General features: G+C 33.8%; 1 protein-coding gene, 1 long non-coding RNA gene and 1 pseudogene across 2 annotated transcripts; 2 read left to right on the top strand and 1 right to left on the bottom strand.

The window, feature by feature from the left end:
* Window positions 1–26,834: 26,834 nt before the first annotated feature.
* LOC107416094 (G-type lectin S-receptor-like serine/threonine-protein kinase SD2-5) lies at window positions 26,835–29,382 on the top strand (annotated as a pseudogene).
* Window positions 29,383–40,668: 11,286 nt separating this feature from the next.
* Window positions 40,669–41,367, top strand: LOC107416095 (protein FAR-RED IMPAIRED RESPONSE 1-like). Its single transcript, XM_016024547.3, has one exon. It carries the CDS (start codon window positions 40,669–40,671, stop codon window positions 41,365–41,367), a length of 699 nt encoding a protein of 232 aa, XP_015880033.3.
* A 3,041-nt stretch (window positions 41,368–44,408) lies between these two features.
* LOC125421917 (uncharacterized) lies at window positions 44,409–47,081 on the bottom strand. The gene is made up of 2 exons (XR_007240365.1): window positions 46,717–47,081; window positions 44,409–44,842 (listed from the first exon to the last, which is right to left on the bottom strand). It is a non-coding gene; the product is annotated as an uncharacterized LOC125421917 (long non-coding RNA).
* Window positions 47,082–72,089: the final 25,008 nt, after the last annotated feature.

Genomic DNA, 72,089 nt, shown 5'->3' with positions numbered 1-72,089 from the left:
CTATGTATTAAAATTTAAAAGTACAGCAGTGTTTTAATGGTTAACCAAATTTTCAATTTGAGGGAAAGTCGGGTCCAAATTTTTTTAAGGGATTTTGTGACAAAGTTTAGCTACAACCATGCAATTTTGTAGCTAGAAATTGTGGCGGTTTCTCACTTTTTCTGTAGTGCGTTACTATTTAATTTCAATGAATTGGATTTCTACAAGTAATTTTCTAGAAAAATACTTTTCATTCATCATTTTGTGAATATGATTAATATTTGATATATGTTGGGAATACAAATAATGAAAATTATGTGATTATTAATGTCATAAAACTATTTCAGATTAAGTATTGTTTCAAGCACCGACCTACTAGGAACATTATAATTAAACTTCCGCTCTAAATGTTAAATACGACTCTGCATTTTTCGGCACAGAGACATCCATAATAAAACCATCACATCCCTAACTCCAAAGCAAGCATCATTTACAATTGTTGAAGAAGAGACTTGAGAAAACCAAAAGAATATGGATAATACTTTGGAATATACCAAAATGGACTTGGATCCTCTGTTTGTTTTGCTTCCATACTTAAGCTTGAACATCATATTTGTACATATTCAAAATTTTAAAACACGTAAAGTATCAACTTCATAGAATCGTGTTGCTTAGATGCTGCTGATCATTAGCTCAATCTTCGTTTCTCTCAAAAATTAATGTCGTTTTCTCTCTTATTAAATACTGTTGTCCCCTATTTCTTACTGGTTCTTAATTCATTCTTGATGATTTGCTTGTGGTCACTGAAACCATTGATGATTAATTTTTTGTTTTTATTTGGGAATGTAGCCTTTTCATTGTAGGCCTGATAAAAAAAACAAGGGATGTTTGTCATTTTTTCCCCCTTTGAAATTATTCTAGCCTTGTCATGGTTCTCTAATGGTTAATAAAAGTCAAATAAGTTTTTGTTTCAAATGATGCTAAATGAAATTATATCTAATTAAGGCAAGGAGGGACACTTATGTAGAACCAAGTCATCAACACATGGGTATAGATATCTATATTTATATATCAAATTATTGCAAATATACAAAACTTAAAGAAAAACACAAAACAAACAAAGCATAATATACCATCGAAGGTAATAGTTTAGTAGAAAGAAGTCACTCAACCATCATATCTACAGATTTAGAATTTATAGTTAAGTCTTGACAAGCCTTGTTATTACTTCGGAAGATTCCATGCTATATGGCATAGGACTTCAGCTTGATGCTTATAATACTACTGATATGGGGGTAGAGCCAAAAAAGTTTGTTATGGGGACCGACCCATTACTTGCACGTCATAAAAAATTATAGTTAAAACCATTATTTGCACCTTATATAAAACATAGTCAATAGTATAATAGTTACACAAGAATCATTAATTGAGTTTTAAATTAATTTTGTTCAACTCCTAAGTGAAAAACTTTCTATTTGTTTGATTGTTTACAAGAATAGAAGCAATATTTTTAGAAAATGTACTTAGCTACTTAGAAAATGAAAGGTACCTAGTAAGTAAAATATTAAAAGGAAAACAAGAATCAATTAAAAAACTGAACTAATAAAAAAAATCTAAAACAAACAAATTCAAATTAAATATAAACAAAAAAAATTCTAAAAAAAATACTAAATAAAATAAATATCAAGCATGAATAGTTGTCTTTTTTTTTTGAATAGTTGTCATTTGAATACATAATTAAACTACAAATATGAATTATTTTATAATATTTAAATTAATAAAGTCTCAAATTTAGATTATAATTTTACAACAAATACAAGATATTTGTAGATAAGTTGATACACTTAGAGGGGCCATTATCCATTTAAATAATGAATAAATTAGATTAGTTATTTTTGCGTAATATTTTAAAATCTAATAGATAAAGGCAAAGAAAATTCAGAGGGTATATTCAATTTAGAGTTTTATAGATTTAAAATGAGTTATAAACTTTAAAAGATTTGATAAATTGTTATAGAATTCTATAAAGTCTATAAAGAATTTATAAGAATCCAATAAAATCTTTGAGGTAAAGGTTGGATTTCATATTAACATTTTTCTTCATAGTTTTACTTTTAAAATCCTTTCAAATCCATTAAAATCATCATTTTTTGAAATCTTTTAAAATCAATGACTTTTTGAATACCTATGGATTTTAAAAGAATTCTACAAAGTCTTAATTGAATACATCTGAATTTTAATGGACTTCTATAAAATCTATTAAAATCTAAATTGAATATCATTAGACTTGTTTAGACTCCTTTAAAATTTAAATCGAATACCTATAAACGTTTAAAGATTTTTAAAATCCTTCAAATTCTAAATTGAATACACTCCCTTCAAAAAGCTGGGGAGGGCCATTGGCCCCAGGCCATATGCCATAGGTTGCCTCCATTGCTTGTTGTTTGGTCGTTTTAAGTTTGGCTTCACTTTGTGAGTGGATTTTATGGGGCTGCAATTCTACTCATACGGACAAATTCTAGCAAGTCTAGCAAATCTTTAAGTCATGTTCTTTTTGTCTCTTGTAAAGTCGATCCTTTGATGATTAGGTTAGTTTGCCGCGGACCCTAAAACCAAAATTATGAAAACAATTAAAAATAAAAATATATAAAATAGATACATATGTCCGAATCCTCTCGATATATTAGTTTTGTCAGACAAATGAAATATAACTCACTATAATTAATTAAAAAAATAAATTAAATCGAATTCACAGATAAATTTTCTGCTAAATAACTAAAGAAATTGAACGGTGAAATGAAGAAATTATTGAGATTTTTTTTTTTTGAAAAATGCAGCGGAAATAGATAGATAGTTAGATACACTGTACATATGTCTTTTTGAGCGATACTCTCTACATATGGGGAGTAATTCCAAACGCAGGCAGAGCAATTTCCATTAATGAAAGCTTAAAAAGCTTACAAAGTATCTACTTGAGGAAGAAGACAGCTTCCAACCAAAACACAAGAAAGAGGAGTCATTTGGCTCTATCGATTACAAGGACATAATAAGATTAATACAAAATTATAATAAGTATCTAATTATTAGATAAAATGAAATGGTGCGTTTTAAAGCTTGGCTGAAATGCAACGGCTATAATTTCAAATGCTCTTCGTTTCCTTCAGCGGCTCTGTTTCCTCAACCGGCTCCAAGATGGCTTGAACTAGAAGAAAAATGCTAAACGACTGCATTTTCTATGTCTCTCTGGCAAATGGCTTGTTCTTCTTCTTCTTCTTCGCATTAAAAGCTCGACCATTTCAATCGGGCACGGGGAATCTGCTTCTTTTTGCAATAATGTCAGCCGTAGATTTTCAACAACCAGACATGTTTGAAAAGGATTCAGGAGTTAAAAACTTGTTCAAGCTTCAGCATATATATAGTATATATGTGTTTGATTACCACATTATTAAAGGTATATGTTGCTGGGAGAAAATTCAATTGCACTATTAAAGACACACAATTTTTTAAAATATACACGTCATTGCTATCATTCAAGTTGTGATCAGTGTGCATTTGATGCAGGTACTTCTTTCTTTAAATTCCTCTTTTTAATGTGTTTGTGAAAGTGAGGTTTAGCTTGGTTAATTTTGGCATCAAGTACATGATGAGGATGAATGCAGGGAGAGTAGCTAATTTAAAAATAATTCTATCTCTTTGTTGGTATAATCTATAATAGCAACCCTAGTGACACATTATTTACCATATTAATTAATTTATCTAATCTGAACAAGCTTCATTTTGTTTTTCCTTTATTATTTATTTATTTATTTATTTATTTTGGGTGATATGATAGACAAGCATAATGAGGATGGATTGTTAAAGAAAAAAAAAAATTATGGATTTAATCTTAGTGGAATCTTCCAAGGACCCATCGATGGCATGTTTTACTATATATTGGATTACACATAAATATATAAACCATGCAGTGGTTAAGAGGTTAGTGGTTTGTTATTTGATGTATATTGTGAATGATTGGTTCCAATTCTTTTTTTCTTTTTCAGTCTTATTGATTTAAGATATTATTTGATATATGGTTTTTATGGATGAAAAATGCACATTCACTTTTTCAAGTACATTCACTGAGGTTAGTTTATTCCATATTAACTTCGTATTTTGTTTGAAATAAAGTTACATATTGAAAGATCCTTTTTTTGTATTCTTTCATGGTTATCTGTTGTTTTTGTTGAACTTGGATGTTTTGTGTTACTAAATTGATGGAAGATATTAGTTCAACCACTTCTAAAACTCCAAATGAATCTGCCACTACCAATGCCTCAACTCTGTCATCTCATTTAGTACCACCATGTCCTCCATGTCCTCCATGTCCTCCATCTAGTGCACTACCACTATCAGTAGATCCAGAACCTTCTAGTGAGTCTTAAATGCCACCTTCTTATAGTTCTATCACAAAGAAAAAAGAGAAAAAACATAGAAATATTTCGGAGGTTTGGAATCACTTTATAAGAATTGAAGGATGTGATCCCACAGAGTCTAGAGCTAAATGAAATTACTGTGGGAGGAATTATGCATGTGGCATCAAAAGAAATGGAACAAGTACCATGAAAGGCCACTTGAATTCATGTAAAAAATATCTTTATAATTTAGAGGATTGAAACAAAAGGGTTGGATTTTGTATTGACAAATCAAATAGGCTTCTTGTTTACCAATACACGACTAATGGGTCTTGGGATAAATGGATTTTCATTAAAACCTATGAATTGTTATTAAGTTGGAAGCAGAGGAAGAAAACCATTCTTGACATAGCCAAGGGATTGAGCTATCTCCATGAAGATTGTAGGCAGAAGATAATTCACTTAGATATCAAGCCGTAAAGCATTCTATTAATTTGAATGCTTTTCAATGGAAATAAATAGCAGCTGGTATCAGGCAGTTGGCAATAGCAATATTGATGAATTCGGTGGAGTATTAGTTTGAACACTTGATACGAACCTTGGACGATCTGCTCCTAAACTCGTATTATATTAGCCCGAATCTTAATTAAGTTCAAGTTCTAATGGAATTGACCTCAACCCCTAACCAACCTGTGGTTAGAAACCTTGGTTTAATGTAGATGGCACAATAGGGGATGGAAAACCTATTGATAAGTCAAGCTAAAACAACCAATTCTTTAATGGTGTTTTAGGTGTTCTCAAAGAACAAAAAAGATAATTAATCTCACAAGTATTTTCTTAATCAAATCCAGGTTGTATTCTTATTGAAAATAATCCTTTAAATAGGCTTTGAAAGAAACAAAATAAACCCTAAAAATCCTAGGAAAAAACCGGCCACACAATGAAGAGTTCTAGCTTGACCGAATCTTTCCTTTTCCTAATCTAATTAATTAGTTCCCTTATTTTCAATTAGGAATTAATTAATTTACAAACAAAATATAAAATAAAAACTTTTCTAAAATTATTTGTTCAATAAGTAAATAAATACAAATCCAAAATCAAAGATAGTTTCCTAAAACAAAAAGTAAAAACAAAATAGGAAACTAAGTATGGTAATTTTCGGCTAGGTTGATAATGACCCTTCTTTGACTTAATTGGACTCCAAATCAGCTTCAATAGTCTTTTTGGAATGCCAAATAAGCTTATTATGAAGTTCCTCACGTTGCCCTTGCTTAGAAATATGAGATAATGCTAATACAGTAAAATACAGTAAAGCAAGCAAAGAATACAGCAAATTTTGGCCTTTCTTCCCCTTGTGTGCAAACCACTATGTTGTTCGGCTTTGAAGCTGCTTTGGCTGGTTTCTATGACTCATCCAAAATATGAATTGAACCCATAAGAATGGGGATCCAATTCATACAACCCGACCTCCATATTGGCACTAAAAACATCATCTGGGCTTGTTTTGGCTTTTATTGCTTGTATGAGTAGAACAGGCCTTGATTCTTTAGATATGAACAAACCCTCTTGATTATGACTTATTCCTTGGATGAAGACAGCAAGATTGTCCTTGAACTTCTTGGCTTGGACTCTAGTGATCGGCCCCACCTTCATCTGCATTGGATCAATACCCCAGCGGGTTGTCGGTTGAACGATCTTGGCCGGATTCGCATCATTCCCTTCCTCTTGAAAAGGATTTGCCCTAAAATCAAAGTTATCACCTGCATCAAAAGGAGACAAATCAGCAACATTGAAGGTGGCACTAACATTATACTCACCCGGTAGATCAAGTTTATAGGCATTGTCGTTTATCCTTTCCATAACTTGAAAAGGCCCATCACCCCTCGGCATGAGTTTTCATTTCCTTTGGTCATGTAATATTTCTTTCCTCAAATGCAGCCACACCCAATATACAAGTTCAAAGACCATTGGTTTTCGGCCTTGATTAGCCACCTTTGCATATTACTCGGTCCTCCTCTCAATATTTGCCTTTGTCTTCTCATGAATCTGTTTTACAAAATCAGCTTTTTGTTTTCCATCTAGATTAGCACACGCACTCAGAGGTAAAGTTATTAGATCTAATGGAGTCAAAGGATTAAAACCATAAAAAATTTCAAGCAAATTCAACATGTGGCAAACATTCTTCCCAAGTTCTCAAATTTCTACTCATTAAAGCACGTAACAAAGCGGACAAGGTTCTATTCACAATTTCGGTTTGCCCATCTGTTTGTGGGTGGCAAGTAGTTGAAAATAAAAGCTTAGTACCTAACTTAGGCCACAACGTTTTCCAAAAATAACTTAAGAACTTAGCATCCCTATCCAAAACAATAGTTCTTGGCATTCCATGCAATCTCATAATTTTCTTGAAAAATAATTAGCAACATTGGATGCATCATCAGTTTTATTACATGCAATAAAATGTGCCATCTTAGAAAACCTATCTACTACAACAAATATTGAATCCTTTCCTGTGCTTGACCTAGGCAAACCAAGAATAAAATCCATAGACAAATCTACCCAGGTATAAGTAGGAATCGGCAAAGGCTTGTACAATCCATGCAACTTCAATGTTGATTTTGTTTTTCGGCACTTCAAACATCTTTCACAAATTCTCTCAACATCTTTCCTTATGTTAGGCCAATAAAAATATTATTGCAGCAAGGATAAAGTTTTAAAAACACCAAAATGACCCATTAAACCACCCTAATGTCCTTCCCGAACCAATAATTCCCTAATGCTACAATTAGGCACACAAAGTTTGTTTTCCTTAAACAAATACCCCTCAAATATGTAAAATTTATTAAATCCATGTTTCAAACAGGTTCTAAAAATTTCTCCAAAGTCACTATCATGCTCATAAAGTTCTTTCAATTGTTCAAATCCAAGCAATCTAGCATCTAAGGTAAAAAAGAGTACACACCTTTGCTATAATGCATCGGCAACCACATTTTCCTTACTTTTTTTTGTAGTGGATCACATATGGAAAGGGTTCAATAAATTCAATCCACTTGGCATGCCTTCGGTTGAGCTTTCCTTGACCCTTAATATGCTTCAAAGGCTCATGATCCGTATAAATCACAAACTCCTTTGACATGAGATAATGCTGCCACGTCTCCAAAGCCCTTACCAAAGCATACATCTCCTTGTCATATGTCGGGTAGTTTAGTGCAACTCCATTTAATTTTTCACTAAAGTAGGCTACGGGTCTTCCTTCTTGCATTAAGACAGCTCCAATACCTACACCCGAAGTATCACACTCAATTTCAAAAGTCTTAGAAAAATTTGGCAAAACTAATAAAGGTGCATTACACAATATTTCTTTCAACAAATTAAAAGATTTTTCTTGTACTTCCCCTCATTTAAAGCTAACATTCTTCTTGAAAACTTCATTCAAAGGTGCGGCTATGGTGCTAAAATCCTTGACAAATCTTCTATAAAAACTTTCCAAGCCATGGAAACTCCTCATTTGGGTGATTGTTGTAGGAACCAGCCACTTTTTGATTGCTTGCACTTTAGCTTGATCTACTTTGATTCCTACAGCACTTACTGCAAATCCTAGAAAAACAAGCTCATCTTTGCAAAAAAATCACACTTGTTCATGTTAGCAAACAATCTTTACTTTCTAAGAACTTGAAAAACTTACCTAAGTTGATCCACATGCTCATCCAAGTTTCGGCTATACACCAAAATATCATCAAAATAAACAACCACAAATTTACCAATAAATGGACGCATTACATGACTCATAAGCCTCATGAAAGTACTAGGTGCATTAGATAATCCAAAAGGCATAACTAACCATTCATACACCCCATATTTAGTTTTAAATTCCATTTTCCATTCATCACCTTCTTTCATTCTAATTTGATGATAACCACTCCTAAGATCAATTTTAGTAAACATGTAAGCACCATGCAACTCATCAAGCATATCATCTAACCTAGGAATGGGATGTCTATATTTAATGGTGATGTTATTTATAGCTCTACAATCAACACACATTCTCCAAGAACCATCCTTTTTAGGTACCAACAAAACATGAACAGCACATGGATTTAAACTCTCACGAATGTATCCTTTATCAAGCAAGTCACTTACCTGTTTTTACAGCTCCTTTGTTTATTCAGGATTGCTTCTATATGCTGGTCTATTTGGTACGGTAGCCCCTGGGACAAAGTCAATTTGATGTTCTATCCCTCGACTAGGTGGTAGTCCACTTGGAATCTCATTCGGGAAAACATCTCCAAATTCCTTCAATAAAGAAATCATTGAACTTGGCAATTAAAATTCTTCAAAGTTAGTTTGATCATTAAAATAGTTTTCGTTATATATCATGACTAGCAAGGGTTTCGTACATTCAATAACCTTATTAATATCCCCAAAACTCAAATAAAAATTCTGGTTTTTCCTTTCTTTTCTTTCTTTTCTTTTTCTTCCCTCGGTTTGGCTCTCATTGGTGGAAATTTCCAGATTGTTGGTGCTCTCGGGTTTACTCTCTTTTCTCACCCCCCTCTTGGCTTTCTCTTGGTTTTTCCACTCGATCTGGGTTTAGAAAACTTACCTTGATTAGCAACATCAATCTCACCTTCTTGAAAGGATGGTGAAGCCCTTGGTGCCATACTTGTTTTCTCCTTGAGTTTTTCGGCCTCCCTCCTTTGTTGCATTTGTAGTTGATCTTTGTAGACCTCCTTGGGACTCAATGGCTCCAGCTTGATTTTCTTCCCTCTAAACCTAAAAACAACACTATTTTCTCGACCAAAATGAATAGCATCTTCGCCAAATTTCCATGGTCTACCTAGTAAAATATGTCCTGCATGCATTGGTACAATGTCACACAAGACAACATCCTCATACCTACCTATATTAAATTTAACTTTGGCTTGCTTATTTACCCTCATCTCACCACTATCATTTAACCATTGTAACCTATAGGGTTCTAGATGCTTAATTGTTTTCAAGCCTAATTTATCAACTACAAGATTACTTATCACATTGGTACAACTCCCACTATCTATAATCATGCTATAAATCTTACCTTGTATTTCGCAGCGAGTGTGGAAGATGTTTTCTCTTTGTATCTGCTCTTCATCAATGTAGACAACAAGTACTCTCCTTGAAACCAAGCTCAACTCGGCATTAGATGTGTCTACTGGTTCGGCTTCATCATCATTGCATTCCTCCTCTTGCTCGGTTTCAGCTTCGCTTTCTTCACTTGCAAATTCCAGCTCACCATCACCCTTTAATACCATGATTCTTCTATTTGGGCATTGGCTGGCTATGTGTCCTCTTCCTTGGCACTTAAAACAAATTATTTCTCTGGATTTTTGAGGTTTAGGATCAGATTTAATCTCACCTTTAAGTGCTTGGACAGATTCAGTCTTGGCCTCCCTTTTTGACCGGTTGATACTTTCTTTTCCAGCTTTCGGTTTTGGTTTGATTTCATTAGCTGAATTGTTTCTCCAGCCACTTGAATTGATTCTCCCACTGCTGGAAACACCTCCAAGCCGTGATCCTACACCCCTCCTCTTGAATTGGTGTTCAAGCTTAATGGCTACATGCAACATCTCCTCCAACTCCAAGTATTGTTGCAATTCAAGCTGGTTGGCAATGTCACGGTTCAAACCACCAAGAAATCTCGCCATTGTTGCCTCCCTATCCTCATTCATATTTAGCCTCATCATGAGCATCTCCATCTCTTTGTAATAATCCTCTATGGATCTACTTCCTTGAGACAAAGATTGAAGCCTTTGATGCAGCAGCCTATGGTAATGTGACGGCACAAACTGCTTTCTCATGGTTCCTTTCATTTGTTGCCATGTTGTGATCAAGTCATCACCAACTCTCCTCCGGGTGCCTTGCTCATTTGTCCACCATTGGAGTGCATAATGGCCAAACTCCATTGCTGCCAACTTCACCTTCTTACCCTCCGAATAATTATGGCGGTCAAATATCATCTCCATCTTTTCTTCCCACTCCAAATACGCCTCAGGATCACTTTTTCCCATGAATGGTGGGATGTTGATCTTGATATTGCTAAGATTGTCATCTGTTTCTTCCCTCCTATACCTTCCATGGCCAGCTCTCTCTTGGACAGCAAAGGTTTCGTCCATGCCTTCCTTAAAGTCTCCACTGAAATTCTCCTCCTCAAATTCCTCTCTCGGTCTCTCACGGCCTCCTCGTCCTCGGCCTCAATTTTCATGGAATTCTTGCCTATTTCTTCTGTTCGGCATTCCTTGGGAAACTTCTAGCCTTCCCATCATTTGATTCATGTGCTCAACTTGAGCACTCACCCACTGTAATTGTTCCAAAATAGCTTTCGGTTCCGTTTGCTCACCACTCCCGGTAGCTCGTGAATCACCATGAAATCCTACGGACTCTTCTTCATTAATTCTCAGTGGTGTGTCTCCTCTTCTTATTCTAGAATCTGCCATGTTAGTAAAATACTGCAAAAATAAAATAAATCCTCACCGTATTCACTCCCTCATGTGTTTCACTCAAACAAGGTCTCGACACTCGTATTTGCACACTAGTTTCGGCTTTTACCCTCCTTTAAGCTCACATTCTCTTGCCTTTTTCCACTCAAAGAATTAATTCAAAGTTCTAATTAAAATACCCACAAAACAGTGATTAGATTACAAGTATGTTTTAATTAAACTTATCAATAAAACAGTAGCTAAAAGTAGGCAATACCGAAAGAATTCAACAAAACTTAGTTTCAGCTTTTCTAGGCAAAATGAAGCAAATTAATGGGAAAACTTTGGAATTTTGAAGAACTGGACCAGATGGTAATAGATTATGAGTTCAAGAATAAAATTCTAGAAAAATAAATTCAAATACGAACAAGAATCAAATTGAACAAAAATATAGAATAGTTGTTGGTTGTTGTTCTTTGTAATTCAAGTTTTTGTATCAAATCCTTTAACTAATTTTAATCCAAATAATTTAAGCACCCAAAATTCAAATATCCAACAAAATAATTCTCCAGAAACTCAAAATATCACAAATCAAATCTCCAAATCAAACAAGTTCCCAAACTCAAATTTCAACACCAAATTCAACAAACCCGAAATTTTTTTTTTTATTCGGCTTTACCTCTTCTTTTTTTTTTTCATTCACAGAACATAAACAACTGTAGTAGCAAGAATAATTACCAAAATTGCAATTCCAACTCCAAAACAAACACCAAACCCGTGACCTCCCAATCAAAAATTCAAATTGTGCGATTTTTGTTTGTTTTTTTTTTTTTTTATTCCGCAAACCCCATTCTTCAAATTTTTTTTTTGAATATATGAACGCAAATATTTAAGACTAGAAAAACAAATAAAAATCAACAAAAAACAAAAATTAACAAGAACAATGATGAAAAACAACCAACAAACTAGGAAACAAAAAATACAGTAAAACTAGGAAATCCTAATTCAACTAGGAATGATTTTTTTTGTTAATTAAAATGCTGAACGTGTATGGGATAGATGCAACCTTAACCTAATGCTAAAATTGTAGATTAACATAAAAATTAATAAAGCAAATAAAAATAGATCAAACCTGAATAAAATTTGGCTCTGATACCAAATGATATGAACCTAGGACGACCTGCTCCTAAACTCGTATTATATTAGCCCGGATCTTAATTAAGTTCAAGTTCTAATGGAATTAACCTCAACCCCTAACCAACCTATGGTTAGAAACCTTGGTATAATGTAGATGCCACAATAGGGGATGGAAAACCTATTGATAAGTCAAGCTAAAACAACCAATTCTCTAATGGTGTTTTAGATGTTCTCAAAGAACAAAAAGATAATTAATCTCACAAGTATTTTCTCAATAAAATTCAGGTTGTATTCTTATTGAAAATAAGCCTTTAAATAGGCTTTGAAAGAAACAAAATAAACCCTAAAAGCCCTAGGAAAAAACCCGCCACACAATGAAGAGTTCTAGCTTGATCGAATCTTTCCTTTTCCTAATCTAATTAATTAATTCCCTTATTTTCAATTAGGAATTAATTAATTTACAAACAAAATAATAAAATACAAAATTTTCTAAACTTATTTGTTCAATAAGTAAATAAATACAAATCCAAAATCAAAGATAGTTTCCTAAAACAAAAAGTAAAAACAAATTAGGAAATTAAGTATGGTAATTTTCGGCTAGGTTGATAATGACCTTTTTTTGACCTAATTGGACTCCAAATAAGCTTCAATAGTCTTTTTGGAATGCCAAATAAGCTTATTATGAAGTTCCTCACGTTGCCCTTGCTTAGAAATATGAGAAAACACTAATACAGTAAAATATAGTAAAGCAAGCAAAGAATACAGCAAATTTTGGCCTTTCTTCCCCTTGTGCGCAAGCCACTATGTTGTTCGGCTTTGAAGCTGCTTTGGCTGGTTTCTATGACTCATCCATCATATGAATTGAACCCATAAGAATGGGGATCCAATTCATACAACCCGACCTCCATATTGGCACGAAAAACGTCACCCGAGCCCGTTTTGGCTTCTATTGCTTGTATGAGTAGAACAGGCCTTGGTTCTTTAGATATGGACAACCCCTCTTGATTATGACTTATTCCTTGGATAAAGACAGCAAGATTGTCCTTGAAGTTCTTGGCATGGGCTCTAGTGATCGGCCCCACCTTCATCTGTATTGGATCAATACCCCAGCGGGTTGTCAGTTGAACGGTCTCGGACGGATTCGCATCAACACTGTTGTAACAATTAAAATAGCAGGGGAATCTGCTTTTTTTTTTTTGTGTGTTTTCTTTACTCTAATTGGCCTCAAAGTTGAGTTTATACCAAGTTAGAAAAACTAAGCCAGAAATTCAAAAGCTAGGAAAAACCGAGAGAAGAGAGAGACTATTCATTCAACAAGATGAACCAGAGTGATTGTTTGGAAGATAAGAAAATCTTAGAGAAAGTTCGAGAAGTAAGAAAAAACAGTTTAGAGAATTATTATTTCGTATTTTTATCTTAATGAATACAGTTACAGGTTCTGTATATTTATACACGTAGCTAACACTTCACAGGTTTTGTACATTATGATTGGTTAATAAGAGTGTCACACGAATTGATGAGCTGGCTGAGTAATAAGCTTCCAAAGCTTCTGACAAAAAGAGGTGAGCTGTCATAACTGTATGTGAGAGTTATGTGAAGTCCCACATCGGTTGGAAAGAGGAACAAAACATGCCTTATAAGAGGGTATGGGTACCTTTCCTTTGAGACTCGTTTTAAAACGATGCAGGCTGGGCCCAAAGAGGACAATATCTCATGCGGGTAGCTTGGGCTATTACAGTTGGTATCAGAGCTGGTTACCCGGGCTAGTGGGACTGGCAGGTGAAGGGGTGGGACCCTTAACCTGTGAAAGGCCTTTTAAAACCGTGCGGGCTAGGCCCAAAGCGAACAATATCTCATGCGGGTGGACTGGGCTGTTACAGTTGGTATCAAAGCTAGTACCCAGATCGATGTGCCAGCGAGGACGCTGGGCCCCAAGGGAAGTGGATTATGAAGTCCCACATTGGTTGGAAAGGGGAACGAAGCATGCCTTATAAGAGGGTGTGGATCCCTTTCCCTTGAGACGTGTTTTAAAACCATACTGGCTGGGCCCCAAAGCAAACAGTATTTCATGTGGGTGGACTGGGCTGTTACAGTTAGATATGAGCTGGCTAAGTCATAAGCTACCAAAGCTTCTAACAGAAAGAGGTGAGCTGTCATAACTGCATGTGAGAGTTAGATATGAGCTAACAATGGCATTCAAGAAGTATCTTAACATGGCCTGATCATCTGATGGAAAGTTAAGATGACAAAACTTATTTCGCCATTCCCATTTAATTGGAAAAAGATCTCTGTTTCATTAGAAGCAGGACATATGAGAATCAGGTTCCATAGGACATTTTGCAATTTTTAAAGTTAGCTAGTGTCATTTGGTAACATAGGTGAGTTTTAGTTTTAAATTTTTATTTTTTTAAACAATCAAAAAAGGGAAAAAAAAATAGATATGTGTCTAAATAGATTACAGGAAATTCAGTATGATTTTTATAATCATCTTACTAAGTCCAGTTCACGTCAATTTGTTAAACATATACATGTATGTACTGCACATATGTATCATAACATTTATAGCATTTCTACATGTATATATATATTTTTGATAATAAAAGCATTTCTAAAATTTAGTAAAAGAAAATTAACATTTTGGTTAGGGGTAAGTGAGTTTTAGCTCACTAATTTAGTCTTCTATAGCTTAATTATTTGTTGAAAACTCAAGTATTTATGGGTATTTTGATATGTTTTTGTGTTTTTGTGTAAGTGAGCTCTAAAGTGAAGTTAAGAGTAATTTTCATAGTTTTTGAAGCTTTGGAGATCATTTTGGAGAGGAAGAAGGCTCACCATACCTCAACCAAGTCAAACATGTAATAGCCCAGACCACCCGCATCAAGATATTGTCCGCTTTGGGTTCACTGGGTTCAGGCCCAAGGCCCTCCTAGCCCCAGTTACCTAGCCCCTCACGGGTTTAAAACGCGTCTTGAAGGGAAAGGTATCCACACGCTTATAAGCCATGCTTCGTTCCCCTTTCCAACCGATGTGGGATCTCACAAAACATGCCATTCATTATTGAAGATTTTCAAAATGTTGACTTTTCATACCTTGATTTCTAATTTTGACTTTATTGACTTTGGTCAAATTTGAGTTTTAATGAGAGTATATGCAAGACATGTGCTTTTAGTGTAGAGATTTGCATGTGCAAATCATGTGACTCATTTAAATTAGGCATGTAAAAACTATGTGCACATCTTGGACCTTTTGATCTTCATTTAAATGTTGGATTTAAGACTAGGGTTTTAGAGATGATTTAATGGGGGTTTTATTTGGGGAGGCTTGGTAGAGGGGAAAGAAAAAAGGAGCCACCATTGTAGATAGCTTGGAGAAGAACTAGAGAGCAACACACCCAATTTAGAGAGAGAAAGAGCTTAATCTAGAGAGAGAAAGTGTGGGCTTGGAAGAAGATTGAAGATTGAAGAGATTCTTCTGCAAGATTCCTCCTCCTTTGAGTTTTTTCTATCTTTTATCACTCTCTAAATTGTATTTGGATATATATATATATATTGTGTTTGACGTGGGTTTAATGATGAATATATATTCTATTTTGGATTTGGTTTATATTTTGTACATGAACTGCTAGATTTATTATCTAGGGTATTGATTGAACTTTTATTTGGATTGTAATTGAATGATGGGTTGATTACTATTATGCAAATTCTATTCTTTTCTTGGGTATTCCTTGGATTTAATGTTTTAATATACCTAATTAGATTGAAAATCAATTGGGTATTGGGTAGATCTATGAATTTCTCCTTGAAAAAGGGTTATTTAATGGATTTGTCACTAGGATTACACAACCCCTATTTTAATTAGAGTTGGAAAGTTTAATTAGGAAGTGGGTAACCTAGAAAAGGGGAAGTAATGCATGGCTTTTTAGGTTAATTTAGGAAGGGATTCTTGAATTTCCACTAATTATCCATAGATTCTAATTTTCCTAAAAATAAGGAATTGGATGTAATTAGAAACCTTTTGGTTAGAATTAAAGATAGAAATCCAATAGTAATCACCCAAGTTAAGTTCAATTATAGGAAGAATATGAGGAAAAGCAATATCCTAGAGCTTTAGATCATAATATTTGCCATTTCCATTACTTGTGTGTATTGTTTCTCTTGATTTCTTATACTACTACTTTAGTTTAATTTTAATATTAGTTTTAATTTATGTTCACACTAGTTTTTAGTCAAATTCGGTGCTTAAATAAAAAGAATAAATCAATAATTTTGGTACTTAGTAAAGTTTCGAACATCAATCCTCGAAAGAATGATTCTCACTCATCACTTTATTATATACTTGCGGAAATAGTGCATCAATGAGGCATATATATATATATAATAGTTCTGAATCTGAATATATATGTATATATATAAGAAGATTTAATGATTGAATTTGTAAAAATTGAGCTAGTGTAGCCTAAAAGCTCAATAAGTCTTTATGTTCACGCATGTTAAAAGATTTTTCTAATTTATTTATTTATTTTCAACAAAAGGAGAATTGATGATTGATGTTAGGTCTTGAAATTAATAAGTGTGGCTTGGGTGGTGGATCTGAAATTCTCTGTTTTTTTAGGTCATCAAAATCATTTTACAAGAATAGCGAAGGTCTGAAATACTTGAAGTGGTGGAAAAAAGTGGATTGGAAACACTTGAAATACTCATGTATATCAAAGTATCTTTACTTGATACTAATCTTGTTTACAATCTTCAGAATAGAAATTACAGATTTATGGTGTTTGTCTGTGGCATTAAGAGAGGGAATGAATGTAATCTTGTCCTTTTTAAAATTCAAACTTTAACATTGGCTAACAATGATTTGTTGGCTTTTGTTCACTTCTAATAATATTGCTCTTTACAGAAACCAATTAGGTTGCGAAATCTAAAAGTTGAGAACTTGGGAATCAATGTGAGGATGCAAAGTACTCTGCTATAATGTGGATATTAAGGTAATTTACTTTTCTAGGGCTATTAGAAATCCTTTTTTAGACCCTTAAAACAAATTCTTGTAATTTATATCTGTCATGTCTCCATCTGTAAACATAACAATCCTTCGAACTCGATTCTATCATGTCATTTATTTATTTCTAGACATGTTGTGTAAGTATATATTCTGCTATTTAAAAGATGAAGAACATTTTGCATTTTTATGTGCAAAACTCCAAGTATTCATCATCTTGTTCATCAAAATGACCTTATCCATAATTTTTCAGTATGAGTTATTAGCTGTATCAACATAATTGTTTGATGAAAACGTGGTCAATTATTGTTGCATCTAATTGAAAATTTGAAGAACTGAATCGAAAGAAAATTATTTCGAGGATTTCAATTGAAATCAGGCAAATTAAATTAATCATGTGACAATAAATTGTATTAAACTAAAGTAATAAATAAAAAATAGAGAAGACTTGATGGTGCATATATAGATGGGTGGTTATTGGAAGGTGTGAACAAAGTTCCATATTGGTTAAACATGGGTGTCCTAAAGGGTCTATAAAAGGCTTCAAACACTATGAGAATCCAAGTTTGATTATCGTGTTTAAGAAAAAAAAAATAACTAGGAAAGAAGAATAAATCTTATCATACTAATTTCTACTCTCCAGGGAATTGTTGGATTCCTTCCAATCTCACTTATTACTTTTATTGGTCAACCTTTAGCTGCGAGGGGAATTTGCTTCATATATCCTATGATCCAAAAAAATCTCAATGTGAAGGAGAATTTGCTTCATATTTCCTATTGTCCCAAAAAATCTCAATGTTCCAACACATCCAATGACTTAAAATGTTTTTTTCTATAATCCCAAAAAATCTCAATGTTCCAACACGTCCAATGACTTTAAAAGTTTTCTTCTATAATCCCCAAAAATCTCACTGTTCTAACACGTCCAATGACTTAAAAATATTTCTTCAATTTGCATGTTACTGTATGACTAAGATACAAAATATAGAGCCCCATCATTTTCCGTTTGGCTGTCTCCAATTAAAATATTTTATTTAAAAAAATAAAGAATTATACAAAAAAGACACGAATTTCCAAAACAATTTTTTTCAATCTGAGCAAACTTAGTGCTTTCCTCTAGACTCTCGTAAAGGTTGAGAGTTGAAAAAGTGGCTTTATTTGTGGAGCCTATAAACCGTGTTCTAGATGTTGAAGTGTGGCAATTTTGCCACTTGATGGTGCATGTCACCGGCTAGCATGCACACCTTGGTATCAACTCCTTTCCTTTTATGAGTTTATATTTTTTGTATATTTTTAATTGATGAAAGGTATATTTTGATAATGTTTTGTGCCTAAGTTATGTATACAAAAGCATAGGCAAAACTATGCACAAAAGAGTAGGAACGTTATGCTTGAAATACCTATGGTGCTGGATTCATAATTTCCAGCAACATAGGTCCACTCTTTATCTTATATCTCAGGTTGCAAATGGAGTTTTGGGCTGACATGTTGAGGGATATCTACAGACATATATAGAAGACTATGGTTCAAATTTCAGGTCAGTATGACATGGGAAAGTCCATTTTCTATTCCAAACAGATTGCTGTATGTGATGGGCCCAGTATGCAGAGTATGGGTCAGTTTTGGAACTATTTGGCCCATGATTCGGTTCCAGAACTTTCCTAACTCTTGGAAAAATATTTATTGATAACCAAGGATGCTTCAAACCAAGTTTCATAAGCATATACAAAGGGAAACTAAGTAGGTGAAGCTAGTTTGGTTGTTTACCCAAACTAGTTAAACAATAGGAACTTAGTTCAAACCATGTGCCACTTTTTACTATATTTGGAATAGACATGTTGCAGCTGGTTTTTACCTCTTTTGTGTATGAAAAGTTAGGTGTTGAACATTTTACTTTTTAAATTTCAAATACTTTACTCATTTTGTAAGCTCACATGCTTGGCATGTGTGAACTAGTTGTAATTTCAAGCTCATATTGTTAAATGAATGAGATGGCTACACATCTAAGCCTCATTTTCAAAAACCAACATGGTCCCCTTCTTCTCATCTCTTATTCAACACCTTAGAACACTTTAGGAACCCTAAAAACCAAAAAACGCCATAACCAAAACCTAAAAACACAACTCACACATAACCATTCCCAAGAGCATCACCAAAAGCTTGCTTGTTGCTAACACTTCAAGCTAGCTTGCTGTTGATCATAACCTTCTCACCCCAACAAAGTGGTATCAGAGCAAGGCACATTTTTGTGAGATTTGTGAGGTTTTTAGGCTGGTTCGTTCCTTGAGAGTGAAGAGATACTTGAAAGCACAAATATATTTTCATATTCCTTCATATCCGAAAGCAACATTCACATGGCTTCTTCAAGTTTTTCAACTCCTTCTCCTCCTATCTTCAATAGGGAGAATTACAACATTTGGAGTATCAAGATGCAAGCTTACTTGAAGGCTTATGGTCTTTGGGAGGTCACCATAAATCCCCAAGAACCCGAGCCTTTGAGACAAGGGGCAACGGTCAACCAAATCAAGCACCATGAGGAGGAATTGGCTAAAGGATTCAAGGCTCTCACCGCCATTCATTCTTGTATTAGTGATACCATTTTCACAAGGATAATGGCATGTGAGAGTGCCAAAGAAGCTTGGGACAAACTTCAAGATGAGTTCCAAGAGAGTGCAAGGATAAGGCAAATACAAATCCTTAACCTAAGGAGGGAGTTTGAGACTATCAAGATGAAAGACAAAGAAACAGTTAAGGAGTTCATCACAAGGCTTCTTAATGTGGTGAATCAAATTAGGGTGCTAGGTGAAAGATTAAGTGACCAAAGGATTGTGAAGAAGGTGTTGGTCTCCTTACCCGAGAGGTTTGAAGCTAAGATATCTTCATTGGAGGAGTCAAGGAACCTAAATGAAATTTCCTTGACCGAGTTGGTGAATGCCTTGCAAGCTACGGAGCAAAGGAGAAGGATTAGACATGAAGAATCAATGGAGGCTGCATTTATGTCTAAACAACATCAAAAGACACAAAATAAAAAGAAGAACAAGCTTAAGGTCATAAAGGAGAAAGGTGAAACTAGCAAACCCGAGAGGAAGTCCTATGAACCTTGTCACCATTGCAAGAAGAAAGGTCATCATCCAAGAAGGTGTTGGTGGAGGCCGGATGCATTTGGCCATAAATGCCAACAAAAGGGTCATGTGGAGAGAGTATGCAAGGCTAACAAGAAAGATAAGCAACAAGAAAATGTTGCTAAAGATAATGCAAGTGATAGTGAATCCAAAGAGTTGTTTGTTGCTACTTGTTTTAGTAAGGATGGATCATTGATAGTGGAGCAACACACCATATGTCTCACAAGCATGAGTGATTCACAAACTTGGATAGGAGCAGCCACAACAAAGTTATAATTGGAAATGGAGCCTTGATGGAAGTGAAAGGCAAAGGAGATGTGGTTATACACACCACCAAAGGTATCAAAACTATCCATGATGTTCTCTATGTACCTTCTTTATGTGAGAACTTACTTAGTGTAGGTCAAATGCTTGAGAACAAATATGCATTACACTTCTCAAACATGACATGCACTATAGTTGATCCTCATGGAAATGAATTAATGTGTGTTGGAATGAAGAACAAGAATTTTAGGTTGAATATGGATGAAAATGGTGCATCGGTTGCATTGAACACCAAAGTTGAGAACACCTCTCAACTTTGGCATAAAAAACTAGTCCATGCTAGCTTTAATCATTGGTAGGCACACATGAACTTGTTAGAGACATGCCATTGGTGGGGAAGTAAGAACATGTGTGTGAAGTGTGTCAAAAAGGAAAGCATACTAGGCTAGCATTTCAATCTTGTTTTTGGAGATCAAAGGAGAAGCTAACACTTATACATTCGGATATTTGTGGTCTTATGAGTGTTCCATCCTTAAATGGCAGCAAGTATTTCATAACTTTCATTGATGATTACTCAAGAATGTATTGGGTGTGTTTCCTTGAAAGAAAATCACAAGCTTTGGAGAAGTTTGTAGAATTTATGAAGTTAGTGCAAAATCAATCCGGTTGCACTATAAAAGTGTTAAGGACGAACAATGGTGGGGAATACACAAGTGAGGCTTTCAAACAACTTTGTAAGGATCATGGTATAGTTCATCAATTCACTACACCATACACACCACAACAAAATAGTGTATGTGAAAGGAAGAACCATACCATCATGGAGATGGCTAGATGTTTGTTGTTTGAAAGTGGCTTGCTAAAGAAGTTTTGGGCCGAAGGAGTTAATACATCCATCTACATCCAAAATAGGCTTTACTCCAAGTCTTTAAGGAGTAAAACCCCATTTAAGCTTTGGTTTGGATATAAGCCTTCTTTTGATCATCTAAGGGTATTTGGAAGCATTTATTACATCCTAGTACCACAAGAGAAGAGAGGAAAGCTTGATGAAATGTCACAAGTTGGTGTCTTGGTTGGCTATAGTGATGTGACCAAGGGATACAGGGTGTATAACTTGGAAACCAAGAAACTTGTGATAAGTAGAGATGTGAAAGTTGATGAGGAAGCTAAATGGGTTTGTAGTAAGGAGGAGTTGGCTAGTATGGATGAAGACAATCAGCTTGAAGCTCATGATAACGATGAGGAACAAGGAAATGATGAAGGTGCTACCCATGATGATGAATATGATGAGAATGAGCTAGAAATCTCCATAAGGGCTGATTTGGAGATTGGTGATGGTGTGAGAGGCACAAGACCTCTTAATGAGATTTATGAAAGATGTAATGTGGCATTGAGTGATCCAATCAATGTCCATGAGGCTATGGCAAGAAAAGAGTGGAGACAAGCCATGCAAGATGAAATCGATGTGATAAACAAGAATGACACTTGGAGCTTGGTAACAAAACCGAAGGGAAAGAATGCTATTGGGGTGAAGTGGATCTTTAGGACCAAGTACAATCCGGATGGGTCCATAAACAAGCACAAGGAAAGGCTTGTTGTCAAAGGATATGCACAATAAGCCGGTGTGGATTATGGAGAGACTTTTGCACCGGTTGCAAGGATGCAAACCATAAGACTTCTCCTTGCAATTTCGGCACAAAATTCTTGGAAAGTATATCACCTTGATGTGAAGTCAGCCTTCTTGAATGGAATATTGAAGGAGGAGGTCTATGTTATGCAACCTGAAGGTTTTGTGAAGAAAGAAAGTGAAGAGAAGGTATACAAGCTACACAAGGCCTTGTATGGCCTTAAACAAGCTCCTAGGGCATGGTATGCCAAGATAGATGGTTTGTTGACAAAGCATGGATTTAGAAGGAGTCCTAATGAGCCTACATTATATATTAGGATTCATGGCTGCATGGTGTTGGCGTCTCTTTATGTTGGTGACCTCCTAGTGACCGGTGGTAATGAGAAAGAAGTGAGCAATTTCAAAAGTGAGCTAGAATTGAACTTTGAGATGTCTAGCCTTAGAGAGATGAAATACTTTCTTGGAATTGAAGTTGTCCAAACATTCAAAGGCATCTTCATATCTCAAGAAAGCTATCTGAAGGAGTTGCTCAAGAAGTTTGACATGGAGTATTGTAATAGCATTGCCACACCTATGAATGAAGGCACCAAGTTGGTGAAGGATGATGATTCTCCAAAAGTAAATCCTTCCATCTATAGAAGTTTAATTGGTAGCCTTTTATATGTATGCTCTACTAGATCGGATATCATGTTTAGTGTGGCTGTTTTGTCAAGATTTATGCATAGTCCATCAAAAAATCATCTTAGTTGTGCAAAAAGAATCCTAAGGTATTTGAAAGGTATTAGTGATTTTGGTGTATGGTACAAGGATGGCATGAATGAAGCTTTGCTTGGTTATAGTGATAGTGATTGGGCTGGTTCTTTGGATGATAGTAAGAGCACATTGGGCTACATTTACACCCTTGGAAACGGTCCTTTCTCATGGAATTCCAAGAAGCAATAAACCGTTGCACAAAGCACTGCGGAAGCCGAGTATATTGCTTGCTCAAGTTGTGCTAATCAAGGTGTTTGGCTTAGGAAATTATTGGAGGACTTGAGCTTGAAGCAAGAGGAAGCCATGGTAATATTGTGTGACAATACTTCAGCAATAGTAATTGCACAAAATCCAGTCCAACATGGGAGGACCAAGCACATACCGGTCAAGTATCATTCCTTAAGGGAATTTGAAACAAATGGTGAAGTGAAGTTGGAGTATGTGACTTCCGAGGAGAACTTGGTGGATATCTTCACCAAGCCATTGGGAAAGAAGAGATTTCAGATATTGAGAGGACTTCTCAATGTCTCATACAAAATTGGCAAGGAGGAGTGTTGAAGTGTGGCAATTTTGCCATTTGATGGTGCATGTCACCGGCTAGCATGCACACCTTGGTATCAACTCCTTTCCTTTTATGAGTTTATATTTTTTGGATGTTTTTAATTGATGCAAGGTATATTTTGATAATGTTTTGTGCCTAATTTATGTATGCAAAAGCATAGGCAAAACTATACACAAAAGAGTAGGAATGTTATGCTTGAAATGCCTATGGTGCTAGATTCATAATTTCCAGCAACATAGGTCCACTCTTTATCTTATATCTCAGGTTGAAAGTGGATTTTTGGGCTGCAATTTTGAGGGATGTCTATAGACATATATAGAAGAATATGGTTCAAATTGTAGGTCAAAATTACATGGGAAAGTCCATTTTCTATTCCAAACAGATTGCTGTATTTGATGGGCCCAGTATGCAGAGTATGGGTCAGTTTTGGAGCTATTTGGGCCATGATCCGGTTCCAGAACTTTCCTAGCTCTTGGAAAAATATTTATTGATGACCAAGGATGCTTCAAACCAAGTTTCATAAGCAGATACAAAGGGGAACTAAGTAGGTGAAGCTAGTTTGGTTGTTTACCCAAACTAGATAAACAATAGGAACTTAGTTCAAACCATGTGCCACTTTTTACTATATTTGGAATAGACATGTTGCAGCTGGTTTTTACCTCTTTTATATATGAAAATTTAGGTGTTGACTATTTTACTTTTTAAATTTCAAATACTTTACTCATTTTGTAAGCTCACATGCGTGGCATGTGTGAACTAGTTGTAATTTCAAGCTCATATTGTTAAATGAATGAGATGGCTACACATCTAAGCCTCATTTTCAAAAACCAATGTGGTCCCCTTCTTCTCATCTCTTCTTCAACACCTTAGAACACTCTAGGAACCCTAAAAACCAGAAAACACCATAACCAAAACCTAAAAACACAACTCACACACAACCATTCCCAAGAGCATCACCAAAAGCTTGCTTGTTGCTAACACTTCAAGCTAGCTTGCTCTTGATCATAACCTTCTCACCCCAACAGTAGACATAGACATGGAATTTTAAGGTAAACACCTAAGAATTAATGTTGGAAAATTGGAGATAGAGACTTTGCTACTAATATTGATCGTGGAATTGAGAATTTTGTTTCCTCATTTAGAAAAAATAAAAAAACAAATTCCAGAAGAATTTTATCTAATAAAGCCATTGCATGTGAGGCCGGTATAATTGATCATTTCGGAAAACCATTTCATACCTCAAAGACTTTTATGCAAAATTCAACTTTATGAGGTCCCTACTCCGTTGCCATCGTTAATAGAATTTAGATTAGGGACCATATAGCTTTTAATTTCATTGGTCAGGTGGAGTTTCAAGGTCTTATTAATAACAAATTTCAATTGATTGGTTTTCTGCAGGTGGACCATACCAAAATGGACTTGGATCCTCTACTTGCTTTTCTTTCACGCTTAAGCATAAATGTCATTTGTACATATTCATTATTATGAAAAATATACCAACTTTATAGAATTATGTTGCTTATAATACACTTGATCACTAGCTCAACCTTCATTTTCACTTTCTCTCAAAAATTGACCTCGATTTCTGTCTTCTTGATCATTTTTCATTCGATCCCCTGTTTCATACTGGTTCTTAATTCATTCTTGATGATTTGCTTATGGTCACTAAAACCATTGATGATTATTTGCTTATTTAGTTTGGAATATTGTAGCCTTTTAATTGTGATTTGTGAGGCCTGTTAGAAAAAAAAAAAATGATGTTTGTCATTTTTTTTTCCCCCTTGAAATCATTCTAGCTTGGTCATGGTTCTCTATTGGTTAAATAATGTGGTTTTTTGTTTCAAATGTTGTTAAACGAAAATATTTCTGATTTTAAGGCAAGCAGGGATACATATGTAGAACCAATTCACCAACCTATGGACCTAGAGATCTATATTTTTATAACAAATTATTGCAAATATATAAAACTTAAAGGGGAAAAAAAAAACACAAAACATAGCATAATAAAAATTTTTGTGCTCATGCTTCGTATCTATCATCAACTCATGGTATTTTTTAATTAAAAAAAAAGAAAAAAAAGGAAAAAAAAAAGACTCATGGTATCTAAAACTTATGTTTCTGATGAGCTAGCATAGCCTAAAAGGTTAATAAGTCCTTATGTTCACACGTGTTAAAAGACTTTTTCAATTTATTTATTTATTTTTTAACGGAAGGAGAGTTGATGGTCGACGTTAGGTCTTGAAATTAATAAGTGTGGCTTGAGCGGTGGGTCTGAAATAGTTTTTGGTTATCAAAATCATTTGACAAGAACAGTGAAGGGTCCGAAATACTTGAAGCGGCGGAAAAAAGTGGATCTGAAATACTTGAAACACTCATGTGTATCCAATTATCACTACCTGAAACTAAACTTGTTTACAGTCTTCAGAATAGAAATTACAGATTTATGGTGTTTGTTTTGTGGCATTAAGAGAGAGAATGAATGTAATCTTGTTGGTTGAAAATTCAAACTTCAATATTGGCTGATAATGATTTGTTGGCTTTTGCTCACTTCTAACCAATTGGGTCGCAAAGTCTAAAAGTTGAGAAATTTGGCAACCAATGCGAGGGTGCAAAGTATTCTGCTCTAATGTGGATATCAAGGTAATTAACTTCTCTTAGGCTATTAGAAATCCTTTTTTAGACCCTTAAAACAAATCTTTGTAATTTACATCTATTATGTTCTCTATGTGTAAATATCGCAATCATTTGAACTGGATTCTATCATGTTATTTATTTATTTCTAGATGTGTTGTGCAATTATATATTCTGCTATTTAAAAGATGAAGAACATTTTGAATTTCTATGTTCAAAACTTCAAATATTCATCATCTTGGTCATCAAAATGACCTTATCCATAATTTTTTAGTTTGAGTTATTAGCTGTATCAACATAATTGTTTGATGAAAACATGGTCAATTATTATTGCTACGAATTGAAAATTTGAAGAACTTAATTGAAAGAAAAATTATTTCAAGGATTTCAATTGAAACCGGGCAAATTAAATTAATTATGTGACACTAAACTGTATTAAATTAAAATTATAAATAAAAAATAGAGGAGACTTGATGGTGGACATATAGGTGGGTGGTTAGTAGAAGGTGCGCATAAAGTCTTACATTTGCTAAACATGACGATCCTAAAAGTATATAAGAGACTTAAATTACTCCTGTTGGATTAACCTTTTAGCTTGAAACACCAAAACCTTAACAAGTGGTACCAATGTTCCAACATGTCCAATGACTATGAAGTTTCATATTTCCTATAATCCCACAAAATCTCAATGTTTCAACACCTCCAAACAATATTTTTCAATCCGGGCAAACTTAGTGCTTTCCACTAGACTCTAGTAAAGGTTGAGAGTTAAGAAAGTGGGTTTATTTTGTTTCCCCTCTTGTTTTTTTGTTAAATATAGTGATCAACTTTCTTAGCGTGGAGTTGTATTCGTCAATAAACATTCTATCTAATTCGTCTGAGAAAAAAAAACGCCTGGGCAAATAGGCAATAGGGCAATTCATGGGTTTATGGATTCTTGTTTACCTTACCTTATTTCTGAAACAGAATCTCATGTTAGCCACTTGCCAATCATTTGATTATGTGCCAACAGCAAGTCCCTCCATGTCATGGACCATCGGCCATGGCTCTTATTATTCCGATACTTTCACTAAGGGATCAAAAGTAGAAATTATTTTTTCTACTCCATATGTGGGCGGAGTAGTTGCCTGTGGCTTCTTCTGTAATGCTGACTGCAATAATTATCTTTTTGCCATTTTCTATATCCATATCTGGGACCTAAAAGATGGCGGATCTGATCTGCCTCAAGTAGTATGGTCTACCAACCGCAATAGTCCTGTAAGGATCAATGCAACCTTGGAGCTCACAACGTCAGGTTTGGTTTTAAGAGATTCTGATAAAACCATAACATGGTCGACCAACACCGGTGGTAAATCTGTGGCAGGCTTAAACTTAACTGATACCGGAAATCTACTGCTCCTTGATAAAGATAACGTAGTTATCTGGCAATCTTTTGATCACCCAACTGATACGCTACTTCGTGGGCAAAGGCTGAAGGCAGGACAAAAGCTGACTGCTGATGCTTCATCAACAAATTGGAGTGATGGAGGCTTGTTTTCACTTTCTGTCACTAATGAAGGGTTGCTTGCTTTTGTAGAGTCTAATCCTCCACAAATCTATTACCAATTGATTGTGAATGAGCGTAAAATGGAGAGTAAAGAACCTTGTTATGTTAGAAACGTTAATGGAACCTTCGGTTTCTATATACCTTCTTCTAATAAGAGCGAGCTGGACATGATGACACAAATAAGTCAAAGTTTTTCAACACGGAAAACAAGGTGAGTCTACTTTAAATGGTCCTTATATGAGGTTGGAGTCGGATGGACATTTTCGATTTTATGAGGATTTGGGAGGTGATGTTTTTGACATTGCTAATGATTGTGCATATCCAATGGCTTGTGGAAAATATGGTATTTGCACAAAATCGAAGTGTGGTTGTCCAGGAAATACAAATGGGACAGTTTATTTTAAGCAAATAAGCTACAAGGAACCAGAACTTGGATGTTCTGAAATTACTCCTTTATCATGCCAAGTCCCACAACTTCACAGTTTTGTGGAGTTGGAGAATATTACATACTTCAACTTCGTAGAAGACCTTGTAAATGTCGATCCAGAGAGTTGTATACAGGCTTGCTTGAAGAATTGCTCCTGCAAAGCTGTTATTTTTCATTATTATGGCTTAAAAAGAACTAAAGGGCAATGCTATTTACCAACAGAGGTGTTTTCCTTTATGAGCCATGAGGAAGAAAATAGTGCTTATAGATTCATTACATATATTAAGGTGCAGAATAATATTCCAAGTTCAGTTGGTATAAAAAAGAATGAAAAGAAAATTCTAGTAGTAGAATTTGTATCCATCTTTGGAGCAATTTTTGTTCTGTTCTCGGTTGGAATTTTGGTTTTCATTTTTTGGAAGAGAAAACAAGCTAATTATGATGATAATGAGGAGGATCATATGGATCATGTACCAGGAATGCCTGAAAGGTTTTCGTACGACGATTTGAAAGCCATTACTCAGAACTTCAATAAGAAGTTGGGTGAAGGCGGATTTGGGACAGTGTTTGAAGGGACCCTAAACAATGGCATGAGAGTTGCTGTGAAACGTCTCGGCAATTTTGGCCAGATCAAGAAGTCGTTTCTAGCCGAGGTTGCCACTATAGGCAGCATCCACCATGTTAACTTGGTGAGAATGATTAGATTTTGTGCTGAAAAATCACATTGGTGCTGAAAAATCACATAGGCTTCTTGTTTACCAATACATGCCTAATGGGTCTTTGGATAAATGGATTTTCCATAAAACCTATGACTTGTTATTAAGTTGGAAGCGGAGGAAGAAAATCATTCTTGATATAGCCAAAGGATTGAGCTATCTCCATGAAGATTGCAGACAGAAGATAATTCACTTGGATATCAAGCCGGAAAACATTCTATTAGATGAAGATTTTAGTGGAAAAGTTTCTGACTTTGGACTGTCTAAGCTAATTGAACGGGACCAGAGTCAAGTTGTAACAACCTTGAGAGGTACACCGGGCTATTTGGCTCCTGAATGGTTAAGTTCAGTAGTTACAGAGAAAGTAGATGTCTACAGCTTCGGAATTGTGACCATGGAAATACTTTGCGGACGTAGAAATGTGGACCGCTCTCAACCTGAGGAAGCAATGAATTTACTTGCTCTGTTCAAGAAGAAATATGAGGAAAACCAACTGGTGGGACTGATTGATAAATGTTGTGCGGATATGCAATCACATGAATCAGAAGTTATAAATATGATGAAAGTTGCAGCTTGGTGTTTGCAAAGTGATTATGTGGAAAGGCCTTCCATGTGGTGAAGGTCTTGGAAGGGGTTGCTGATATTGAACATAACTTGGATTATGACTTCACCAAAGCACCAGTATTTGGAGACAGAGGAGCAAAATTTGATCACCAGGAAGAAAATCATGATGCTGTTGCAACCTTATTGTTACCATCAGTTCTATCCCAACCACGGTAATTTTAGAATATAATCATTCTCATGGTTCCAAATGTTTTTTGTTACAACTTTATTTTTACTCTGTTTCTTAAATTTACGTGCATGGTTCTACCTGTTTTTGTATCAACTTTATTTTTTACTATGTTTCTTAAATTTATGTAGTGTATGCATGTTTTGACATAATTTGTCATGTAACATGTTTAGAGCAATTAATTTCAGAAAGGAATATAGTTTCAGGCTTTCAGCTAGCAATTAATAATTTAGCTGGGAGCCATAGCGACTGAAGTTTGTACGACAAAATCATATGAATACCATGTCACTTAATTATAAATTATGTAGATTTAAGGCAATTCATGAACATAAACTTAAGAAACCTAAAATCATATGATAACCGTGTCTCTTAATTATAAATTAAGGGATATTTTTGGTAATAAAATAGGAAAAGAGATATTGGGAAGGAGAGGAATGTTAAAGAGATTTTTAGAATCAAATGTGTTTTTTTATTTTATTTTATATATTAAAATTTAAAAATATAGCAGTATTTTGAATAGTTAATCAAAATTTTCAATCTGAGGAAAAGTTGGGTCCAAATTTTTTTAATGGATCTTGTGACAAAGTTCAGCTACAACCATGCAATTTTGAAGCTGGAAATTGTGGCTGTTTCTCACTTTTTCTGTAGTGTGTTACTAATTAATTTCAATGAATTGGTTTTATACAAGTAATTTTCTTGAAAAAACTTTTCATACATCATTTTGTGAATATGGTTACTACTTGATATATGTTGGGAATACAAATAATGAAAATTATGCGATTATTAATGTCAGAAAACTATTTCAGATTAAATATTGTTTCAAGCACCGACCTAGTAGGAACATTATAATTAAACTTCAGCTCTGAATGTTAAACACGGCTCTGCATTTTTCGGCACAGAGACATCCATAATAAAACCATCGCATCCCTGACTCCAAAGCAAGCATTACTCTCATTTACAATTGTTGAAGAAGAGACTTGAGAAAACCAAAAGAATATGGATAATACTTTGAAATGGTCTTGGATCCTCTGTTTCTTGAACATCATATTTGTACATATTCAAAATTTTATAACACGTCAAGTATCAACTTCATAGAATCATGTTGCTTAAATACTGCTGATCATTAGCTCAATCTTCGGTTTGACTTACTCTCAAAGATTGATGTCGTTTTCACTCTTATTAAATACCGTTGTCCCCTGTTTCTTACTGGTTCTTAATTCATTCTTCTTGATTTGCTTATGGTCACTGAAACCATTGATGATTATCTTTTTTGCTTTTATTTGGGAATGTAGCCTTTTTATTGTGAGGCCTGATTAAAAAAAAAAAAAAAAAAAAAAAGGGATGTTTGTCAATTTTTTCCCCTTTGAAATTATTCTAGCTTTGTCATGGTTCTCTAGTAGTTAAATAGAAGTCATACAAGTTTTTGTTTCAAATGATGCTAGATGAAATTATATCTAATTAAGACAAGGAGAGACACTTATGTAGAACCAATTAACCAACACATGGCCATAGATATCTATATTTATATATCAAATTATTGCAAATATACAAAACTTAAAGAAAAACACAAAACAAACAAAGCATAATACACCATCGAATGTGGTAACTTAGTAGAAAGAAATCACTCAACTATCATATCTAGAGATTCGAAAGTTACAATTAAGTCTTGGCAAGCTTTGTTATTACTTAGAAGATTCCATGCTGTGTAGCATAGGGCTTTAGCTTGGTGCTTCTAATACTACCAATATGGGGCAGAGCCAAGAAAAGTTTGTTAGGGAGCAAGCCATTACTTGCACATCACAAAAAAATTATAGTTAAAACCATTATTTGCACCTTACATAAAATATTATTTAACCATAGTCAACAGTACAATAATTACACTAGTCATTAATTGACTTTTACATTAATTTTGTTCAACTCTTAAATGAAAAACTTTCTATGTGTTGTTTGTTTACAAGAATAGAAGCAGTATTTTTAGAAAAAGTACTTAGCTACTTAGAAAATGAAAGGTACCTACTAAGTAAAATATTACAAGGAAAATAAGAATCAAATTAAAAAACAGAACAAATAAAAAAAATCTAAAACAAACAAATTCAAATTAAATATAAGCAAAAAAAATTCTAAAAAAATACTAATTAAAATTAATATCAAGCATGAATAGTTGTCCTTTTTTTTGGGGGGGGGGGGGGATAGTTATCATTTGAATACATAATTAAACAACAAATATGAATTATTTTATAATATTTATATTAATAAAGTCTCAAATTTAGATTTACAACAAATATTTTAGATAAGTTGATACACTTAGAGAGGCCATTATCCATTTAACCAATTAATAAATTAGATTAGTTATTTTTACGGAATGTTTTAAAATCTAATAGATAAAGGCAAAGAAAATTCAAAAAGCTTGAGAGGGCCATGGTTCCCAGGCCATAGGCCATAGGATGGTTCCACTGCTTGTCGTTTGGTCGTTTAAGTTGAGCTTCACTCTGTGCGTGAATTTAGTGGGCTGCAATTCTACTCATTAGGACAAATTCTAGCAAGGCCAGCAAATATTTAAGTCATGTTCTTTTTTTGCTGTTGTAAAGTCGATCCCTTTGATGCTTAGGTTAGTTTGCCGTCGACCCTAAAACCAAAATTATGAAAACAATTAGAAATAAAATATATAAAACAGATACATATGTCCCAATCCTCTCGATATATTAGTTTTGTTGGACAAATGAAATATAATTCACATGATTAATAAAAAAAAGAAATATATCCAATTCACATATAAATTTTCTACTTAATAATTAAAGAAATTGAACGGTGAAATGAAGAAATTATTGAGATTTATTTATTTATTTATTTATTTGAAAATTTTAGCGGAAATGGATAGATAGTTGGATACACTGCACATATATCTTTTTTTGAGCGATACTCTGTACATATGTTGCAAAATAGACTAAAATTTAACATAAAATTAATATTATACTTTGATGATTTTAATCCATTAGTAGAAGATGTGGTATTTTTATAATTTTTGTTATGGAATTCAGAGAAGCAGAAACAAAAACAACAAAGAACATAACCAATTTAATGAGGTTCGGCCAAGAAAATGCCTACGTCCTCGTGCTCAGGTTCTGAGCTTCTGCTATTTTATTGAATGAGGAAATTCAAAAAGGTTAATAAGAAAAGGTTAACAGGTCCTTTAATGGCGACTCACAATGAAAAGCGCAAAACCAACCCGTACACCCAGATATACCCTCTCTCTCTATCACAGATACAATCTCACAAAGAGAAACACCAATTCACTCACAGAACCCTTCGAAGAATTGGCACAACAATGAAAGACTCAAACTTTCTCTTTCTAACTCTGCAACCAACTCAGATTTTAAGCTCTGTGAAAAACTCTCTGCCCAAGGAAGAAGAAGACCGTTGTATATATACACGCCGTTGCTGGAGCTGACTTGGAAAAAACTGCTGATTTGGACCAGTTATTTTGAACCTTACTTAACAGCCACTCTAACAACCCAGACACTGAGCACGTGATTCAGTTAGGTTGTTTAAAACTAAATATCAAAACATCGTCGTCCTTCTTAAGCAGCTTAACCTTATCAGAAACGCTGTCGTTTCTTCCTCTTCTTATCTTTAGGCACATGTTGAATATCTGAAGCAGAATTGAGCTTCACATTTCCTCAGCTATTTGAGGATTAATTTTCCACAAATTGGTTGCTACATATATATATTGTTTGTTATTGTCTCTCATAACACAAAAATGCATCCCCTAATTCCCTCCCCAAACGTCTTCTTGCATTTGCTGCTTGTTACTGTAATCTTGTCAATCCATGGTCCATCATCTTCATCCGCCGATACATACGATGACTGTGGCAACCTTTTTACACTGAAGCCACCCTGATTTCCGGTTGAACTGCACCGCTGGCAAACCTATTACTGATCTCAATCTGAGTGCTTCAAGTTTACAAAGAAGCTCGTACTATGGAGAGTAATTCCAAACGCAGGCAGAGCAATTTCCATTGATGAAAACTTAAAAAGCTTACAAAGTATCTACTCGAGGAAGAAGACAGGTTCCAACCAAAACGCAAGAAAGAGGAGTCGTTTGGCTCTCTCGATTACAAGGACATAATAAGATTAATACAAAATTATAATAAACATCTAATTATTTGATAAAATGAAACGGTGCGTTTTAATTCTTGGCTGAGATGCAACGGCTATAATTTCAAATGCCCTTCGTTTTCTTTAACGGCTCTGTTTCCTCCACCAGCTCGAAAATGGCTTACTAGAAGAAAAAAATGCTAAACGACTGCGTTTTCTATATGTCTCTCTGGCAAATGGCTTCGTCTTCTTCACATTAAAAGTTCGACCATTTCAATCGGGTACGGGGACTCTTATTCTTTTTGTAATAACATCAGCCTTACATTTTCAACGGCCCAGATATGTTTGAAAAGGATTCAGGAGTTACAAACTTATTCAAGCTTCAGCATGTATATAATGTATATGTGATTGATTACCACATTATTAAAGATATATCTTGCCGGGAGAACATTCAATTTAAAAAAAAAAAAAAAAAATTTGATGCGATCAGTGCTTTTACTAAAGACACATATCACACACATATTTGTAATTACCACATTATTAAAGACACAATTTTTTAAAATGCACATCACTGCTTTCATTCTAGTTGTGATCAGTGCGCATTTGATGCAGGTACTTCTTTATTTTCTTTAGATTCCTCTTTTTAATGTGTTTGCGAAGGTAATGTTTAGCTTGGTTAATTTTGGCATCAAGTACATGATGAGGATGAATGCAGGGAGAGTGGCTAATTTAAAATGAATCCTATCTCTTTATTGGTATAATCTAAAATAGCAACCACAGTGACACATTATTTACCATATTAATTAATTTATCAAATCTGAACAGGCTTCATTTTTTTCCTTTTTTTTTTTTTTTTTGGGGGGGGGGGGGGGGGGTGATATGATAGACAAGAATAATGAGGATAGATTATTAAAACAAAAAATATTTATGGATTTGATCCTAGTGGAATCTTCCAAGGACCCATCGATGGCATGCTTTACTATATATTGGATTACACATAAATATATAAATCATGCAGTGGAGTAAGAGGCTAGTGGTTTTTTATTTAATGTATATTGTGAATGATTGGTTCCAATTCCTTTTTTCTTTTTGATCTTATTGATTTAAGATATTATTTGATCTATGGTTTTTATGGATGAAAATTGCACATTCACTTTTGCAAGTACATTCACTACGGTTAGTTTATTCCATATTAACTTCGTATTTGTTTTGAAATAAAGTTACACATTGAAAGATCCTTTTTTTGTATTCTTTCATGCTTATTTGTTGTTTTTGTTGAACTTGGATGTTTTGTGTTACTAAATAGATGGAAGATACCAGTTTAACCACTTCTAAAACTCAAACGAATCTGCCACTTCTAATGCCCCAACTCCGCCATCTCATTTAGTACCACCATGTCCTCCACGTCCTCCATCTAGTGCTCCACCACCGTCAGTAAATCCAGAACCTTCTAGTGAGTCTTAAATGCCACCTTCTTATAGTTCTATCACAAAGAAAAAAGAGAAAAAACCTAGAACTGTTTCAGAGGTTTGGAATCACTTTACAAGAATTGAAGGATGTGATCCCACAGAGTCTAGAGCTAAATGTAATTACTGTGGTAGGAATTAAGCATGTGGCATCAAAAGAAATGGAACAAGTACCATAAAAGGCCACTTGAATTCATGTAAAAAATATCTTTATAAATTAGAGGATTGAACCAAAAGGGTTGGATTTTGTACTGAGAAATCATATAGGCTTCTTGTTTACCAATACACGACTAATGGGTCTTCGGATAAATGGATTTTCCATAAAACCTATGAATTGTTATTAAGTTGGAAGCAGAGGAAGAAAATCATTCTTGACATAGCCAAGGGATTGAGCTATCTCCACGAAGATCGCAAGCAGAAGGTAATTCACTTAGATATCAAGCCGAAAAGCATTCTATTAATTTGAATGCTTTTCGACGGAAATAAATAGCAGCTGGCAGCAGGCAGTTGGCAATAGCAATATTGATGAATTCGGTGGAGTATTAGTTTGAACACTGCTGTAACAATTAAAATAGCAAGGGAACTCTGTTTTTTTTTTTTTTTTTTTGGGGGGGGGTATTTTCTTTACTCTAATTGCCCCCCAAAGTTGAGTTTATGGCCTGATCATCTGATGGAAAGTTGAGATGAGAAAACTTATTTCCCAATTCCCATTTGTATAGTTAGCTAGTGTCATTTGGTAACATGATTGAGCTTTAGTTTTTAATTTTTATTTTTTAAACAATCAAAAAAGGTGAAAAAAAAGATACGTATCTAAATACATTAGAGGAAATTCGGTATGATTTTTATAATCATCTTAACTAAGTCCAGTTCACGTCAATTTGTTAAACATATATATGTATGTACTGCACACATGTATCGTAAAATTAATAGCATTTCTATATGTATATATACATATATATATTTGGTAATAAAGAGCATTTCTAAAATTTAGTAAAAGAAAATTAACACCCTGGTGATACACTAATTCTGCAAGTATACAGGTCGCACAAGTAATAAAGTGATGAGTGAGTATCATTCCCTCGAGGATTGATGTTAGAAATTTTGCTAAGTACCAAAATTATTAATTAATTCTTTTTATTTAGGCACCCAATTTAACTTAAAACTAGTGTCAACAAAAATTAAAACTAATATTAAGATTAAGCTAAAATAGTGGGACAAGAAATCAAAGGAAACAACACACACAAGTAATGGAAATGGCAAATATTATGATCTAAAGCTCTAGGATATTGATTTTCCTCTTATTCTTCCCATAATTGAACTTACTTTGGGTGATTACTATTGGATTTCTATCCTTAATTCTAACCACAAGGTTTCTAATTGCATCCAACTTCCTATCCCTAGGAAAATTAGAATCTATGGATAATTAGTGGAAATTCAAGAATCCCTTCCTAAATTAACCTAAAAAGCAATGCATTAATTTCCCTTTTCTTGGTTACCCACTTCCTAATTAAGTTTTCCAACTCTAATTAAAAGATGGGTTGTGTAATCCTAGTAACAAATCTAATAAATAACCCTTTCCCAAGGAGAAATTTATAGATTTACCCAATACCCAATTGGTTTCCACTCTAATTAGGTATATTATAACATTGAATTCAAGGAATACACAAGAAAATAATAGAATTGCACAATAATAATCAACCCACCATTCAATCACAATCCAAATAAGAGTTCCATCAACATCCTAGATAGTAGATCTAGCAATCCATGTACAAAATATCAACCAAATCCAAAATAAATTGTATATTCATCATTAAACCCATGTCAAACACAATATATATATATATATATATAGAAATACAATTTAGCTAGTAAAAAAAGATAGAGAAAACTCAAAGGAGGAGGAATCTTGTAGTAGAATCTCTTCAATCTTCAATCTTCTTCCAAGCCCAAGCTTTCTCTCTCTAGGTTTTTCTCTTTCTCTCTCTAAATTGGGTGTGTTGCTCTCTAGTTCTTCTCCCAGCTATCTACAATGATGGCTCCCCTTCTTCTTTTCTTTCTACCAAGCTTCTTTTAAAAACAAAGCCTTCCAAAATTCATCTCCAAAACCCTAGTCTTTTTGGTTAATTCCAACCATTAGATCAAGATCAAAGGGTCCTAGATGTGCACATGGCTATCACATGGCTATTTTAAATGAGGTCACATGATTTGCACATGCAAATCTCTACACTAAAGACACATGCCTTGCACATGTTCTCATTAAAGCTCAAATTTGACCAAAATCAATGAAAGTCGAAATTAGAAGTAAAGGGATGGAAAGTCAACATTTTGAAAGTCTTCAATAATGAGTGGCATGTTTGACTTGGTTTAGATATGGTGAGTCTTCTTCCTCTCCAAGGTGATCTCCAAAGCTTTAAAAACCATAAAAAATTACCCTTAATTTCATTAGATCTCACCTACAGAAGAACACAAAAATATATCAAAATAACAATAAATGCTTAAGTTTTCTACAAATAATCAAGCTATAGAAGACTAAATAAGTGAGCTAAAACTCACTTATCATCTGGTGAGGCATGTATATATATATATATAGCAGTTCTGAATATACAGTGGGTCTAGAGTCCGGTCCGACTGCACCCCATCCATCCAGATAAAAAACATGCTCTAATTCACAGCTGTTGGATTTAATGACTTCGAATGGATGGCTGAGATTGTAGGCATCACTCACGTGTGAAAAACTTGCCCAAAACTCTCCTTCCCGCTCTCCCCTTCCCGTTCACAAATCTGATCTCCTTCCCTCTCTCGCAAAATTGATTCCCACACCAGTTTGAACCAGGTCGCAAATGCACCAGCTCTCTGATTCCCACACCAGTCGCACAAGCTCTCCACTCGTGCCAGATCTCTGATTCCCACACCACTTGCTGCTTTCCACTCGCACTAGCTTGTTGATTCCAAAACCACTCGCACCAGCCAGCTCATTGATTTCCACACCACTCGCACCAACTCATTGATTCCAACACCACTCGCACCAACCTTTGGTTTTCTCAAATGAGTAGTGATTGTTTTGGAGTCTGGGATGTGATGGTTTTGTTGTGGTTGTTTTGGAGTCTGGGATGTGATGGTTTTGTTGTGGTTGTCTCTATTCCAAAAAATGCAGGATCGTATTTTACATTCAGACCAACAGTTTAGTTAAAATGTTATGGAAATTTTATTTTTTATTTTTTCATTTAATATGTAGCTGTTCAAATTTCTTGCCTTGATTCATGTTTAGAGTTATGAATTGTGTTTGTTCACGCATATTCATTGCTATAATGACTCCTAAATTTGATTCATTTATGTATTTTCTAACAATTAAATTCCAATTTGTAGTTATCTCTCTGTTAAGGCAAATGCATAAATTTGACATTGATAATATTACATTAGGCTACTTCATGGGAAAATTGACATGAAACCCCTGCAAATTAAAATGTTCCTTGATTTGAAGCTTCGTAATTAAATGATGGATATTGCAAGTTGTCTCAAATGGATAATGCTAACTCTCTGTTTGACGAGATGGAGAACAGTATGTTGCTCCTAATGTGATGATTTACAACGCTCTCATTTCTAGGTATTGAAGACTCGGAAATAGAGATAAAGCAATTGTATTATTTCATGAAATGGTGGAGAAAGGTATTCTTCCAGATGATATTGCCAATAAAACAATGGGGCTTATTACTAGATTGTTTACTAAAGATTAAGGAAATTTTGGTACAAATATGGTACATTTCTCATATCTCTTTCTCACTTTGTCAGTATGACTCCTCATTGTATACCAATTTAATATTCCTCTTGTGCTTGTATTTAGGTTGTATGGTTTTTTTACCTGGTGATATGGTTTATTATTTATTGATGTATTATAATCCACATTTTATACTCAATGTTGTCCTTATTCCTTATTTTTTGTTTTATTGCTACCACAAATCCAATCTTTAATCACAGTATAATGTGTGATCACATTGTTTCCGATGATAGACTGGAGGCAGCTGTAAATTATTGGACCATCACTCCAAAGGACCTTGTAAAGTTTGTTATATCTGAAGGAGGCTGGTCAAAGATAGTGGTACTTTAATTTCCTACAATTGTACCATTTAGTATTGTTATTGCATTCATTAGATCTTATCATATTGTCTTATTTGCCTTATATTTATATATACATATATAATTTTTTTTTCCTTTATGCGTAGTGCTCAGGGAACAAACTGAAGCAACTTGTAATCTAGCTCTTGTATTTGTTGGTAGAGACGTGGGAATGTTTAACATGTCATCTTTAATTGATTAATCATCCTATATGCATGATCTTTGTTGATCCTTAATGGGAATTGAGAGACAGACCATTATGTACTAAGAATTTCCTTACATCATCATTCTTGTAGTTTGATTTAGAATCTCTTTTTGGCTTTACTGTTTTTGGTAACTACGAGTTCTTATTCTGTGATGGCTGCCCTTGCTTATTGAACTAGCAGATGCACAACCCTTGTATATTTTGTTTTTCCTAGCTAATTTTATGTTGTAATAAAGCACAAAAATAGTGAAACAAGAAATTTTAATGTTATGGTTTTGCTTTACTGCCTATCAGGTTAGTCTTCATTTACTGACTATGTTATCATGTATATATTCAGTAATGTTATGGTTTTGCTTTTCTGCCTATCAGGTTAGAAATTGATCAATAGGAAGCTCGTTTGAGTGCACTTTGCTCTGAAATATTGGAAATATGAATGTAGAACAGTTAGCAACTAATTATGACCCTATAGGAGTTGAAGAAATATCCTTGCTGTCATCTTCGAAATCTGTTGATGATGTTTACATTCTCCAAGTGTCCGAAAAATGCAAACAAAATGTTGGACAAGAGTTTGAATCGATAGATGAGGCACATGAGTTTTACATTAAGTATGCAAAAGAGGCTAGATTTAGTGTTCGTAACAATTCTAGTAAGAGATGTAAAGATACAAATGAAGTTGTAAGGAAAGAATTCGTGTGTTATAAGGAAGGAGTATCTTCGATAAAGGAAGGCGAGAAAACAAGATGTCGAGGGATGACAAGAGAAAATTGTAAAGCAAAACTTGCCGTGGTAAGGTCAAAATTGGGAAAATTTGTCATAAGTTTTTTTGTTGAAGAACATAGTCATCCATTATCAACCCCTCGAAGAGTGCATTTATTAAGGTCATATTGTAATGTGTCTGAAGCCAATAAATCACTAGCCTTGCAGTTTTCAGCAACAAATGTGCCAACTCACCAACAAATAAGTATTCTTGAATTTGAAGCTGGAGGTATAGAGAATATTGGATGTACGAAAAAGGACATCTACAATCATGAAGCTAAGTTGCGCAATGAAATGAGTGGACAAGATGCAAAACTATTGAAATAATACTTCCTAACTGAGCAAGAAAAAGATCCATCATTCATTTTTGAAATTGATGTCGATGATGATTGTCAATTGAAGCGTTGTTTTTGGGCTAATTCGATTTCTAGAAGAGCTTATGGATGTTTTGGTGATGTAATTGTTTTTTATACAACTTACAACACAAATCAGTATGGTATGATTTTCACCCCCTTGGTTGGGGTTAACAATCATGGTCAAACAGTGTTATTTCTTGTGCATTTTTAAGTGATGAAAAAACGGATTCGTTTGTTTTGTTGTTTGAGGTATTAAAGAAGAGCATGCCTACTAACAACCCAAAGATGATTATCACCGATCAAGATCCTGCAATGACCAAGGCCATAGCTCATAGCTTACCAAATACATTTCATAGGTATTGTAGTTGGCACATAATTGAGAAGTTTTCTACATATTTGAATGCAATTACTTACAGAGATTTTTATAAGGACTTCCAACAATGCATTTGGGAATCAGAATGCCCTATGGAGTTTGAAAGAAAATGGGCAACTATCGTCGAGAAGGCGAGCCTATATAACAATGATTGGTTAAGGTCAATATTTGAAATGCGTAACAGATGGGTGCCTGCAAATGTTAATCATATATTCTTGGCCGGGATGTCAAGCAACCAACGTGCAGAAAGCTCACATGCATTCTTCAAGAAATATGTTTCCAAGAAGAATTTATTGATGGATTTCATATTTCAACGTAACGAAGATTTAGCTGCTGATCATGTTGATATTAATGAGAAGGCTCTTTTAAAATTGCCATTGAAAATGGAAAAGCAAATGGCTAAGATTTACACACGCAAGATTTTTCGTAAGTTTCAAGATGAGTTGTGGCAAAGCTTAATAACAATGCCACAACTTGTGCGTGAAAATGATACACATAAAGTGTATACGGTCAAGAGCAGTCCCCATGACGGTGTTCATAGAGCTCTGGAAATTGCTTATGACAAAGGTTCGAACTTTGCATCTTGTAGTTGTAAGAAGTTTGAGAGTTAAGGAATTCCATGTAGGCATATTTTGGCATTTTTACGACGCTTTGGTAATATTCCCTTGCCAAATAAGTATATAATGAGAAGGTGGACTAGAGTTGCAAAATCTCAAATGATATCCGATAAACAAGGTGTAGAGATAAGTGGAAATGGTAGTTCAATGTTGATGTGGCGAGCTAAACTATTCCAGCTTGCTTCAAAAATCATTGATAAAACCATTACAAATGAGAAGTCAAGTGTAATTGTGAATGATAGTCTGAAAGGTTTACTTGAGAAGCTTAACTCTGCAGGTGGCAGCAAGAAGAGTGGAGGCATGTCTGCAAAAGATAGTAATGTTTGTGACACAAGTTTGAAAGATCCATCTCAAGTGAGGGCAAAGGGATGTGGAAGAAGATTAACAAGGGGGAAAGAGATGGCAACAAAAACCTCAAAGTATAGAGGTCGACGTTGCAATGGATGTGGAAAAATTGGAGAATCACATGCTAAAAGAAATTGTCCAATCCTCAACAGTCGGTAAGAAATTTATACATTTATGAGTTATTATATTTATGCAATTGAAATGATCATACCATATACAAACAAATATTATTTCTATATAGGCCCTCACAAATTGGGGATATTCCTGCACAAGCATCGGAGATTAAATCACAATGTGACAGTTTTGCTTCAACAAGTATGAACAAAGTGTGTTGCTTTGTTTTGGCAAGTCTACATTTGAAATCATTGGTAATCCTCATCTAATAACTTACTTCGTTATTCGCAGGATAATGTTAGAAAACTAAGGGATGACCCCCGGGTGTGATCAACTATCATGCAACATTTTTGTGGAAATATAACGTCTCTTAGTGTCTGATTCTTGTTGTCCTGGTTTTTTCTTTTTTTGGTCATATGGCAATAACTATTAGCTTAGTTACTAAAAGAGAGTAGAGTTATGATAATAGACTCTTTAAATTTCCATGTAATGTAAACATGAGGTCTTGTTTGATTATTGGAATGAATGTATACTAGTTTGCCTTTGGTGTTGTTGATTCTTGGAATGAATGTACGCTAGTTTGCTATATATTTTGCCAATGTGGTTTACTTCAGTTAGCAGGAAGGACAAGCTGGAAAAGTCATCCTCATTGTTACAGTATTCGGAAACCACCATGCCATCTCTATTCAACAAGAATGGGAGACATCTGGTGAACCATGAGGTTTACATTTTAGACTTTGTTTTCTATTCAACAACATTTTTATTGTTGATATTTTCTCTCCCTCTTATGTAATAACATCTATACTTATTTAAACATTTTGAAGTTTACATGGTTCCTAGGCCTTTTTTCAAACTGATACAGGTGCGAAATTTAGTAATGAAGTTCATCTTACAAATGCCGGTGAGGCTGTCCTTTCATTTTAAGATGAAAATTGTTAGTAGCAATTATATGTGGCCACTCATGATTGAAAGAACTCAGTAATTCTAATTAAGAACTCAGGAATTCTAATTTTTGAATAATGAAACAGCTATGCCATCTAGAATGGCTTTACCAGAAACAAGCAAGCTTGAAATGTTACTCGGTATCTTGCAAAGATATACAGTTACTGTATCTTCTTTCATGCGTTGTACAAGAGATTTTTAAATTCTTCTGGTAATGTTAAAACTAGAATATAAATTACTTTACATGGTTTATATCTAGCTGCTGATTTGCCCAATTTCTGTCCATTTGTGCTTTACCTTTATAGTTGGTGATTGTTTATTTATTATGATTATTACTTTGAAAGGTTGAAGGATATTATGACATCATTGAAGAGCCAATGGACTTTGGTAGTACATGTACATTGCATGTAATGAGCAAAAATGACTAAGCAATTTTGCAATTTGCTATGTCCTGCTTTGAACTTATTTTGTCGTTTTTATCTTTTTGAGATTATATGAAGGAAAAATGAGTGTTGATTTTTGTTAAACGAGTGCTGTGCATATAGTTATTTGAAATTAGGGAAAAATAAAATGAAAGGGACCTGTTTGTTAATTTGGCTGCTTTTTTGATTTTTGATTATTATTATTAGTATTATTTGGTGATCATGTGTTGTTGCTAAATTCTTTTGATTAAAGAAACAGAACATGAGGAATGGAAGACATCTGATGAACCATGAGGAACTGTATTGAATTTAGCTCTAGTCATACATGGCTGACAAGTCTTGCATCCTTTTAAGAATGTCGTGTTGGTTAATCTTGCAAGTATTGCATGTAAAAAGAGGATGATATTGTTTATATAGTTGAATACCTGTAGTTTCCTTAAGCCTTTTGAAGATTGAATTGCATAATAAAGATTTAATTCTCATTTGTCTCAGCGTTTATTGTCAATTTTTTTTTTTTTTTTTGCATGAGTGTATGGTCAATGTAATTTTTTTTTATTGTCTTGCTATCCTTCAGAAGTGTCTTGCTTCTGTAATAGGTCACCTTTTAAGACCTGGCCTCCAGAAACTACTGCTAGTGTCAGTAAAACAACATCAAAGGTGATGGAATATCCCTTTGTTGTACCAGGACAGTTTAATGACTCATTGCAAGAAATTAGTAAGCTTCCTAACTTTCGAAGCACAAAATCTGATAATGGAAGAGTATTTGATGATGTGGATCCCTTTGATGGCCTTGGAATGTCTGTGCTAGCTTTTTCTTCATATGAGAGCAAGGAAAAAGATAGGAGTGCTTCAAGGTCAAATTCAATTGGTAGTGGGACCAGAGCATATAGTGGCAAAGAATCAACCGAGAAGCCTTCTTTGAGAAGTCCAGATAGCCAATATAAGAAGACACTTGTTGACATTGATTGGGATTCACTCTACAGAGATGTAGATCCTTGTTTGTGCTCATGGAGAATTCTATGTAGGTGGAGACCGATTAAAGTTGGTATATTCTAAATGTATGTTTAATTACGTTCTTACATATATTGTGTCCCAAGCTAGAGGTATAAAGTAATTGTTTTGACAATTTAAGTGGTTCGATGAGGGCAGGCAGTAGAAACTCTATTTCATTGTTTGAGTGCCTTTTTTTGCTTCTTAATTTAACAATATAAATGTTTCCAAAATGTTACTCGCATATTTTATTACAATTACTCATTTAGTACATTTCCATGTTACTATCATCAACCTCCAACTTGATATAGCCACAAACCAAAACCAGTACTTGCATAGAAAACAAAGTTTGAAATGTGGATACATATATCATACATGTTGCTTTCAGAATTTACCAACCTAACAAACACATATATTACTTGACTACATCACTAGGCAAACATTTTAAAGAAAATAAATAATAAAAGTACAAACATTATAACATTCTTAACGTCGTATTAGTCGCTAATCTTAGTATTTTTCTGAATTGCTTCAAGAATATTATTCGATTTCTCCACTTGCAATGATAAACGTCGAATTTCACCAATAAGAATATCTACTTTGTCAAGTTTGGCTTCCCCTTCTTTTGCCCAAATGAATTTACCACATCCTTGTTCCTATGTCAAGTAAACATGTTCAATGTAAATAATTTTATAAGCAAAAACAAATGAAAACTCAACGCAATAACAATTATATTCGACCTATTCTCATCTAAGCATTTCCAGAATTGACGATTTGGGTTTTTATCTGTTCTTGATATTTTTAAATGCATATATTGCCTACATGAGCACATCCGAATCGGTTGACCATCACTAGTATTTGTTGACATGCTTACACAACTGATCTCCAGCTAGACATCCAAACAAGATAAGGCAAGATTTGCCAAAAGACATATTTGAGAATAAAAATAAAACCACCAGCAACCTTTCTACACGATCAATGGAATTCAAAACACTGTTGATGCATATTAAAGGGCCAAAACTTTCAAACAAGTATATAATATATGATTACAATATATATAATATTAAAAGGCCAAAATTACAATATATATATATATATATAAACATATATGATTATTACAAGCATGGTCAAGGACTCAAGGTTGCACAGGCAGCCAAAAAGAGCATGGTAAGAATCCTAAGCAGTAGAAAGGATAAAAAAGAAGAGCATGATATAAACAGTAGAAAATATGATGACTAGAAATTAGATAATTGATAAAGTAATGTGTTAGACATCATAATATTGCCACTTATGATCCCTTGACTTACCGTCCAAATCCATCTAATCACATATCAACCATAAAACTAAATTAACTTTATATTTAACAACAAATAGTTCCATTTTGACAGAGGACTCAAGGTTGCACAGGCAGCCAAAAAGAGCATGGTAAGAATCTTAAGCAGTAGAAAGGATAAAAAAGAAGAGCACGATATAAACAGTAGAAAATATGATGACTAGAAATTAAATAATTGATAAAGTAATGTGTTAGACATCATAATATTTCCACTTATGATCCCTTGACTTACCATCCAAATCCATCTAATCACATATCAACCATAAAACTAAACTAACTTTATATTTAACAACAAATAGTTCCATTTTGACATAAATCAAGAAATGGTAATTTCACATTAATAGCTATGTCTCCATCTTCAACATCTTATTTCTTTCTTCTTTCTTCTTCTTCTACATGTTATTTTCCTCCTCGTGTAACCGTTGAAAAATCTTGTCTAATGTAAAGCATTTCAGGAAAGTTTTGAGGCTGAAACACAGTCAATTTCTAGTCAAGAAAACGAGTTCAGCAATCAAGATTAGATCCTCCTTAAAAGAAAAGGTCAACAGTTTATTTTCTCATTCAATATTTATGTCAAATTTCTTTTACTCTAATCTTCGTATCCCTTGCATTAAGCCTAAGAAAAATTGCACTCTTACTACTTCTTAAACAAAGAGGTGAAAAAAGATAGGATTCTCTAGCAGATTAGCCAGAACCATGTTAATTTGTAGAGGAATAATATATAAAAAACCAGACCACCAACCATTAATATCATAGGACTCAGTTAAATAATCTATAGCAAAATGGAACCCACATAGAAAGCAAAAGAACACAGCATAAAGTTAAAAAGCCTACTAGTGAAAAGTTTCTATTTAATGGACCTAATTAAGGACATTGATTGCAATGTAAACCTTTTACGGAGCAAATGATGAAGATTATTCAAAAACATTTGGTGGATATCGAAGATTATGTCGTAGTCTTATGTTGTGCAGCATGCCGGCTTATATTTTTACTTGGAAACTCACGATTTAACTCCTTATGCAAACCATATCAACCAATATATTCCATAATTACCACAAAATCTCAAAATATATGACTTTGATTAAACTTCAAAAAACTAACCAAATTTTGAAATGCACACTAACCAGAACAAAAAATTTTAAAAAATAAAATAAGAGTATGCATGTACATAAAATTAAACAAAAATAAACATACTACCCAAATTTGACTGGTGCGCTTGGAGAGCCGGTGCGAGCAGAGAGCTGGTGCGATGAATTAGAGAGCTAGTGCAAGTGCAAGATTTGCGACGGAGCTGGTGCAAGTGGAAGAGGAACCAAAGAGCTGGTGCGAGTGGAGGATTTGCGACGGAGGAGGAACCCAAGAGCTAGAAGGGGATATTGAGCGCAAAAGGGGAGATTTGGGCAAAGTTTTCAATAAAGAAGGAACCAGAGAGCTAGAAGGGGAGATCGGACGCAAAAGGGGATATTTGGGCAAAGTTTTCACATGTGAGTGATGCCTGCAATCTCAGCCATCCGTTCAAAGTCATAAAATCCAACGGCTGTGAATTAGAGCATGTTTTTAGTCCGGATGGAAGGGGTGCGGTTGGACCAAACTCTAGACGCACTATATATATATATAAGAAGATTTAATGATTGAATTTGTAAAAATTGAGCTAGCGTAGCCTAAAAGCTCAATAAGTCCTTATGTTCACGCATGTTAAAAGATTTTTCTAATTTATTTATTTATTTTTTAACAAAAGGAGAATTGATTATTGATGTTAGGTCCTGAAATTAATAAGTGTGGCTTGGGTGGTGGATCTAAAATATTCTGTTTTTTTTGGGGTTATCAAAATCCATTGACAAGAATAATGAAGAGTCTGAAATACTTGAAGTGGTGGGAAGAAGTGGATCTGAAACACTTGAAATACTCATGTATATCAAAGTATCACTACTTGATTGTAACAATCCGTACCAAAATACACAAGTTTGACCAAGTTTGAACAATTGAACAATATGTGGGTTCAAGTTGATTTTTTTAATGGTCAATATTTTTTGTTTGACTGAGGTACAATTGTGTAGATCTCATCGATACAAGTTCAAAGACTAGCGGCACGCCAAAGTTTGAGTTGCGGATAAAAAGTTATGGTTCTAAGAAGTTTTAATATTAAGTTTTATATCAGTATCCAAACCAGTCCCAGTTTTTGTCTGTTAGTGACCCAAGGCTCTATATAAACCTTGATAAGCATGCCAAATAGGAAACCAATTTCCAAAATACCATTTTATCCTCAAAACCCGATAAATTCTCCCCAGACCCGTGGGTCCAAACTGGGTCATTTCGACCCATTTAACTGTGAACATGGTCACCACTGTTTTTTCCCATTCCGACCTTCAAGATGTTACACGCACTAGCTACGGAGGAAGACCAAGTCGAGGCAAGCTTGGCTGTGAAATTTCACCGTGAACGGTGGCTGGACGTGCTCGGACATGGCAGGAGAAGGTGGCTGAGGCTGGCGAGGTGGGTTGCCAGATTTTCATGTTTTTGGACCGTTTCAGGCCAACCCATAGACGTTTCCCACTATTTTTGGACCCTCTGAACTCATTTCCATGGTTATGTTGCCCAGATTCCTCACCATTTGAGAGATATGACAACAGGAAGTTCAGCCAAAGCTTCAATCGAGTTTTTCGGCCATCGGAGAAACCTTTGGACCAAGGTGAGCATACTGATGGGTTCTTTGTCTCTTGGGTTTTCTGTCAATATAAATTTTATGAATTTTAGAGGTCGTTTGATAATTTTTCCATTTTTGGATCAATTAGTTAATTAGCGGATAAATTCAGACTGTGTTTGGATAAAATTGGCCAAATTGATTTAAATTGGATTTGGATTAGTGAAATTGGAAATTATTAAGTCCCATTAGGAGGTTCAATTTTGAAAGATTAGGCTTCGAGTAAAAATCTCCAATTTTGGGTATCGGGTCCTAAGGGTACGCTGTATAATTGGATCGTTCAGTGTCCAATTGATGTAATTTTATAGTATCATAAATTATTTTACGACTTTTGGGTCATACAAAAGTCTTTAGTTTAGTTATTGGAGCTTAAAAAATATTTTTATTATAATACAAACACTCATGTTAAGTCTGAAGACAGTCCTGCACGAGACCAGGAGTGAGCATTTGCAATACGGTGATGTTAGGTTTATCCCACAGGTTATTATCGTCACGGACCCATCCATAGGTTATTATTGCCATAAACCGTGAGGTTGGGTTTATCCCACATGTTATTATTGTCACGGTACCATAAGGTTGGGTTCAGCACATAAGATATTATTGCCACGGACCGTAAAGTTAGGTTTATCCCATATGTTATTATTACCACGATATCGTGAGGTTCGGTTTAGCCCACAGGATATTTATTGCCATGGACCATGAGGTTGGGTACGTCCCGACGATTTACTATATCCACGATACCTATTAGATATTATGGGTCTTGAGGTGGATGTATCCGACGATTTATAGTTTGGTACATAGAATGGTACATTGTATATGGTTGAATATATTGTTGGTTTTTAAATATTATGGTTATTTCTGCACTTTCATATTTATTTCATGGAAATATGCTTATAAGACATTATGCTCAATATTTATATCTTGATTAAGGTATTTTATAATATTATATTGATCATTTATCTTATTTTAACACTCGGTACCACAAGTAGACATATTTTAACAAGTTTGACCAAGTGAACAATATATGGGTCCGAGTTGACTTTTTTCAATAGTCAATATTTTTTGATTGACTTAGGTACCATGTTGTAGATCTCGTTGATACGAGTTCTAGACTGGCGGCACGCCAAATTCTGAGTTACGGATAAAAAGTTATGGTTCTGAAAAGTTTTAAGCATAAGTTTTATATCAGTGTCCAAACCAGTTTCCAGTTTTTGTCTATTAGTGACCCAAGGCTCTATATAAGCCTAGGTAAGTGTGCCAAATAGGAAACAAAACCCAAGATACCCATTTCATCTCCAAAACCTGAGAAATTCTTCCCCCAGACCCGTGGATCCGAACTGGATCGTTTCCACCCGTTTATCATCGAACCAAATTACTGTATTTTTTACCTATTCGAGCCACCAACTTTGTACACGTGCTAGCTAGGGAGAAAGACCATATCAAGGTGAGCTTGGCTGTGAAATTTCACTGTGAACAGCAGCTGGATGCACCGGGATCTGGCCGACAAAGGCGACGGGGGCCGACAAGGTGGGTCGCCTGTTTTTCCCATTTTTCAACCATTTCAAGCTAACCCATAGGCCTTACCTACCATTTTTGGACCCTCTGAGCTCATTTCCATGGTTATTTTGCCCAAATTCCTAACCATTTGAGAGATCCAACAAGGGGAAGTTCAGCCGAAGTGTCAATCGAGTTTTTCGACCACCGAAGGAACTTTTGGATTGAGGTGAGCATACTGATGGGTTCCTTGTCTCTTGGGCTTTCCGTTGATATAAAGTTTGTGAATTTTGGAGATCGTTTGGTAATTTTTCCATTTTTGGGTTAATTAGTTAATTTTCGGATAAATTGGGATTGTGTTTGGACAATATTGGTCAAATTGGTTGAAATTGGAGTTGGATTAGTGAAATTGGATATTATTAAGACCCATTAGGACGTTCAATTTTGAGAGATTAGGCTTCGGATGAAAATCCTCAATTTTGGATACCGGGTCTTAAGGGTATATAGTATAATTGGACTGTTCAATATCCAATTTATATAGTTATTGTACCATAAATTATATTAAGACATTTGGGTCATACAAGTGTCTTTGGTTTAGTTATTTGGAGCCTGCGAATTATGTTATTATATTACAGGCACTTGAGTTGAGCTTGGAGGCGATCTTGTAAAGGAGCAGGCGGGACCATCTACAATACAGTCAATGGTTATTATTTTTTAAAATGTTTTGGGTATATAAAATAATATATATGTGTGGTTGGATATTTTACGTATATACAAACTGATTGAAAGGATTGTTTTATGCATATATAATATCTGTTTTCACTTATATAAGTTATCATTTTATGTGGATTCTAATAAGGTTCTTATTGATTTTTTTTTTTAATTTTGATGAGTTCGTAGTGAACTTGTGAATTATGTTAATTTAATATCCTGGTATTTGAATTGAGATTTTAAATTATTCTGGAAAATAATTGATTTGAGAAACAGATTGAGAATTTATATTATTTTAAGCAAGTTCAAATATTTGTAAGTTTTTAAGTGCTTAAAGTCGATTTATGGTGAATATATATTTCACTATGATATTTCTGGTTTTCACATGAAATGATAATTTGAAAATTTTGAAATATTTAAATAAACGGTGGAATTTAAATAGTAAAGTATTATTATGATACAGTGTTGTTGGAAAAGTATATATGATTTTAAAGATACTGTATCGGTTATTTTTATTTGATGTACCATATAGTACCAGAGTTCTGATTCATTATTATATTACAGCGCACTAGGTTTGCCATGGTACCGTAAGGTTAGTTTCACCCAACAGTTTATTATTGTCACAGACTGTGAGGTCGGGTTTAACCGACGGTTTAGTATTGCCACGGTGCCATGAGGTTGGTTTCATCCAACGGTTTATTATTGCCATAGACCGTGAGGTCATGTTTATCCGACGGTTTATTATTATTACCACGGTGCCATGAGATTGGTATCATCGAACGTTTTATTATTGCGACGGACCATGAGATTGGGTACGTCTCGACGGTTAATTGTTATTTCCACGACACCTTTCATATATTGAGGGTTGTGAGGTGAGTGTATCCCACGGTTTACAGATTGGTACATCGTATGTCACATTGTATACGTTTAACGATATTGATGATTTGCAAATATTATGGTTATTTCTATATTTTCATACTTATCTTGTGGAACTGTGTTTACAAGATTTTATGCTCAAAATTTACATGTTGATTAAGGCATTTATAATAATGTATTGATCGTTTATTTTATATTTTTTTAGCATCCTTTTCATGATATTAAATTAGAATACAAGTTTGGGTTTTGTGAAATGATTTTTAAATGAGGAACTTTTCAAACGAGTGGAATGAGAGGTATTGAGAGAAAGATTATTCGGAAATAAATTATTATTTTTCTATTATACTATGCCACTCACTGAGATTTCTTTATCTCATGTTTTATTGTTCTAAATTTGTTCCCCTAGTCCCATGCAGCTAGTAGCAGTCTACCTTGTGCACAGCTTATCACTTTGTTCCTTCCACAACACCAGTCGTATTTATCTTTCCTTTATCTATTGTTATCTTCTAAACTTATTTGTACTCCTAGATTTTGTTGACACTCTTAGAATACTCTGACTTTAAATATGGGACTTAATAGAGACCATGGTACTGATGTGTGTAGTTATTGCCTGTAATACAGTAGGCGGTTGTGAACTTTGCGCTGTTGTGGATTTATATATATATATATTGAGTTATTATTGTTGTCACTTGTGTTTGTTGTCCACATTTTAAGGTGAGGTTTTATTGGATATTCTCTAGGGATTGTCCAATGGGACTTCACTAGGCGGAACCACCTGAGGGGTCCTGGGAGGGTTCCCGGGGTGGGTCCTGTCATTATTCCCTTGAGCATCAATATTTATGAGATTAAATTGGAATACAGGTTTTGGATTTGCGAAATAATTTTTAAATGGGAAACTTTTCAAACAAATAGAATGAGAGGTATTGAGAGAGATTTTTACGAAAGTACTCTGCTGTAATGTGGATATTAAGGTAATTAACTTTTCTCGGCTATTAGAAATCCTTTTTTAGACCCTTAGAACAAATTCTTGTAATTTATATATATCATGTTCTCTGTATAAACATAGCAATCATTTGAACTCGATTCTGTCATGTCATTTATTTATTTCTAGACATGTGTAATTATATATTCTTCTATTTAAAAGATGAAGAACATTTTGTATTTTTATGTGCAAAACTCCATATATTCATCATCTTGTTCATCAAAATGACCTAATCCATAGTTTTTTAGTATGAGTTATTAGCTGTATCAACATAATTGTTTGATGAAAATGGGGTCAATTATTATTGCTACTAATTGAAAATTTGAGGATTGAAAGAAAATTATTTCGAGGATTTCAATTGAAATCGGGCAAATTAAATTAGTCATGTGACACTAAACCATATTAAATTAAAGTAATAAATAAAAAATAGAGGAGACTTGATGGTGCATATATAGATGGGTGGTTATTGGAAGGTGTGAACAAAGTTCCACATTGGTTAAATATGGGAGTCCTAAAATGTATTTAAAAGGCTTTAAAAACTATGAGAATCCAAGTTTGATTATTGTGTCTAAGAAAAAAAATAACTGGGAAAGAAGAATAATCTTATCATACTAATTTCTACTCTCCAGGGAACTGTTGGATTCCTTCCAATCTCACTTATTCCTTTTATTGGTCAACCTTTAGCTACGAGTGGAATTTGCTTCATGTATCCTATGATCCAACAAAATCTCGATGTTAAGGAGAATTTGCTTCATATTTCCTATAGTCCCTAAAAATCTCAATGTTCCAACACTTCCGATGACTTAAAAAGTTTTTTTTTCTATAATCCCAACAAATCCCAATGTTCCAACACTTCTAATGACTTAAAAATTCCAATGACTTAAAAGTTCTCTTCTATAATCCCAAAAAATCTCAATGTTCCAACACGTCCAATGACTTAAAAAAATTTCTTCAATTTGTCATTTTCCGTTTTGCTGTCTCCAATTAAAATATTTTACTTAAAAAAAAAAAAAGAATTATACAGAAAAGTCAGGAATTTCCAAAACAATATTTTTCAATCCGAGCAAACTTAGTGCTTTGCTCTTGACTCTCGTAAAGGTTGAGAGTTAAAAAAGTGGCTTTATTTGGGGAGCCTATAAACCGTGTTGTAGACATAGACATGGAATTTTAAGGTAAACACCTAATAATTAATGTTGGAAAATTTGAGATAGAGACTTTGCGATTAATATTGATCGTGGAACGTAGAATTTGGTTTCCTCATTTAGGGGAAAGAAAAAAAAAGTGCCAGAAGAATTTTATCTAATAAAGCCATTGCATGTGGGGCTGGTATAATTGATCATTTGGGAAAACCATTTCATACCTCAAAGACTTTTATGCAAAATTCAACTTTATGAGGTCCTTACTCCTTCACCAACGTTAATAGAATTTAGATCAGGGATCATATAGCTTTTAATTTCATTGGTCAGGTGGAGTTTCAAGGTCCTGTTACTAACTAATTTCAATTAATTGGTTTTCTACGGGTGGACCATATCAAAATAGACTTGGATCCTCTGCTTGCTTTTCTTTCACGCTTAAGCGTAAATGTCATTTGTACATATTCATTGTTATGAAACATATACCAACTTTATAGAATTATGTTGCTTAAAATGCTCTTGATCACTAGCTCAATCTTCGTTTTCACTTTCTCTCAAAAATTGATCTCGATTTCTGCCTTCTTGATCATTTTCATTCCATCCCCTGTTTCTTTCAGGTTCTTAGTTCATTCTTGATGATTTGCTTACGGTCACTGAAACCATTGATGATTATTTATTTATTTATTTATTTACTTTTGAATATTGTAACCTTTTAATTGTGATTTGTGAGGGCTGATAAAAAAAAATGATGCTTGTCATTTTTTTTCCCTTTGAAATTATTCTGGCTTGGTCATGGTTCTCTAGTGGTTAAATAATGTGGTTAAATAAAAGTGAATAATATTTTGTTTCAAATGTTGTTAAACGAAAATGTGTCTGATTTTCATGCAAGCAGAGATACATACCAATTCACCAACACATGGACCTAGAAAAATTTTGTGCCCATGCTCCGTACCTAGTATCAACTCATGGTATTTTTTCATTAAAAAAAAAAAAAAAAAAACCTAATGGTGTCTGTGGGCCAGTGGGTGTGACCTGTGAGTACGATACATGAAGTCGTGGACCAAGGTTTGCGGTAAGTGGGAGTTGGATGACTACTAAAACAAATTATTGTAAATAATCAAAAGGAGTTGGATGGCTACTAAAACAAATTGTTGTAGAGAATCCAAAAAAAAAAAAAAAAAGAAAGAAAAGATACGTAAATAAATAAATTAGAGAAAATTCAGTATGATTTTTATAATCATCTTAACTAAGCCCAGCTCACGTCAATTTGTTAAACATATGTATGTATGTACTGCACACTTGTATCATAAAATTTATAGCATTTCTACATGTGTATATATATATATATATATTTGGTCATAAAAAGCATTTCTAAAATTTAATAAAAGAAAATTAACACTTCGGTCAGGCGTGTATATATATATATATATATATAGCAGTTCCGTATATATATGTTTATATATAAGAAGATTTAATGATTGAATTTGTAAAAATTGAGTTGTCTTTGTCAATCCATATAGATATAATTTTATTATTAACACATTATAAGTGAAAATCTAAAACTTAATAATGACGCTTGAAAATTTCAACGAAAGTGATTTCATTGGTTGGAGACTTGGAGTCCATTACAATTTTTAAAAAAATTTTTTTTTTTTTTTCTCGTATGTTCTGGTTGTAAACGCCGGTAACATACGTTTTGAGACAGGAAACTGTACTTGAAGACATTTTAGTACTCTTTGAGGCGAAACGTGAACCTCAGAACATTGAAAAGTATGCAGTTACAATTAAAAATAATATATATATATATATATATATTTTTAATTGTTGGGAAAAATACACAAAAGAAAATTACAGTACCTACATTTTTTTTAAAAGAAATTTTTTTTGCAAGTTTTATGAATATATCTTTATACTTCAAGAAGAGACCTTAGTAAATCCCCAACAATTAATGTTGGAAAATTGGAGATACGGATTTTGTTTTCAATATTGACTGTGGAACGTATAATTTGGTTTCCTCATCTAGAAAGAAGAAAACAAATGCTACTATAATTTTATCTAATAAAGTCATTAAGTCTAGCTACGAATTCTCTTGATATTGTTAACTTTTCTGGTTGGCTTGAGGTGTGGCCAAAGTGGCTCCAACAATGTTTGTGCAAAGATGTAACTATCTATTCTCATTAATATATTCATTCCTTTTTCTTTCAAAAAAAAAAAAAAAAAACGAAAGAAAAGTCATTGCATGTGGGGCTCATATAATTGATCATTTGGGAAAATCCGTTTCATACTAACAAGTCTTTCGTGGAAAACTGGCCTTTGCTCTTTGACTAACATTAATAGAATTTGGAGCAGGGACTATATAGCTTTTAATTTCATTGGTCTGGCGGAGTTTCAAGGTCTTGTTACTAATTAGTTTCGATTAAAATTGGTTTTCTACAAGAGGAATGTAACAAAATGGACTTGGATCATTATAATTTACATATTCATTATTATGTACCACATCAACTTCATAGAATTATGTTGCTTAAAAATACCCTTGATCACTAGCTCAATCTTCTTTTTTCACTTTCTCACAAAAATTGATCTCGCTTTCTCTCTTCTTGATCAATCTCTCATCCCGCCCCTGTTTGTTGCCGGTTTTTATGGGGTGTTTGGTAAAAGGAAAAGTATTGAAAGAAACTGATTCTTGGGAATCAGTTTTTTGGGATTTAGTTTCCTAAAAATGAATTTTTTTGGAATTCTTTTTACAGTGTTTGGTTAATTATAAAGGAAAATAGGACTTATAAATAATTAAATAAATTTATATATTAAAATTAAAGGATAAAATTATATTTAAAAATATACGTAATATCAGTTTCTCAAGAAATTTGAGAATGACACTTCTTTAGTAGAAGTCATTTTCCCTGTCAGTTTTCCACGTTACAATATTTATTTTCCATTGGGATCCACAAGTTTCTTTTCTTAAAAATTATCAAAACAAGAGAAAATTTCACTTTCCTAGGAAATTTTAGATTCCCACTAATTTTACCACTATCCAAACACCCCATTAATTCATTATTGATGATTTGCTTATGGTCACTGAAAGGACGATTTGCTTATGGTCACGGAAAGTATTCATGATTATATTTATTTATTTATTCTTTTGGAATGTAGCCTTTTAATTGTAAAGCCTGATAAAAAAAGATTTTTGTCATTTTTTCCCCTTTGAAATTATTCTAGCTTGGTCATGAGCATTAATGGAATTTTCAGCAGGGACTATAGCTTTCTTTCATCATTTAATTGGTGTTTTAAGTCTCCGTTTGATAGGAGAGATGGAAAATAGAAAGAATGAAAGAAGGAAATGGATGGAAAATTGAAAGTGGTTGATATTTATCCCTTAAATTTTTTAAAATTTTTTTTTTAAGATTTGCTAAAAATTGAAAATGAATAAGGAAAATGAAGGAAATATGATTGATATATATGAAGGGGAAAAAACTGGCTTAAAATTTTGGAAAATGTTAAAAAAAAAAAAAAAGATTTTATGAGTACACGTAAAAATATAAAACAAAATTTAAGGGGAAAAAAAAAAGCATATCGGTGAAACAAAAAGAAAAAGAAAAAAAATAGAGAAGATAGAAATAAAGAAAAAAATTATGAAAATGACAATGTATGGGTATAAAGAGGATAGAAAAGAGGAAGGGAAATTTCCTTCTAATTTTTTTTCGAATTTAGAAGGGATTAGTTTAGGATAAAAAGTTTTCCATCCTCTTTTCCTCCTAACGAAACAACCTCAACATTTTCTCACCATCCACTTTTCCCTTTTTTGTTTTTTTTACTCTTTTTATTTTGCCACCATACCAAACATAGGTTAAGGTCTTGTTACTAATTAATTTCAATGAATTTGTTTTGTGAAAGTAATTTTTCAGAAAATTACGATATCATACATTATTTTGTGATATGTGAGCAGGAAAAAAAAAATTTCATCATGTTGTGATCTGATTAATATTTGATATACATTGAGAATATTCAAAGAACCAAAATTAATATTGGATGTAGATTGATTAATGATTCAATGTGTGCAATAATAACTTGCGTCATATTCCAGTTATTTTCTTCTTTTCTTTCATTATATTGTAGGATCTGCCATGTAGGCGCATGAGGTGTACAAGCTGTTAGTTGTAACTAAGTGCTGAGGTGGTTTTTCTGTTGTAAAAGAGTTAGTATGAGTCAGTTGAGTAGTTAGCTGTGCTGTTTTAGTTATTGAAGTTACTAGTGCGTAGTTTTACACTTGTATATAAGTTCTTTGATCAATGAATGAAATACAAGAAAAATATTCCAGGAAAATTTCACTGATTTTATCTCTCTTTCTTTTCTCTCGTGTTTTCTCCAGGTTTTTCTTACTGAACAAGTTTCCTTGCTGTTTTCTTTATTCCTTTGATTTTCTTCTTGTTTTTGCTTTTCTATATCACATTAGCTATATCACTTTCATTTGAGCAATTAATGTTCTCCAGTGGTTTATATTTCTATCTAATAAGATTTCTATCTTCTCCAATCTCCAACTAAAACCCTCTACTACTGGAAATGAATTTCAGGCTTTTCTTATCGTCTTCATTTCTTCTTCTTCTTCTTCCATTTTCTTGGTTGCTGTTAGTTTCATCTTCGTACTTGGATATGTTCGAGAGCTGCCTCAAGCAATACAATTGTGGGAATATCATGGGCGTTGAATACCCTTTCAGTGGAGATGATAGGACTAGAGCTTGTGGTTATCCTCATCTGTATCTCGACTGCAACGAAAATCAAACTTCAATTGATATTCAGGGTGTCGTATACGATGTGTTAGACATAGACAAAAACACCCAGATTCTCCACATCGTAAGAGTTGATTTACTGGACGGATTGTGTTTGGAAAAATTGCGAAACAACATTACCTTTTATTTAGAGAAATTTGGATATGATCCAAGGCAATGGCTATTCAACACTACCTTTGATTTAGAGAAATTTGAATATGCTCCAGAGTCGGCAGAGATTACACTACACTATGATTGTCCTCCTCCTGCTGCTCCTGAAACCATCCTCGGGCTTTTCACTTGCCCCAGTCAGTCTGCTTTTAAGAATGATTTGTACAAGTTGAATCTCAAGCTCAAGCGCTCAAGGGATGCAATTCGAGCCTCAAAGTTGGGTTCGTAAAAATTATTTAATTGATATCGGTGACTTTCTGGCAATTGAGCAGGCGCTGAGAGAAGGATTTAAGTGAAATATAAAGTGAAGGATGAGGATATTGAGTTTTGTAGCAACTGCACCAAATCCGGCGGGGCTTGTGGTTTTGACCGGGGTTACAACGAAACAACTTGCTACTGCACAGATGGATCTTCTAGGCAAAGAAAATGTCCGCAAGGTCAAATTAAAGGTTCGAACCCATCTCTCTGGTTTTTCCTTTTAATCTTACTTCTCTGTTTTTCGGTTCTACTCTGTTTCTTTACTCATATTCGTAATGATCTCTACTCAAACAAACGAATATTCATAATTTTCTCTATTTTTCTTCTCTAATTTTATTATTATTTTTTTAAAAAAAAGGACAATCAAATGTCCTAGCTCAATATATAATTTTTTTTTTTTTAAAGAAATACTAATTTACGGGACAATGAAAATCTTCTGCCCATCTTTTATCTATACATTAATCAAAATAAATTTACCAGACTATTCAAAAGTAAATAATAAAATTTTTGCTGGAAACTACGTATTTAGATGAGCAAGCAGTATATCCTACTCCATGGTAAACTGTCTAATTTACCAGACTATCATTTCGTTAGAAAACATTTACTACTGACATTGCTTCATTCACTATTATTACTATATGGACCCGCCACATTCAAGATTCATAATTTGTTCATTGACATACACTATTAAGTATTAAGAATTGATAATTAGCCGAAGAAAATACGTTAATTATAGGGTACTGGAGAGATTGCAGATAATTGATATTTGATAAACTCTATTTATATATAATAATCGTTTTGAAGGGTAAACCGTTTTGAGGACATGACTTGGATCTTTAATGTAAAGCCACAACAATTAATGTTGGAGAATTGGAGATCATAGATTTTTTTATCAATATTGACCGTGCAAAAAAAAGACACAAAGGCTACAAGAATTATATCTTACAAATTCACTGCATAATATATAATTGATCATTTGGGAAAACTATTTCATACTTACAAGACTTTTGTGCAAAACTCATCTTTATGTGGTCCTTACTCCTTGACCCATGAACATTATTGGAATTTAAGACAGGGACTGTAGCTTTAATGTCATTGGTCAGGTGGAGTCTTAAGGTCTTGTTACTAATTAATTTCAATGAATTGGTTTTCTGTAAGTAATATTCTAGAAAATTACTATATCATTTTACACCCAGTTCTATTCTGGTGGTCAATTATTTATCCATTATTGAAATTATTATTAATTTTGATGACAATTATGCATTTTTAAATGCAATAAAACAAAAAAAACAAAAAAAAAACAAAAAAAAAAACAAAAACAAAATCATTTTTTGTTGGATTCATAGGAAAAGTATGAGTACGTACCAAATTGATGTGTTTGACGAAATATAGGACCAATTAATACTAATGGTAGCAATTGAAAATCTGAGCATCTCGATTGAAACATTTGTATATGCTATTCCTTTCTCAAGAATATTTTTGATAAAATGGTTTGATGTTAAGAGTTAACTTACATGCCACATCAATATAAAGGTTTTTACGAGAGCTTTCATTGAAACTTGTCGAAACCAAAGAGGCTAAAACATGTTAATTCTAAAAATAGAGGAAATTTCATGGTGGATGGTGCTCATTGGAGTATGTGGTGTAGGTAGTATATGTAACACTCCAATCCAAGAAAATGCCTCGAATTTAAATTTTTGACCAAGTGGTTTCTATAATTGACTTTTTAATACAAGAGGATTTTTTCATTGAACAAAGTACCATGGTAAAATACTTGTTGACATGAGCTCATCGACTAGTAGTACACCAAAATTGGAGTTAAAGTTAGAAAGTTATGATCAAAATAAAATGCGAACTAGATTGATTGGTGAACCCATAGTTGACTTTTTATCTATATGATTTTGATGTTGACTCATATATCACGTGATAGTGCTCGACGATAGGAGCACGTAGACTAGCAGCACATTTAATTTGGACCTACAGTTGAAAAGTTACGAGTTTGTAAAGTAGTGGAATAGTTAAAAGAGTTTCTGATTTGTGCCATGTGTCACCAATTGGAAGGTGCTATATGTCATGCTCAGAGAGACGCCATGTGTCACGATCAAAGATGACCACATGTCCCTTGAATAAAAAATTATTTTTTCTTTCTCGTTTCTTTTTTCCTCCCTCTCTCTCTCTCTCTCTCTCTCTCTCTCTCTCTCTCTCTTTCTCTCCCCCTCCCTCCCTCTATCTCTTTCTAAGCCTCATCGGATTCTTGACTTTCCGATTGATAGTGCACTGCACACGTCGGACGAGGGTAGAGCTGTGAGGATTCTGGTCGACAGCCAAAAAATCATGATGAGCCAACACTGGACGTGTCTAGATAGGGCATTGATTGTTGGCAATGGTGAAGCTAGCTTTCCAACTATCCGGCCAACTCTTGTTTAAATTAATCCTCCATTCCACTATTTTTGGACCTTTTGAGCTTGACTCTAAACTCCATTCAACTGAAATCCCTCCCATTTTGGAGATATGACGAGTTGAAATTTGACCAAGCTTTCCCGATCAATTTACGGCTCACCACCGACAGTGTTGAACCCAACTAATGTCAGTAGCATGTTCCTCGTGATCTCTTTAGCTTTCCATTGGTACATTGTTTGTGAATTATGATGGTGTATTTGAAAAGTTGTCATTTTTGGATAAACTTTGTATTTAATGTGACACTTGTGTATATATGTATTTGTTCATGTATAGATATGTGCATGTGTGTTGCAAATGTATATTCTTATATATATATATATATATATATATATGTGGATACTCCTTTGGCATGTGTATAGATGCATATATATATATATATATATATATATATTTGAGTGTATGAATATATATATATATATATTTGTGTGAACATATGTGATTACATATGTATATATAAGTGTATTTGAATATTTATTTATATTTATATATATATATATATTTGAGTGTATGAATATATATATATATATATATATATGTGTGTGTGTGTGTGTGAACATATATGATTACATATATATATAAATATATATGGATTGTAACACCCCGTCCTGAACCATGTCAGAATTTTTGCACGTTGACCGAGGTTGACTGTTGACCGTTGACCAAGGGGTCAAAAGTTGATTTTTTGACCCGGTTGGAATTCTAGGTTGACTGAGGTACCGTTACGAAGTACACGTTCGCACGAGTTCGTAGACTAGTAGCACGTTGAAAACGGAGCTACAGTTTAAAAGTTATGAGCAAAACAAGTTGAGGTCCAAACTGTCCAAGGGGTGCCGGAGTTGACTTTTTATTCATGCAAGGTTGAGCTTTGACTCACACATGGTTGTGAAGTGCTCGTCAATACGAGTCCGTAGACTAGCGGTACGTCCAATTTGGACATGTGGTTTGGAAGTTATGGACCTGTAGAGTTTTTCAAATACTGTATTATTTTAATATTATTTTTAAACTTGTAACGATGTGCCACGTGTGACTTAATGAAAGTGACCATGTGTCACCATGTTGAGAAGCCACATGTCAACCATGTGTAATATCATATTATTTTATTATTATTTTAAATAATAATATTATTATTAATATTCTTTAATTAATTTTAACTTATTTCTTTTTTATTTTCCCTTTTCTTTTCTTTTTTCTTTTTCTTTTTCTTTTTCTTTTCTTTTCCCCACGTGGGAAAACACCTCCTTCTCCTTTCCTTTCCTTTTCTTCCCTTCTTCTTCCCCGAGCCCGACAGAGACAAAACAAAAACGCAGACTTCTCTATCTCTCTCTCTCTCTCCTTTGACTCTCTCCCTCTCTCTGTTTGACCGACCGGTTGGCCGGATTTTAGTTGCCAGAAAGCCACATGCGCCGGCCACCGGTGTAGCCCATCTCCTCGCGATCTCAGCCACCAAATCTCTCGGCCAGTCGCCGCCGGACGCGCCCAGATCGGGCCGGTGAAGTCCGCGGCGGCGACTTGAGATTTTCCGGCGATTCTTGCCGTTTCCGACCAACATAGCCCTACCCATACCTCCATCCCACCATTTTTGACCCCTCTGAGTCCAAATATGGCCTCCAATCTCAAAAATTCGAAGCGGTTTGCGAGATACGAGGAATTGAAAACCGGCCAAAGCTTTCCGGCCAAATTCCGGCCACCTCCGACGGAATTGGGGTCGATGGAGATCGGATTTGTAATCCTCGTCGCTCAAGCTTCGATTCGGTATATTATTCGACTATTTTGGATAACGTTTGTGTTTGACCCCCCGGGTACCGGGTATTATTTACCCGAATAAAATATTAATTTATTTGACTGTGTGTGAATTTTGTTCTAAGAGCACGGGTGAGTCATGGAATTGATCCCATGGTGGATTTTAGGATTATTGCGTGCTCCAGGTGAGTGACCCACCTTTAATAAATATTTTTGGGGTAATTGATTGTATTTATATGGTGTTAAATTGATATCTGTAATTTGTGCTCATGTGGCGTATTTTAAATACAATTGGAAAAAATATTATTTTAAATATATATTTACCCATTGGTGTTAAATGGAATTTTTGGGTTATCAAGAAATCCCCGATTTTTATTATTGTGGTTAAATGGTATTTATTACACATGAGCGAGTATTTTCAGTAATTCGTAGTGTTTGGATTTTATATTATTTTTCAGGCATAATTGGGTTAAATATTTTATGAAAATATTTGTTTAAGTTGGTGGTTTAATTTTATAAATTATGCCCGTGGTATTTCAATTATTGAATCTCGTATTACGAGAAAAGGTATGGTTTTATTTGTTATCGATGTTTTCGTACCGGATTGTGAAAAGGAAATATGTGGGATGGTAAGTGTGAAATTTTGATATATTTCCCACGGTAATTTTGGAAAACGGTACGGTTGGTTTAATAATTATTTTAGACGCATCCACACAGTATTGGTGTTCTGGTATATGTATATGTGGTTCAGCGCGCAAATATTATTATTTCACCCGTGAGTTGCCATTGACCCGTGGGCAGGCAAGTTTGTTATTAGCCACAGCCGCCCCCCTCCTTGGCTGGGATGATGGTTTCAGCAGCGGTACTGTCGCGACGCCGAAGTGCCGTTTGCAAGTTTCTCTCTTTAATCTCCCCGCCAGTCGGTGCTCGGGATGCTGGGTATCGGAGGGCATCACTGGTATATGGTGTGGTGCATCAGGTGTAATTTTCAAATAAAGTTTCAAACCCAAAGAGTACAAAATTATTTATTATAATTTATTGTAGTTTATTTATATTTGGGGTATTTAATTATTTATTTGTTGTTTATTAAATTATTTGGTCCCTTGGTTTTCGGGAAGTACGAATATCGGGTTTTGCGAAAATGTTTTAAAAGGGGAACATTTCCATCGGAGTGAATAGTGAGGGTTTTGAGAGAAATTGTTACTTCAAATGTTTATTTATTTATTTATTTATTTGTTCGGTATTGATTTATTAAATCCCTTTATTTGGTATACTATTAATATTAAAGGTGTACAGTAGATAGGGTCACTCACTGAGATGTTTAGCATCTTACACTCTTAAATTCCGTTCCCCTAGGTCCAGGTTGGAGACGTTGATTGTCCGGGGCAAGCCCGACGTCTCAGTTCGTTGCCGAAGTCCAAGAAGTATTTCTTCCCTTTTTCCTCTCTATCTTGTATTGCTTCTTATCTGTCATTGTATAAATTCCACATTTGTTGTATAATGCTCTGTATACTGTATTGGACATGTAGTTATCATTTATACACTGGGTTGCTGCTGTTATTATTTGAAGTCCTGTAAATTTGTGGAAACAAATTGTTGTAACGTGGGAGGAATAAGGGATGAATTTTTGAAGTGTGTTTTCAGTGCAGGTAATTTTTGGTTAGTCCTACCCTTAGGGAAGGTGCTGCCGGATTTTCCATTGGAAGGTTAGGTGGTATTTCCCTGGGATCAGGGCTTGTCTAGGGTTCCGGGAAAGGAATTCTGGACGAGTCCTGACATGGATACTCCTTTGGCATGTGAATATATATATATATATATATATGTGTGTGTGTGTGTGTGTGTGAACACTGATTACATATGTATATATAACTGTATTTGAATATTTATTTATATATATATATATATTTGAGTGTATGAATATATATATATATATATATGTATGTGTGAACATATGTGATTACATATGTATATATAAGTGTATTAGAATATTTATTTATATATGTATATATATATTTATAAATATGCATATGAGCATGTATATACTTGCTAAAAAGATTGTGTTTTTATATATATGACTCTGTGTGTGTGTGTGTGTGTGTGTGTGTGTGTGTGTGTGTGTGTGTGTGTGTGTGTGTGTGTGTGTGAAAATTTTGAAAAAATAGTGTGTATGTTTTACGCTATTGAAAATTTTGAAAAAATATTGTGTATGCTTTAAAATTTAAGAAAAATTGTTATTTAATTTTATTGTGTAGAACTTATGTGATATAAATATTTTTTACATAAAATTTATATTTATGATTTTAAAAAAATTATTGTAGTAATAACTAATTTTATAAAATTATTGAATTTATGTGGTTGTCTATAAAAGAAATCTGGAATTTTATGGGTTTAACAAAAATATATCAAACCCGGTAGTATTTTACCAAATTTTGATATTTATGATATTGTAAATTTTTATAGTTTTAAATACACTTATTGTACTGGTGTTTTATACTGTATTCATGATTAGCGTGCATATATGCATGGCCATCTTGTGGGAGTCATGAGCTTGACAGTTGACAAGTATTTTGCACAGCTAGCATTAACCATTCCCTTGGCCGCAAGATTGCTGGTTATTATATTATGGTTTAGTGTGTAGGTTATAAATATATATAGTCGTCCTTAATGAGTTGTGGTGAAAGAGGGTAGGTAAGTATTTTGCATAGTAAGCATCAGTCATCCTATGGTTATTATGGATTAATGTGTATATATATATGACCATCATGTGGGAGCTATGGGCTTGAGAATTGATAAGTATTTTGCACAGTGAATATCAACCATCCTCCATTTGATTGAAGACGACCAATTTAGCTATGGCAAGTTATTAGCAATCGACCCTTTAGGATACCAAGGTGACCAATTGCAAGTTTTTCTCTTTAATCTCCCCATCAGAGTAGTGCTTAGAATGTCGAATACTGTCTGGCACCACTGGTAAATCGTATGGTGCATTAAATATCTTTTTTATGTACACGTATATTATATATATATATATATATATTATTATGTCCTCTCAATGTGTATCATATCGTACGGGAGCAACAACACAATTCGGCTCATGAACAGCTTGGTCTTATATTTCTACTGCCTATGAAACCAGTGGGTCGAATGGCCACCATAGGAAACCATCCTTGACTATATTGGTAGCAGTGTATTCGTGACGGTTGATGTCATGAGATCATACATTAGCATGCTATATAGTACATCAGGTATAGCTCTGCTTTGAGTGTGTCAGTTACATAGTATATTTATAAATTTATAAATTTTATTTGATTTATTTTATTTTATCTATTCATGATTATAATTTTTTATCATCATCATCATCATCATTATTATTATCATTATTATTATTATCATTATTATTATTATTATTATTATTGGTATTATTATTATTATTACTACTACTACTATTACTACTTGTGAATTTGTTAGTGTTATTATTATAATTATTATTATCATCATCACTATTATCGTTATTGTTATTATCAATATTAATATTATTTGTTGTTACTATTATTATTACCATCATTAGAGTCAACTGTAAACTTATCATATTTGTTCGATTTAAAAGTATTTTACCCTACGAGTAAGGTTGTAGCATTCGGGCAGATTACCCAAACTTTTAATAGGTTGTATTGTTACTATTATTATTGTTATTATCATTATTACTATTATTGTTTTTATTATCTTCTACCTGTATTCATTGATTTGCAATATTTACGAAACATTATAATAACATATAATTGTAATAAGTGGGTGGTGTGGATGGATATGAATTGGAAAAGTATTTTCTATTTTATTAAATTATTTCTACTATATCTATTCTTATACTTTGTTATTGAGGTGCTATATCTGGTGGAAATCTCTTATAGTAAGGTGAGAGGACTAAGGTGATATGATATTGGAGTGTGTTTTCTGTATAGGAAACTTTTAGGACATATCCAACCCCTAAAGGAGATGCTGTTAGATTTTTTGTAGGAAAATCTAGCAGGATTTTCCCGGTCGGGGCTCGTCTAGGGCTTCAGTAAAGAATATTAGGTGGGTCCTGACAATATATATGTGTGGAAATTGTGTTGGGTGATGTCAAATTACATAAACGTAGATGTAAAAATTGAGTCCTAGCGAAAAAATGAAGATGTATGAGATGAATTTCCTTCTTTTCTTTGTTGTTACTTTTTGATCATTAATTCGGTAGGAATATATAGTCAACGCAATAAAATAATTTTGTATTAAAGATGTCCACTCTAACTTGTTGACTTTTTGATAGAAACTGTTTTGGAAACCTTCTCAGGATCCGCTAGGTAGTCTGGCCTAGTGAAGTTTTGTTGGGTAATCCTTAGAGAATACCTAATGGAATGTCACATAAACTATGGACAAACTATACATACCCGTATGAAATAATACTACAATATCCAAAGATAAAACTACAACAGCATGTAAATTCACAACTATAATCTATATTGACAGCCTGACATACTATATGTCATACCTATATGATAGGGTTACTACTGTATCCAATATTTAAGTCAGAGCATTATAAGAGTATTTGTACAACTTAAAAATACAACTGATGTGAATAAGTCTAAAAAAATAAAGATAATAAAGAAGAGTAAATATTATTTCTGCTGTTGAAAGCATGAAACAACAGGCAATGTGACTATCACCTAATTGCCTAGACCTTAGAGAACGAATTTAAAAACAAATAAAACGTCAGATAGAGATATCTTAGTAAGTGACATAGTACATCAGAAAACTAATAATTTATTTCTGTAAAACGTTCTCGCAAGACTTCTCATTAAAGATTCTCAATTTGAAATCATTTCACAAAATCCAAATTTTGACACTAAATTAATATTGTAAAACCAATGCTTAAATAGTCTAAAGTCAATGAACATTTAAATATTATAAATTGGATTAATTATGATACAAATATTGAGCAGAAAATATTATAAATATAATTCCACAAAATAATTATGAAAATGTAGTAAAGCCATGAATATCAAAAAATCAACAATGTATCAAAAATATAAACAATATACCATATGATATACATAGAACTGTCAAGTGGTGCACAGCGTCTTGAAACATCATTAGACATCAAAAGAAAATAAACATGTGGGATAAACCCACCTCATAACCCTTATCACCCTAAAGGCGTCGTGGCAATAATGATCCATGGAATAAGTCCAACCTCATGACCTTTAATGTACTACAGGCAACGTGGAAAACCTGTGCTATAATATAATATCAAGCAAACAATGGTACTATATGGCACACCAATTAAAAATAAACAATACAGTATTTATAAAACAATATTTGTAAGATCATATTTTTCCAAACAATATTATACCATAAAGCATAATTTTATATTCAAATCCAACTATTTATTTAAATACTTTGAAATTTTCAAATTATCATTTTAAGCCAAAACATAAATACCACAGTGAAATAAATATCACTTTAACTTAAAAATATAAAACACTCAAACATACTGAAAAATATATAATTTTCAGTCCGCTTTCTCAAAATTAATTATTTTCTACAATAATTAAAATCTCAATTCAAATACTATGAAATTTAAATACTATAATCCAGAAATTCACTAAGAACTCATCAGAGTTTGAAACCATTTAAAATCTTATCAAAATTCAAATAAAATAATAATACATATATGTAAAAGTAGATATTCATATATGTATAAAATAATCACTTAATTCAAACGATATGTACATAAAATATTCAAACCACATATATATTGTACTAGGATGCCTAAAATTATTTTAAAAAATATGACCACTTACAAATATCACCAATGCTCACTCCTACTCCTTCGTAGGGTCACCTACAGGCTCAATATTAACGTCTTTAATATAATAAAATATTCCTTAAGCTCTAACAATTAAACAAAAGATATTGATGCGTATCAAATATCTTAAAATAATTTATACATCCATAAATTTGCATAATTGAGTAACTAGCGGTCCAATTATACCCCGTTAGAACCCAATACCCAAAATTGAAATTTTTCATCCAAAGAAAAATTTTCCAATTGAACCTTTTGATGAGTCGTATTAATACCTAATTATACTAATACAACTTCAATTTTATCTAATTTGACCAATTCTTGTCCAAACATAAATCAAATTTACCCAGTATTTAACTAATGGACTCAAAAATGGAAAAATTATCAAATGTCACAAATTTTATATCAATGGAAAGCCTAAGAGGTAAGGAATATAATGATGTTCTCATCTCAATCCAAAAGTGTCATCGGTGGACGAAAAACTAGTCGTAAAGCTTGATCAAATTTCAGTTGATAAATCATTCAAACTGTGAGAAATTTTGATAAACAATGCATGGGAATGGATTCAGAGGGTCCAAAAATTGGGGAAAATGGCCAACAGGCTAGAAAACACCAAGTGTCTGCCTCTGGCTTCAAACGGTCAATCCCGACACGTCTACTAGTAGTTTGATAGGAAATTTGGCTAGCTTGTTGCTTAGAGGTGGGCTTGTCGGTGGTTAGGTGCGTGTAGGTCAATTCATTTGGAAAAATGGCCAAATGGCAGTGATCCGGTTTGTGAAGGAAATGGATTACGGGTCGGTCCATGGGTTACACGAGTCTGCAAGGTTTTGGGGACTTTTTGGATATGTTTGCCATTGTTTTGATGAAGGCATTGTTCCCATGTATATACAGGGTCCTAGATCACTAATAAACAAAAATTCAGAACTGATTTGGACATTGATATAATACTAATGTTTAAAAATTCTTAGATCCATTATTTTCTATTCGTAACTTAAAATTTGCAATGTCATAAGTTTATGAACTCATATCGACGTGCTCTACGCAACGGTATATAGGTCAAACCAAAACATTGACTATATAGAAAGTCAAATTTGAGATCCACCAAAAGTTCAATTGGTCAAACTCAGTCAAAGTTTCAAAATTTCAAGTATTTTTCAAGATGGGATGATACATTTTTAGATTTTTTTTTATTTAATTATATTGCTTATCTCACATGTTTGTTAGTGTTATTGATTATCTCTAATGTTTGTTAGATATTTCATATAACAAAAAACTTTTGAAAAAAAAAATCCTAAATCCAATACAATTTTCAAATTATGTTTAATTTTATGTTTTTTTTCTCTCTCTCTTCAATTTGTAGTTAATTGAATTGTCTAATGTTATAGAAACAATGTAATATACCATTTGTGCCAAAAGTTGTAATTAATGAAAGAGTTGTGATCAATACATATCATCCACGCAGAATCACACCTAAAGGAACACCCTTCAATCTTTGTTCATCTAATCAAACCTACCTGGTCGGGTTAAATAAGGTTAGAGGATTGACAAACCTTATAAACCTCAAAAGTATGATAAAATTAAATGAGTTGACTCAGTCAATAAAATATTATATTATCATGTTATAAACAAAACCTAGCTTAATTAATAAAAAATAATAATGTTTTGACTCAGTCAAAAAAATATTATATTATCATGTTATAAACAAAAGCTAACTTATAAATGGTCACACACGTTGTGATAATAACGTGAGTAAATAATTTTATTGGAAAGAAAGTGTAATAAAAAGCATGCATATTAGTATAACGGTAGTGTAACATTTGCAGGACTAGATCAATTTTATAACTTATTACCTTACGATATTATAAGGAAGCTTGTAATGTATTTGTTTTGAAAAATAATTTATCCCTAAAGTATGAATGATGATTTGGAAATCAAATAATTTTGGGGACAGCAAGTCCTTCTATCTTATGGACCAGCGGCTCTGATGCTTCCTCTACGGTTGTATTCGAGGGGGGAGAAAGATTAGAAATCATCCTTTCTATTGAATACCCACGCGCTGCAACATTCTACGGCAGTGGAATACCTGCATGTGGATTCTTCTGTAATGGAGATTGCAGATCACACTATCTTTTCGCCATTTTATACTTACAGATCTCGAATCATTCTATGTTAGAGTTAGTGACCCGAATTCTTGTTGACCCGACCCGAAAAGCTCACGGTGCGACCCATTTGGTGAAACTAATTTTGGAGAAAAATTTGGGGCTCTGTGGTGGAAGCGGAGGTCTCGGGGCCCGAGACCGTAGCCCACCACTGAGCCCGACGGGGGTGCGGGAGAAACAATTTTAGGGTTTCTTCAGTACAATATAAATATATTTTTTATGCTTTTGGGGTTTTTCGGCTGTAATTGGGGTTTTTAGGGTATCTCGAAATTTGGCTCACCTTTGTATCAATCTTTCGATATTGGATTTGCTTCTCCCTGCCCGTGGTTTTTCCCGTCAAGGGTTTCCACGTAAATTGTGTGTTTGTTCTTAGTTTTCTTTGTTTCCGTTGCTATTTGTTTTTCTCCCAATTTCGTAACAAGTGGTATCAGAGCCGCGTCGATCTATTTGGGAATTTTTTTTTTTCTTTCGATCATGGCAACAAAGTTCGACAAATTTGAGCGCAACATGAGTTTCTCCATGTGGCAAGTCAAGATGAAGGCGATTTTGACACAGAATGGTTTACACAAGGCATTGGTTGGCAAGGAGCAGATGCCGTCTTCGTGGGATGCCGAAAAGAAAGCCGAGGTTGATGAGCGTGCCCTATCCACCATTCAGCTATGCTTGTCCAATGAAGTTTTGAGGGAGGTCCTTGATCAGAAGACAACAAAGGACTTATGGGACAAGTTGGAATCTTTGTACATCACAAAGAATCTCACAACGAAACTGATTGCGAAGCACCGTCTATACACCATTTCTATGGTTGAAGGTACATCTATTAAAACACACATAGATGACTTTTCTACTATTTTGTTGGATCTGGCGAACATGGACATTAAATATGATGATGAAGACCAGGCCCTAATGCTACTGCGTTCCTTACCTCCATCGTATAAAAATTTTAGGGAGACTTTGATTTACAGTAATAAAACCCTAAAATTGGAGGACGTGAAAGCTTCTTTATATTCTAAGGAGTTGACCAGCAGTTCGGATAACAATAATTTTGGGAGTTCCGGAGGAGAGGGTTTGATTGTTAGAGGTAGAACATCATCTAGAGATCAAAATAACAATGGTGGTAGTCGGCCAAGATCGAAGTCAAGGTTCAGAAACCTTATTTGTCATTACTGTAAGAAAAAAGGGCACATCAAAACTGAATGTCGTAAGCTTCAGAATAAAAATAATGAAAAGAGTAAGGAACATGCCGAAGCCAGTGTCGCACATGAGGAAATTGAAGATGGAGATGT

The sequence above is a fragment of the Ziziphus jujuba genome, chromosome 4 (assembly GCF_031755915.1).
Source record: "Ziziphus jujuba cultivar Dongzao chromosome 4, ASM3175591v1".
NCBI classification, from domain to species: Eukaryota; Viridiplantae; Streptophyta; class Magnoliopsida; order Rosales; family Rhamnaceae; genus Ziziphus; species Ziziphus jujuba.
This window is presented reverse-complemented; position numbering and strand designations above follow the sequence as displayed.

Coding starts and splice junctions, on each gene's coding strand:
- LOC107416095 (XM_016024547.3), top strand. CDS start 40,669: ATGATTATCACCGATCAAGATCCTGCAATGACCAAGGCCATAGCTCAT.